This window comes from Andrographis paniculata, unplaced genomic scaffold (genome assembly GCF_009805555.1).
Source record: "Andrographis paniculata isolate CXL003 unplaced genomic scaffold, ASM980555v1 Contig82END, whole genome shotgun sequence".
NCBI lineage: Eukaryota > Viridiplantae > Streptophyta > Magnoliopsida > Lamiales > Acanthaceae > Andrographis > Andrographis paniculata.
The window spans coordinates 973887-1032220 of record NW_026137620.1 but is presented as its reverse complement, the minus strand read 5'-3'; the positions used below and the strand labels follow the sequence as shown (position 1 = coordinate 1032220).

Sequence of the window (58334 nt, the reverse complement as noted above, 5' to 3'; positions counted from 1 at the left end):
AACAAATATTCATTTATTAGTATTATAAGACACTAACTAAAGTATTTTTGCAATTTTTTCTTAATTTGTACTATATTTTGTTATAATAATTAATATTCAAATATCAAGGTGAAAAAAAATATATGAAACTCAGAGCAGAACAGAAGTAATATATTTTATTTATTCACAAATAATCCATTATAAAATACTATTTTTTATATTATTATCTTAATTTTTCATAAAAAATTATATCCATAAAAAAACCAAATATTATTCCATCACTATAATTTTTAATTAAAATATAAATATATTTAATTTTTAAACAAAATATTTATATCAAAATATTATTTAATTAAAAAATTAATTTCATTTCATTTTAAATTAAAATTCTAAATCCTAACAAAAACAAAAATAGGTAACTAAATAAAAGCGAGAAGAGGTAGGCGAGTGGAGGTCACGCGAGGGTGGGGCAAGTCTGTCATCACAACTCATGCTGATTGTATTATCATACGTATAAATATATAGATACAGAAAGTCTGTATCTATATGCGCATATAAATATAAATATAAAATATTGAATGAAAAATGGTGCAGAAGGAAGAGTCCCTCCAAAAACCTCTTGGTACACCTCACGAGCCACTGTCCCAATTTTAACCGACGCCAAAATCCTCATCGCCTCCCTTGGCTTCAATTTCAACAATCAATTTGATTTGCAGCGACGATTTCGTCAGAGATTCACGCGGCGTAGGTTGCGTCGCCGCATTGGACGGGGGAATTCGATCGGTTGTTGTTATCTGAATTCTGGCTCGGCATCGGTGTCAGGAGTTTGGTGTTTGCTTTGTTTTTTGCCTTATTCGTCGCTGTAGGTTTGGATTATTTGGGAATGGAGTGCTGGGAGACGCCGGTCAGAGTGGACGATGAATTCGAGAAGTTCGTGATTAGAATGAACCCGCCGAGGTGGTGATTTTTTGTTATACTTACTGTGTGAAAATTTAATTTGTTGTTATTTAATTGCATGTTGAAATTTTGGTTTGAGGAAGATGATGCTAGTTTTTTCAATTTGGGGAATCTTCGTAGGGTTACTGTTGACAGTGCATCTGACGAGAAGGTGACTCTGATCAAGGTACTAGAATTGGTTATATTTGTTTTATTCTGGCGTCGGATTCGAAACAACGCTCAAATGAGTTAATTCCTTCGAAAACAAATTGTCTGTTTGATCTGTGATTTTGATTTTGATTTATCTGCTCTTGTTTTTTCCCCCAAATTTTTTGTGTGTTTTTGCAGGTGGACAGTGCAAATAAGAAAGGAAGCTTGTTGGAGGTTGTGCAAGTTCTTTCTGATATGAATCTGATAATTAAGAAGGCTTATATTTCATCAGATGGTGGATGGTTTATGGATGGTGAATTTCCTGTTCAATCTCTGTATTGATTCATTTATCTATGGATTTCAATTTTGATTTAGTACTTTTTTTAATTGAAACGCCATTGTTTTGGTTTTTTGATTGATCAAATGCAGTTTTTCATGTGACTGATGAATTTGGGAATAAGGTGTATGAGGACAATATCTCGGATCGAATTCAACAGGTAAATAAGCAACAATATGTATTGGATTACACTTCAGTTATGTTAACTTTTTAATATTAATGGATTATGAAACTTTTGCTTAGTTCTGAACAGTTTTACTCGTTTAATGTCGAATCGATTCTTCTATTACTTTCTAGGCCGGAGTTAATAACTGCATTCATGTCCGTTGTCGCGTAGTTTGTTGTTTTTCTTAAATGTTTGTGACATTTGGTTGTGGTAGAGATCAAATAGCTCAATTATCTTAAAGAAAATTTAGAAGGAAACTCACATTGAAGAGTTCATAAAGTCGATATTATGATTGCATTTGGAGTAATGAAATCATTTGTTTCGATTATTAAGCGCAATACTTATTATTCAACCCTCTTTCTGGTACCAATAGAAGAATCCAAAAATGCAATAACCATGCTTAATTGCTCGAAAGTCTTTCGATTAGATGCTACCATTCTTTACATTGGCTCCATTTAGACAGAGCCTTTTAGAGTTCTTGAGTTTCGAAAAAACTTAAAAATAATAAAAAAAGTTAGAATTTGATGTGATATTTTTGAAAAAAAAGTTACGGAAGTGTTTTGTATAAACAGAGTTATTGTAAATTGGTACTATCATGAGATAATGTTGTTACTAAAACTCCTTTTACAGTCATTGGAACGTACGATCAGAGGTCGCAGTTTTCGATCCGTAGAACAATCCGTCGGCGTGCAATCAGCTGCCGAGTGTACAGCCATTGAATTATCAGGCACAGATCGTCCGGGGCTGCTCTCGGAGATCTTTGCAATTCTCACGGATCTTAAATGCAATGTAGTTTCTGCCGAAGTATGGACACACAATTCAAGAATGGCCGCGGTTGTATACATCACCGACGAGGCTACCGGACTGATGATTGAAGATCCCGATCGTCTCACCAACATAAAAAGCCTCCTGCTTTTTGTTCTAAAAGGCAACAGAGAATGGCGAGGCGCCAACACCGCCGTTTCTGTGGGCTCGACTCATATGCAGAGGAGGTTGCATCAAATCATGTACGCCGATCGTGACTATGACGATCAGAATCCGGGCAGTGATGCAACCGAACGAACCAAACCGTTTGTGACAGTCGAGAACTTCGTCGAAAAAGGATACACTGTCGTCAACTTGAGATGCCCCGATCGCCCTAAGCTTCTGTTCGATACGGTCTGTACCATTACGGATATGCAGTACGTGATTTCCCACGGCACCATTAGCGCCGAGGGCCCCGAGGCTCATCAGGTAACCCTTATTAATCTCTCTCGTTGTCGATTTTTTTTTTTTTTTTTTTACGGTTTCCGTAGGGCTGTTAATGAGCTAAGCCGAACAAAATTTTAATTGTTCGTGTTCGTTCGTTAAGTGTTCGAGCTCAGTTCATTAATAATTTTTTTTGTTTGAATTCGTGTTCGTATTTGGCTCGATTAAGCTCGTTCGAGCTCGTTTGTCTTACTGTTTTTAATTTATATATAAATTATATGTATATACTCCATCCGTCTCAAAACAATAGTCCTATTTTGCTATTTTCGTCCATCCCAAAACAATAGTTAACAAGCTCCCCGCCTTTTTATAAAGCTATCCTTATTTTTTCACAATAATTACACAGGGGCATTTTTGTCTTTTAGGAATATTTTTACACCACTATCAATATAATATTATTATTTCTTAATTTTTATGCACATCCCAAATGTTTCTATTGTTTTGGGACGGAGGGAAGGAGTATAATATTTATAATAAATATATTATTTCAATGAGTCTGTTTATGCCGTTCGACTCAACTCGTTAACGTTCGTGAACGAGTTTTAACTGAGCTGAATCAAGTTGAACTGATCACGAATGACTCGGTTTGTCTAAGAGCTTTGGCCGCGCATCATGTTTCTATTTTCATCTATCGAACCGCGTCAATCTTTGTCGTTTGCTTCGATTTAGGAATATTACATGCGGCATATCGACGGATGCCCCATCAGCTCAGAAGCTGAACGGCAGCGCGTGATCCATTGCTTGGAAGCGGCAATAAAACGACGAACCTCCGAGGTAATCCACCGAGCCCCAAATATAGAAAACAATAATTTCAAATCAATCTCGTTTATTCCATTTCGAGAATTAGCAAACATCGACGTAATGCAGGGAATCAGACTCGAGCTATTCGGCGACGACAGGGTAGGTCTTCTCAGCGACGTTACGCGCATATTCAGAGAGTACGGTCTTTCGGTCACCCGGGCAGAGGTCACGACGAAGGGCAAGCATGCCGTGAACGTTTTCTACGTGGTCGACGCATCCGGGGGCCCGGTACGACGGGAAACAATCGAGGTTGTTCGAAAACAGATGGGAATGACGGCACTCGTCGTGAAGGATGAGGTGCCCTCCGTTCCGCCCCCTCGACAGGCCCCCTCGAAATTCTCTTTAGGTAATCTCTTTCGCTCAAGTTCGGAAAAATTTCTTTCTAATTTAGGCCTAAGTAAGTCGGGATCGTGAATTATCGACATTGCTAGGGTCGGGAATAGGATCAAATAGTGATAATTGGGTATATATGAAGTATCGGGATTAAATATATATATATATATGTAATGTGTATATTATGTTATATATATATATATAGGGAAAGTTACTAAATATTTGATTTGCAGTTGGTAATTGTTTGGATTATTTGAAAAGATTTGGAGGGTTTTCCAAATTGGTGATTTTTACTTTTGCTTATTAGATTCATGTGTGTGTGTGTATGGGTCTCGGGTTTGTTTCTTTTGCCTAAATCTCATGTTTCTTTGTATTTGGATTCTGCATTATTATTATTATTATTTTTTTTCACTCACAAAATATCTTATTATATATTATTTTAATATCAAATTCAAACTAATTTTTTTTCAAAGAAACCTACCCTGAGTTTGTTTTTGTTTTTGAGAATAATATAGTAAAATTTGTTGGTTTGATATAAATAAGTGTTCGATCCAATTGTTTTGAATAAAAAATATTAAATAATAATTTGTACTCAATGAACAGTGAAAATAAATATTTTAAAACACAACCAAATGAAACATGGGGTTGGTATCTTCTTGATTTTGTTTTGATTTATTATTATTATTATTATTATTATTTCAATAGAAATATTTGAAACCATTTTCTAAATGTCTGGTTAAATCTACATTAGTCATACAAAATGTGTAGAGATTGTATAATTGAATGGTAAAAGAATGTTTAGAAATTGAAAAGAAACTCTGGGTGTGTTTGTTTGGGGGATTGGATTAGATTTTTACTATTCATCTCATTTTCTCTCAAAAAAATATTAAATCAAACATCTATTTTTTATTTTTTATATTATACTAAATATCAATTTTACATTCAAAACATCACATCAACACCTATTTATATCACATCATCAAATTATTCAAATTCAAAATTTCTATTATTCAAATCTCAATTCAAAATTCAAAACCCGAGACAAACACACCCAGAGGATATCTTTTGACCTCAATCATACAAAATAGAGAGAACCATTTTATGATGATGACTTTTTGATAGTGTTGAAATGATTGTGGTAATGATATTACATTTTGATTTGTGACATAAACAGTTAGTAGTGCTATGTGAGTGTGTCAATGTGTCTATAGATGTATATATATATTAAAGTATTTGCACAATCAATTGATTAATTAATTAATTATTTAATTCCAAATGTGGGAAGATTGCTTTTAAAATTAGTAAAAAGTTGTTATGATTGGTATGGTAGTGATGAATGATTGCCAAAATCAAAAGTTTGGTGTACTAATAATTGGTCACATTGGACTTGTGACCGTGGGGTCATGGCTTCGAACTCCCAATATCTTAAGTTATTTGTCACACATAGTTCGCCTAGTGTGACTTTCCGTCGGGCTTAGTTTGCAGGATATTAGGTTCGGCCGGAGTTTACCCAGTGCGCACTTTCGGGTAACGGCTGCGAGTTCCCACGTCATCCAAAAAGAAAAAAATTATAAATAATATTGATTTGAGACCAAGATTTTATTTAATTTCATTTCAACCAATAAATTATGATATTATTTTTTTTTAAACGAATAATTTTGTTATAGTTTTAAAATATGAATTAAAATATGGTATTAAAATAAATTTAGAATATGTTATTAAATATTTTAAAATTTATATATCAATAGTAAATATTATTTAGTTGAAAATAAAATTAGATATATGCTTATTTATTTATAATTAACATAAATTAATTTTTATGAAAGATTGAAAATTTTAAATAGAGATAAAAATATTTGTTTATTAATAAAAAAATAAATATAAAAGAATTTTGATGGATCCTTTCTAATATATGATGTTATATGTAAAAAAAAAAGAAGTTAATTATGCTAATTTATATTTGTTAATTATGTATTGAATTAGTAAATTTTACTAAATATAAAAATATATAAATAGAGTGGAAAAAATAAAAATTAAATTAAATTGTTTTGGGATGAAGGAGCATATTCTAACCATTATTTGAACTCAAAACATAAGTATTAAAAGTGTATCAAGTGAATAATGTCGATTTTGAAATATAGTGAAATTAAATTGAGTTTGTTCAGTTGTGATTTGAAATAAAGTGTGGATTTGAGTTTTTTGTTTAAATAATATTTTGATGTGATATTTTGTAAGAAAAAAAAAGTGTATTAAAAGTATATCAAGTGAATAATATTGATTTTGATTTGAAACAGTAAAAGAACACTAGTAAAAATATTTACTTGTGAAATTTTGATTTGCTTTTATGTTTTGGTTTTGAATAGTAAAATTTTAAATTGAAATAATTGCTTGTTGTAATATAAATATGCAGTGATACGATATTTTGAATATAAAATTAACATTTAATATAATACTATAATAAATAAAAACAAGTATTTGACTTGATATATATTTTTAGAATTAAAAAAAAAATTGAAATAGTAAAATCTTTTAAAAAATCTCTCAAAGTAAACTCGTCTGGGAAGTGTGATTCAATGGTAGGTATAAATTTCATTTCACATGCCCTTTAGTCATTACCTATGTATTTTCTCTGTCATTTAACTATATATATTTAATATTTTCACAAAAAATCATACTCATTTATGTAATAAAAAATATCACTTTTCCTTTATTTTTATTTATTTATTTAAAATTTCTTTTAACTTATAAAAGGAAAAATAATAATGATTCTTATTTACTTTTATTAAAGTTTGTATTCAACCAAATGAATATAAAACTTAATGACTGGATGATTTTTTTTTATTTTAATATAATTAAATCAAATTAATAGGCAAGAAACTAAAATAGTCTTACATATAATATATATATATATATATATTTTAACTATAGTTAACATTTAGTAATAATTATTAAATTTCACACCAAAAGTAAGCGTTTAGTTATAGGAAGAAATATTGAATGAGGTTATTCAATTATCTAATCAACATTAAATTAAATCACTTCCATTTGATTGAATTACATATGAAAGAGAATACAATAATATTTGTATGTATATAGGTAAATTATATTTGTATTTTAATTAAATATAAAGGACTATATATTTATAATATTGTCTGCTTTTATTATATATGTTGATCTGATCAAATCAGTCGAAAATTTGTCTCCTTCGATTTATTATAGTAAATTAAAAATTGATTTTATATTCAAAATATAACGTCAATACATATTTAAATTTTTGTATATACGATAATAATTGTGATACTATATCTCATACAGAGTTTAGATTGTATATTTGTATGATACAAAAATTAGAATATTATGTGAAGCGGGTAAGCTAACATGATGAAAAAATAAATTTTAATATGTAAACTTATGAATAAATATAACCTTAAAGAGTATAAATTAATAATCGTAATAACTTTTTTGCTAAAAAAAAAAATAAATCTCATAGTTTGTGCATAAATAAAACTAAAAAAATCAATATAAACTTTATGGACATAAAAAAAAATATATAATTTACCTTGTACATGAATATATATATTTGAACATACACACATCTAACTCTTCCTTTTTATTAAAAAGGACGCCGGCCGCGACGGGGCATTGTCCAAATTGTCGAGTCTATGAAATTTATTTCGCAATTTCTCCGCATTTGCAAATAACTATCTTCTTCTTAGGACGACCTTTCGGTCCATCAACTTCTTGCTCTTCGATTAATTTCACAATGTTCATGCTTTTTTCCGAAACTTTTCCGAACACAAGTGGATTTGTTGGAGTCTGATCGAGGCATAATTAACAACATAAATTACTAACATATATATATATATATACAAAAATACGTACGTGTATCTATCTATCTATTTAATTATTTTTTTTTATCTACACATATATATACGATAACAACAATTTACTCTAATTATGATTTTGTAAAAGAAGAGAGTATTTGAGGGCAAATTTTCAAAACCAAATTAAAAAAGAAAAAATAATAAAAACTTTAGGAATATTTTAATAGATAGTACTCCTCCGTTCCATAACCAAGTATCTATTTTTTCATTTTACTCTATCCCATAACAAAGTATCCATTTTTTTTTAGTAATTGTACTATCGACTTATCATTACAAATACCCTTACAACTTACGATATATTACACAAGGACCATTACCTTTATATTTATTTTAGTCATTTCTACTTTATTCCTACTGTATCCCAATATAATACTAATATTTCTACAACTACATATAAAAAGCAAATGGATACTTACCTATAGGACGGAGGGAGTATATATTTTAAGAACTTGAAAAATAAGATCGATAAGAAAATATTTTAAGAAATTAAAAATTAAATGCAGGCTTAGCTTACCATGTTGGTCAAAATGAGAAATTGGCTTCCGTAGGCGTCATCATTTTCCCTAATTCTTTTCATCACAATATTTCCAGCTCCATTTTCAGACACTACAAATTAATCTCAAATTCAGACTTTAATTTTTTTTTTTTTTAAAAAAATAAATTTAAGGAAGAAGGTAAGGTGTAGGAATTACTAACACTTAGTTTCCTCTTTGTATTCAGCTCCATATATGCTTCTGCCAACTTTACCCTGATAAGTTTATATATATATATATATATATATAGTGGTAATACAAATTTATCTTGATGTTGTTTGGTTCACTTCTATTTGAGATTTTTCAAAATTTCTACAATTTGACAATTCAAAAATTTTAAACTCATGATCTCGTGATCATGAAATATGAATCCATGGCACACACAAGTTATGTCTTACATGTCACACACTATGGCATCCAAATTACTTTTATTTTTTTTATAAAAATAGAATAAAATCTAAAATTTATAATAAACATAATTATTTAACATGATATTCTAAAGTGAAAGTAATAAAGTAAAAAGTACTTAAAAGGAAAAAAACTAAAAGCATAACATAACCTTGAATGTTTTTTAATAATAGTATTTTCGAGTTGATAATATGTGTCAATAGCCCAATATCTACTACATAACCTTGGTTAATATAATTAAATGTATTTATCGATAATCCTTATTCCATAAATTAAACAAAATATATATTCATCTTAATTTCCATATTATATTATTTCTTTCTATAAAGATTTTAATTCATAAAGCATTTTGAAATCCCAAGTTTATCTAAACAAACCCACAGAAAAAAAGTAATGTTCTGGAATGCAAAATAATATGAATAAGAAGGCTTACATTTCCATATCGAAAAGCGCCTCCATGAATATAGAAATTCTTTATAACATGGTCGAACGTGGAACCTTTGTACCCGAACCCCTTCTCCCCTGTTCAATCAAAAGCTCAAAGAAAATCGAGTGAGAGTTAAAATCAACAATAGATAATGGAAACATGTCGTGGTAATATTATTGACTTGCACCTGTGCATAGAGCTCGAAAGTTTTCGACAGTTTTTGGCGCAACCTTACCATACAGTTCAATCTCAATTCTGCCTCCAAGCTTCTCTTTTGGTTCTCCAATCCTTACTTCAAGATAAACTCTTTTAGTCACTTCGGGTGCCTGGATTATTAAGAACAATGTAGATTGTTACTTATGAAGTATCATGAAAAGAATTGGAAGCTATCACTTATTAGGATTGAGTAATGCTTGGAAATTAAGGGGGTGTTTAGTTTAGATGATGGATTTGCAGAAAAATTATAGAACGAAGGAATCGAGGAGAAACTGAGAATTAGTTCCCTTATTTGGTAAAATAGAAAATTTAGTTGAAAAATATACAAAATGCAGCTATTTGAATGGATTGAACATGAATAAATAATTAATTAGACAAAAGAAAATCTTAACGAGACTTTTTTTTTTTAAAAAAAAATATAAATTATATAAGATGTTTTGTAAGATTAGTACAATTTTTTAAAAAATAGTAAAAATTAAATATAATTTTTGTAAAGTTGAAATAATATAATTTTAAAAAGTTACTGCTAACATTTATTTCTCCCTATTTTATTTCTCTTATTCAAAAATAGATATAAACATTTTTATTTTTTTACTATCAATTCCCTATACCAAACACACTCTAAATGAAATTACAGAAGAGCATGGGGAACAAAGTTTATCATGGGAAATAGATGAATGGTAGCTTATTGGCTTTACAATATTTTGGAAGAAAGTGACATTATCTCCATCTTTCATTTATTTTTTGAGTGTTTGATTTTTTAATATTAATTATTATATCAAAACGTAATATAAATTAAAAAAAATATTTTCATTAATGTATACTAATAGAAAAAAATTTGTATAAAAAATTATATAAAAATATTTTTAATATTAAATTATAACATTGTAAAAGATAAATATAACCCTTAAACTGATGTAGAGAATACTTTTCTTCTGATGGATGATAAGCTACAATTGGTGTTATTCTATCACCCCAAGCATTAGGCGATGATCAAAATTGTTCAAACACTTCCAAAATTTGGTATTATTCTATTATTCAAACATCAGGCGCTAATCAAAACTGTTCAAACGAAACTTTGATTGCCAGGAACAGCAAAAATCAGAGTACTCGGATAATCAAGCACAATATACTTTCGTTTCTCTGAGGATTTTACTGCACTGCTCAACGTGTTTATTAACCAATGATTCATTATTCAAAGTTTCAAACAATTCAAAAATTTAGTAATGCTTCGGATTCGTTTAGCATAAACAGTTGTATATTTTCACCTCTCCAGAATTCAAACAGTGAAATCAGATGAGAGAAGCGATCAGATGCACAATTCATAAAACCTAACTAAGCTCGGAGACGAGGAAGACGATAAGCAACTTAAGAGCGCGTGAATCGACAGGATATGAAAATTAACTTTTCGAATGCAGAAGATATTCTCAAACTACACCAAAATTGGAAAATAATTGAATTAACTCCATCGAAGAGACATACCTCGCCAGTGATTCGGATTGAGAAAGTCCTGCAATCCATTCCGCGCCGAACTGGACAGAGTAGATGCAAAGGCGAGAGGCTAATCGAAGCAGATGAGAATCTAGCCGGTGAAACCAACCGGATCTCAGTCTTCCGAAAGCTGGAAGACGGAAAAGAGCATGCTGCGATCGGTGTTGTTCTGGTACGCGAGAAATTCGTCGGATCTGAAACTGAGCTCCTGCTTAACTGAAACTTAACCAAAAAAAAAAACAGAGAAAAACAAATTCAATGTACAGCGCCAACAAATTTATAACAATAAACCGTGAACTGATCCAAATTAGGGTTTGGAATGTAAAGCTGTCCGCACCAGAGACGCAGAGGGCACCGCCATTGTTGCAGCGGAGGTGCAATTGTAAATGGCTGAAGATTGGCGGGTATACACACGCACATGCATATATATATATAGACACAGCTCACACCTAGTGTGTTTATTTAGGATATTGGATTTTATATATACTATTCATTCTATTTTTTATCCCAAAAATATATAATTAAACATCTATTTTTTATTTTTTATATTATACTAAAAATCAATTTTACATTCAAAATATCATACAACTATTCAAATTCAAAATTTTTACTATTCAAATCCCAATTCAAAATTCAAACCCCAAAAAAACACACCCTTAATGTATTCTTTCTTTTAACGTTTATAATAAAGATACGCATCATGTATAGAATGTTTGTTTGTATTTTCAATAATAATAAAAATAATGCGTTATCAAAATAAGTAATAATAATTAAAAAAGAAAAAAAGAATTGCATTGCTATTTTTATTTATATATATTTTGGCGTGTATATCTTAAATCATTATTTTATATTAATATACGGTCCAAATAAAAAGAAAAAATAAAATTACGTATTGTATAATACAAAAGATAATAACATTTTATATATAATATATTATACAAATATATATTTTTTAAGATTAAATAACAGTGTGTTTCTTTTGATTAAATTTGAAAAATTTTAGTTTATTTGATATTAAAATAATATTCGATAAAATATTGTATGGGAAAAAAAAGTAAAATTGAAAAAAAAAAAAAAAATGGGGTAAAAAAACATAAAACATTCTCAAATTATTTTTTCTATTTTTTATTTTATAACCACTTTTTAAATTTTTATGTGTGTGGGTGTTGTCAGTTGTGTCTTTATTATATTCCCGTCCTTGTCCTTTGGTATTTTAATTAACCTCTACAGAAGAAAAGAATACTTGTGCTGTGTGATCCTCGTTTGTGAATTTACACCATTTTTATATTATTATTTTATATATTATAGAATTAAAATTTTATTTTATATTTAAAATATAATATGAAATATAAGAATTTGTTTAATTATGATTTGAAATTAAATGGTAATTGAATTTTTATTTAAATAACATTTTTAATATAATATTTTGTAAAAATAAATAGTATTATATCTTTATTGAAAATTATATTAATTCAATAAATCTTATTTGAAATTAAAAAACAAACAGGTACCCCTTAAATTTACTTTGTATAAAGAAGATATAATATCATTCTCTCGGTCCCACAAGAAGATTGTTATTAATTTTTTACGTATTGATATTTAAATATTAATTATTATATCAATACGTAATACAAATCAAGAGAAAAAGACAAAAATATACTCCATCTGTCCCAGATACCATGTCCACGTTGCCGTTTCTGTCGGTCTCACATGCCATGTCACTTTCAGTTTTTGGAAAATGATTACACACTTTAATCTTATTTTAAATTTTTTTTTTTAATTTTAATTAAACTAATTAGTTATCTTAATCTTAATTTATAATTATTTATATTATAGGATAATTATTTTTATTAATACATTCTTAATTATTTACTAATTACACTCCTCCTAAAATACCGTGTCCAGGACACGATTATCGGAACAGAAGGAGTATTTATTAATCTCTTATAATATGAATACAATAACGTTTCAACTATGATTTTTATTATTATCAAATTATTGTTGGAGATATAGGATTTTTATAATGATTTTGTTCGTAGTGTTTTGAAGTAATACAATTTATATTATTTTAAAAATAAAATATATAAATATTAATATACTAAGATATATATAATAAATACTTTCTTTATCTAATTTGAAGGTATATATATTTTGTTTTTATTTTTTATATAAAAGTAATAATGTGATGATAATGTAAAATATTTGTGAAAAAAATAAGATATTTTTAAAATTATTATTTTGTAATTTGACGGTCTAAAATAAAAATATGTATACTTAGCGAGTTGATGAAGATAATATATTTTATCTATTTACAAAAACAGTTCAATACAATACATTTTTTTATATTATCAACATAATTCTACGTATTAGCATAAAAACACATCTATTAAAATTACAAAGTGTTGTTTTCAAAGATAAAATAATTTTTGTCTTTTATATATATGTCATCGAAGCTTTGACTAATTAAATCGTGGCAAGAATCCAACGGTGTCGAAAAAATGCCAAGGTGAATGTTTGAGACGAAACATTGATCATTGTTATTGAAATTTGTTGTATGATTATCGATTTCACCTTAATTAAAATTAAAATTTAAAAAGATACGCATCATTTATTTATTCTAAAGTCAACCAACATATCTCAGTGGGATACCAATACGGAATCAGTGACTGAGCTAGTAAGAGAACTGAAGGGTGTTCGGCTCACTTAATTATTTAAGTTTTATATAATTTTAAAATTTATTTAATTGGTTACTCCTATAAATTTAATAAAATTATTATTATTATTATTATTATTATTATTATTATTTAACTCAACATTTAAAAAGATTGGTTTAAATATTTCAAATATTTGAAAAGAAAAAACAAATAATGTTTCTAATTTTTTTATTGTATTATATTATTTTAAAATTATTATATATTATTTATACAAATATAATTTTGGCCTCCGCCAAATTTTTTTTCTAAATCTGCATAATGTTCTAATTATGATACCATATTAAGTTACTATCTCTCTTAAAAGTTTAAGCTAAAAAATTTTAAGTACATACGTGCATGCGCACTCATCTCAAGACCAAAAGAAAAAATTCGTTATTTTATTAAATTTTATTAATTTTTTAGTTATTAATAACTTTTTTAAAAATATTAAATTAAATATTTATTTTTACTTTTTTATTTTATACTTAAAAATTAATTTTATATTTAAAATATTACATAATTATTTATATCATATAATCCAATTGTTAAAATTCAAATTTTTGGTATTACCTCTGTTATGCAAAAAGAGCAACATTTGTTTTTATACGTAAATTTTTAATATTAGTATTTTATTAGTTTATAGTAAAAAAAACAAAAATACTCTTGTTAGATTGTATGATATCAAAGTAATGATATTTATATAAAATATTAAAATTTATAAAAATATTAATTATGTTAAGTAGGTAGTACAATTACTAAATTAAAAAATAATATCATTTTTTCAAGTGGACAAAATGAAAAATAATATCTTTTTTAGGAGATAGATAGAATATTTGAAACACTTCCATAATTAGTCTAATTGACAATTAATATAACCAGTTAATTATTTTTTCCAACTCATCTCTCAACTAAAATAGATTTTGAGAGAGATGAATAAATGAAATATTAATACTCCCTTCGTCCCATAAATATAGTATTAATTGGGTTGAATACGAAACTTAAGGAATATTGATATTACATGAGTAGTTGGTAAAAAATTAGGAATAATTTTTTTTTTTTTCCTTGTGAGTATATTAGGGTAAAAAGTAATAACAATTGTGTAATAAAATAAAAAATAAGGGTATTTTATGATGATACGGTTATTTATAGAAATAAAATATTATTTTAAGACGAACAAAAATGATAAATAAGGAATGTAATAGTATATTAATTATAAAATTGCACCCAAACTTGTTTGAGTTTTCATCTATATTCTGCAAGTATTAAATTCTATGGGTTTCTTTTTCTTTTAAATTTTTAATTTTTGTTTGAACCCCACATTATATATACATATTTATAACATATCATATAAAATATTATAAATAAAAAACTTAGTGTTTATATTTTGGGGATTTTTTAAAGTCTAATTATTCAAAATTTATGATTTTTTAAATAAATTATTTTATTTAATAAAATATTACATTTAGAACACTATTAAAATAAATAAATACAAAATAAAAAAAGTTAATTTAAATAAAACATATAATTCTTTCTCAAAAGATGGCGTCGCCCGGACTCGAACCGGAGACCTTCAGTGTGTTAGACTGACGTGATAACCAACTACACCACGACACCTTGTTGATAAGCTTCAACATGTCTACGTCATAACCCCAGTAAGATGAAGTTGCCTTTTTCATGTAGTTAGGAGATTCGGCAGGGATTACTGCGATTTGACAATGGCGGCGGGGCTTACTTCTTTGCAGTTCGTGCTTTTCGCAACCGTGTTCGGATCCCGAAGCTTCGGAAGTTGCAGGCCGTACGCGACCTACTATTCGAAGAATGGAACACGTTGTACGGCCAGTGGCTCCGGCTTGTTTAAAGTGATTGATTCACATTTGCACGTCTGGGCGACGCCTGAACAGGTTTACATTCGCGCTTTCTACTCAGGAAATTTCTTGAGGAGTTTGATTTTATCTCTTGCTGATTTTGCAGGCTGCGAAGAACTACCCGTATTTTCCAGGTAAGGAGCCGTCGGTGCCGGGGAATGTGGAATTGCTGCTCAAGGTATGAACTCGATTTTTTTTTGTTTTTTAATTTGAATTTGTGAAAACATTGACGTGTTTTGGATTGATTGGATTAATGGTTAGGGTTTCTGATTGATTTGATTAATGGCGGATGATTCTGTGATTAGGATTAGGTCATTTATAGAAGAACTGTAACCTTTGAAATTCAAACAGGTGTGAGTTGAAATTGGAAGTTAACGATACATAAACAGATGTTTGATATCTTATGTTCATCACCAAAATTCAGGACTGTTTTGTGACTGAAAATTAGAGCCGGAAATGGGGATTGAATTCTTTAAACAGATTGAAAAATCCAATTTTAATCCGGCCGCTTATTATCGTCGTAGGTTTCATGTCTAACCCTTATACATAATCAGATTAAAATTCTTGACCCAAATCCAATTATTTCGTGTCGGATTGTCGTGTCGGGCAGTTTTTGCAAGCTCTACTGAAAATCATTGCTGATTGGACGATTTTAGGGATTAGTAAAACTCTTTTTTTTTTTTTTTTTTTGTGTGTGTTTGTAGAATATGGAAGAGGCTGGTGTAGATGGTGCCTTCATAGTGCAGCCCATAAATTATATGTTCAACCATTCCTATGTATCGAGGTTAGATTTGTTAACACTTGTTTGTGTAGCATGAGTTGGCATGAATCGTATTCGCATTGAATTGAATCGAATGATACTATGTTCGATTTGGTATTTGTGAAACTATTTGAAATTTGATTTGATTCGTATCTTAACTGCAGTTTGTATTTGTGTTCATATTGTTTGGTTCCATTCGAATTTTGAAAGTATGTTCTTAATAATATCATTTACATGTTTGATTCTAAAGTCGATTCATTTTGAAGCTATTCGATTAAAATTTTCGTGATTAAATTTTTGCAAATTAACACATAAGTTCTTTTATTTTACTCCTGTTTAAAATATTATTGTATAGTTTGGTTTAATTATACTATATACCCCTCGGACGTCTAATTCTATGTTTACTTTTCTTTTCGGATTGTCATGAAAAATTTTTTGTTTCTCTTTCGATAACAAATCGTGGGTAAAGTTATAAATAAATTTGCTTTGCTTTATTTAATTTAGAAAAATATATTTGCTATAATTTATACTATATATAATTTTATTTATTATCTAGTCGAATATAATTTGTATTCAAACTTGAATTACAAAATATCAAAATTTCAACAACGCCAACATCGAATCGAGCAAAATTATTTGATTGTTTATAAGTCAACAAAGTGATGTTTGCTAATTTTTTATTGATTTCATCCTTTGGTTGGAATTCATATGTGATCGAACCTTGGGTAGTAGACTTTTACTAGCTTTCACTATCTACTCTGTCCATTTCAATCTCGGTGAATACGATCTCTTAAAGTATATATTTGGACAGCGTGTTGAAGAAGTATCCTTCGAAATTTATTGGTTGTTGTCTCGCCAATCCAGCTGAGGATGGGACGGGGATCAAACAGCTGGAAGAACTTATTTCCAAGGTCTAAATAAATGGCCTCGATGTTATATTTTAGTGTTGTAATTTCATCTTTTTGGAAATTGTTGTGTTGATGACTTATACTGCTTCAGGATGGTTATCGTGCCGTGCGATTCAACCCGGAATTGTGGCCGTCTGGTCAGTCGGTACGTCTCTGCTCAAGAAACTCGAACAACACCTCTCCAATCACTTTCACGATCTACTTTTTATTTGTTAGATAACGTTCTTTGCAGATGACAAATAAGATCGGGAAGGCCATGTTCGCGAAAGCTGGGGAGCTCGGAGCTGCAGTTGGTTTCCTATTAATGAAGGTTTCGAAATTTATTTCTAGAACATGACTTTAACTACTATTCCCTCGTTCTCTTAACAATCTATTCATTTTTTTATTTTGGTCTGTTCCGTAATAAAGTATTCATTTTTTTTTTAATAACTGTAGTATTGTAGTATGTATCTAACATTACAAATACCCTTCCAATTTATGATATATTACACAGTAACACAAATGTCATTAAATTTATATCGTACAATACTAATAAGGTTAATTTAGTCTTTTTACCTTTATTTATACATCTCCGTACAAAAAGCGAATGAATTGATAAATATGGGACAGAGAGTATTTCTCATTTCTTGATTTTGTACGTGTGCAAAAAAATTAACGATTTACCATATCGTAGCTGTGTTGCGCATAAACACATTAGCTTTATTTTGCACATTGTACTGAAACTTTTCATTTCCAGGGTCTCGAACACTATATATCAGATATCGAAGAACTCTGCACAGAATTTCCTTCTACAACCGTACTCCTCGACCATTTGGCTTTTTGTAAACCCCCAACGTAAGTGCCCAACTTTCACATTTCGATGAGATTTCAACCACTAAATATGCATTACCTATCAACTTCAGTTTTGTACAATCATCTTTGCAGAAACCCCGAAGAAGAACAAGTGTTTTCGAAACTGCTAAACCTGTCCAGATTTCCACAAGTAAGCGAGTACGTTGATGCATATAATGATGATATTGAACCAAGCTACTTGATGGAGTACTTGGATTGAACTCAAAAAAATCGAGTTCGACTCAAGTATTGAGTAGCTTGAATGTAATATGGAGTCGAGTTATGAGCACCAATTCTGTTGCTCGCAAGCTTGTCAAGTAGCTTGGTATGAGTTTGCATTATTATTTTTTATATGTTTGTGTTTTCAATAAATTTTTGTATTGAGCCTGCAAATATTAATTTACATTTTTTAGTAGTACTATAATTAGTTTCAACTTTCAAAGCTTATTATCTTTTACGTTTATGTATGTTTTGTATTTATATACTTCCTTCGTCCCTTAAAATAAGTATCAATTTGCTTTTTGCACAGAGTTTAAGGTGTAATAGTATTATATTGATATGTATATGAATAAAGTTGAAATGACTAAAATAATCTTATTAGTATTGTGCTAGATAGTACAGTGGTATGAGATGGACCAAAATAGAAAAATTGATAGCTTGGTATGGGACGGAGGGAGTAGCTTTTTTTAAAAAAATATGAGAGATCGATAATTAGAATTATGTTAAACACTGTAATAAAAAAAATATACTTATACTTTGTCTTTTATAGTAAAATAGAGCTCGAGTATAAACACACTTTTCCGAGCTCGATTTCAAGTTCAACTTTATCTACTCGTTCAACCTCGAGTTCGACTTTAAGAATTTGTTAGCGAGTTGAGCTTGGGTACTGTGGTACTGATGCTAAACTCTAATTGTGTATACAAAGTATGAAACTTTAAATCCTAATAATTTGTGCCTACTTGCGACAGGTTTATGTAAAATTCAGCGCTCTATTCAGATTGTCGCGACGCCCATATCCATACTCCGACCTTTCTGATGTTTTAGCCAAATTGGTCAGCAGCTATGGTGCGAATCGAGTCATGTGGGGAAGGTGACTCACAGATCATTTCAATAAATCACGGAATCTTCTATTCTTTAGCTATCCACAATCAGCGACACAATTATATTCTCTTAAGTAATGTTTACAATCGAATGATTTGCAGCGACTTCCCTTTCGTCGTAGAACAGAGTGGCTATAAAAATGCCAAAGAAGCAGTGCAATTGCTTGTCCAGCAGGCGCAGCTATCGACTTCTGATAAGAAATGGATCATGGGGCGAAGTGTCGATCGAGTCTTTAGCTGCGGGTGGTCTTCTTGACCCGACCAGGTGCGTATTTATCGTATAAAACTAAGAAATAAGTCTAAAATATATATCATATTATTTAACTAAAATTCATCCTACTTATCTTAGAAAAAGAGAACAAGAAGAGGAGCTTTGGAAGAGAAGAAGAGGCAGCGCCGAAGAGAATCAGTACATAACATGCTTGCACTCTATTCTTTGAATAAAATAGACATCGGGCCAAATTTATTTTATTTTTATAATCCTCTTAGACCCACAACCCCGACACCTTTAATTTTAATCAAATTCTTTCATCAAATACCAAAAGTCCGAAAAATATTAAGCCCAAAAATAAAATTGTCCGACTTTGATTCGGACTTCGGCAAATTCCGACGAATTTTCAACAATTTATTTTATGGGATATTATGCAATAGACATTAATACTTTTGGAAGTTTGATACTATCTATCAATAGTATGTTTTTAAGATATATAAATATATATATATTACATTTGCTAGTATTTTTTTTTTTTAAAAAAAAAAATAAAACATCAAACATTAATTTTTTTACTTTTCAAATTTTAAACACTTGGAAAAGTTTTGTTAGGGTGTGTTTGTTTGGGGGTTTAGATTTTTGAGTTGGGATTTGAATAGTAGAAATTTTGAATTTGAATAGTTGTATGATGTGATATAAATAGGTGTTGATGTGATGTTTTGAATGTAAAATTGATTTTTAGTATAATATAAAAAATGAAAAATAAGTGTTTGATTTGATATTTTTTTGGAAAAAAAATTGGATGAATAGTGTAAATCCAATCCAATCTCCCAAACAAACACACCCTTAGTGTTTTATTTTTTATTTTTGTTACTCTGATACTCATTGTGCAAGCAATCTTACGGATTGTCGCTCAATAAATGGTTTTAATTTCTGTTTTCATGATCGTCGTATCTCCTTGTATAACAAGAAGAAAATAATCGAATTTCGTTTTAACATTGAATCGGAATATCATACCTTTGGTGATCCTAATCATCTCTTTTTGTTGTGCATTGCAACAATAGGAATGCTATCTATATTTCTTATAATGATACATTTTTTTTTTTTTTTTAATGCACCAAATATGTCAAGATTGATTGTTGCATTGTTTGTAATCATGTTGTTAATGGAAATGTCGGATTGTCTTTCATCTTTTCTGACAATCAAATTGCAAATGTCTTCACTAAGTCGAATCATCCTAGTCGTTTTTAATCTCTCTTGCACATGTTCAAATCGACTTCTACGACTTAAATTTGAAAAAAAATGTTGAGATATTTATTATATTTTAAATATTTAATTTATATTTTAGATTCGATTATATTGTTATTGTTTGAGTTTATCCAATCTTTTATTAACATCTCATTTAGATACTTTGGATTTCATTATTAATTAACAATGTATATAATTCTTGTCTCGGATTGTGCATATTTGTAATTTTTATTCTTCGAAAAATTTATCATTACTATAAATTTATTTGGTTAGTATATCAAACACGGATTCGTGGACAATGAACAACTAATTAATACTATGAATTTCATACAAAATTAAGTGCATATTTTTAAATTTTCATCGTTTGAAAAAGTTTACCGTTAAATTGATTTGGTTTACTATCAAACTAATAATTTCCACCAACCAAATTGAGCGTGTGTTTTAAAATTTCTATTCTTCGAAAAACTTCAAAAAAAAATAAAATTGATGTTTCTTTAAATTGAGTACTTGTTTTCAAATTTTCAACGTTCCGAAAATTTAAAAATCCCACTTCTTTGAATTGAGTGTTTTCAAATTTACAACGTTCCAAAAGCTGATATAGTCTGCGTCTTTAAATTTAGTGTTTTCAAATCTACAATGTTCCAAAAACTTAAAAAGCCCGCTTCTTTAAATTGATTATTTTCAAATTTACAACGTTCTGAAATGTTATAAAGCTCACTCCTTTAAATTAAGTGTTTTCAAATTTCAAATGTTCAAAAATTTAAAAAGTTTTACCGTTATTTCAAATCGAGCGTTTATTTTCAAACTTTCAACATTCCAAAATCTTCAAATTCAAATATTAGGAAACAAGTCCAAACCCACAACCCGACCCGATAATCCGAACCTGATCCATATTATATATATATATATATCACCTCCTTCGTCTAGTTAATCGTCTCTCTCTCTCTCTTCTCTCTCTTCTCTCTCTCTATATATACATAATATATATAAAGAAATTCATAATAGAGAACCGCCGAATCCTTGTTTTGTTTCCTCAATTTTTTTGCCGCCGCAGGTAGAGAGAATCGATATGCCTGAGAAAATCGTGCGCCGACGTCAGCAAGTCGTATCAATGACGAGTAGTAGCAGCAGCGGCGGCGCCGGCGCCGGCGGTGGTTCCGCCTTCATCTCCAGTTCTGATTCCGATTCCGATTTCGACGATGCCACGTGGCCGCGCAAGAAGCTGAGAGTCGAATCGATTCTGCCCGCTGGATTTCTCGATCCGATTTCCGATCGGACGGTCGAAATTAACGGCGCGAAAATCGTGAACCCTGCGAAGAATTGTTCGAAAGAGAAAGTCGTGAAGAAAGAGAGAGGAGTTACTACACTCGCTTTGGCCAGGAATTGCCGCCAGTTTTGGAAAGCCGGCGACTACGACGCCGACTGCGGCGGCGCCGTCGCGACCTCCGCCGCCAATGACCGATTTTCCGATGGTACGTTGTTGACGAACCTTTGCTATAATTTAATTTTAGTTTCAATTTGGAATTCTTTTTTTTTTCAAAAAAATAAATAAATAAATTAGGGTTTAGGAATTGGGGATTAGGGGTTTATGCATGCAAGAATTTTATTAATCAAGATGACCAAGATCTTCAAATCCAAGTTTTTGTGGCAACATAATTTTTTTTAACGGACACGAAGACTTAGAAATAATAATATTTTAATATCAAAGTATAATGTGCAAAAAGCAAAGTGTCAGTATTATAAAAAAATTATCAAAAAAGCATAGAATAAAAAATGAATGTCACATAGTTTTGTCTGATGAAAATAGTATAAAAAATTATTTCAATTCAAATTTGGAATGTCATAAAATTCAAATCCAAATCCTAACTTAAAAGAATTATGGATGTAACTTATTTTCATGTAGCGTTTTTAAGTTAATAACAATGTCGATATTCGATTCGATTCGATTGCACAGTTGACATGGATCATGTTAGGGTTCATCCAAGATTCTTGCATTCAAATGCTACAAGCCATAAATGGGCTTTGGGAGGTTTGCTTATATTCAAATGCTATTTTTTTTTTTTTACTTGCATTGTTGTTCTTAAGTTTTATTTATAGTTAGTTTTCTTGATCGAATGTTTTCGCTATCTCCAATCCAGCTTTTGCAGAGCTTCTCGATAATGCTCTAGACGAGGTACCTTCGATTCCCATATATCTCTTAAAAAAAATCCTCTTTTAATTTAATCGATTGCTCGATCATGAACATACGTGTTTTTTGATAGGTTTGTAATGGAGCAACATATGTGAGCGTTGATGTGCTCGAGAACGATAACAATAGCCACAAAATGGTGGTAGTTCAAGGTGTGTATATATATTTATATGTATGGAAATCGGTATATTGTAATCTTATACACAAACATATGGCTATTGTTGAAACATGTGTTACTGTCAATAATATAGTACTTCATTCCGTTTCGAACACCATGCAATATTTCATTTTTGGTATGTTTCAAATACCCTGCAATATCTCCAAATTAGAAAATAATTAATCATACTTAATCTATATTTCCACACTTTATCTCATCACATCACCCTAATAAAAAAATAAAATATAAACTTCTTTCTCCATCACATCACCTAATTACTTAATTATCCTATTTAATACTTCTCACCTAAAATCTCGTGCCCGACTTAAATGTAGCACATTGTTTGGGACGGAGAGAGTATTATATATTGCGTTGTGTTAGTATCGTAATAATGATATAATATGAACTATTATCATGTACTATCAGTTCATATATTACATTTGTAATATTTTAATATAAATTATATACTACATTCATCCGGCTCTAAGGGTTTCAATTATTTTTTTTTTACGTATTGATCTTTGAATATTAATTATTATATCAAAATATAGTACAAATTAAAAAAAAAATTCAAAAATACTTTAATTAGTGTCTTATAATACTAATAGAAGCATATGTGTACAAAATTTTTTACAAATATACGGATATTTTTAATATTAAGTACAATTATGCAAAAGATAAATGTGACCTTAGAGGAGGCGGTAGGAAGAAGTATTATTTATCTAACAATAGTCAAATTGTGTTTAATTTATTCAGTAGTTTTGATATGATATTTTATAAAAAAAAAAAAAAAAACCTATATTTATTGAAAATATTTTGTATGTTTTGAGTAGAATCTTCGAGTTGTCTTGACAATATTGTTCCTTATTATGTTCGATCTAGTCGTGTAAGAACATGCGATTTTTAAGTTTCCATATAGCACTTGTGTTTTGATTCGAACATATTTTGCGTATATATGTAGACAACGGCGGCGGCATGACTCCAAATAAAATGCGCCAATGCATGTCCCTCGGCTATTCGGCGAAGAGCAAAATGGCGAACACAATCGGACAATGTAGGGCGTGCAATTAATTCTATCGCCATATCTATGCTAATATATATATATATATTCATCGATCCGTAGATCGTGCTTTTGCGCAAGCTTTATTCTTCGGTATTGTTACTAATTTATCTTTTCGCATTTGCAATAGACGGTAATGGCTTCAAGACTAGCACGATGAGGCTCGGCGCAGATGTTATCGTGTTCTCACGGTGTCGAGGAATGTACGGAGAAAAGTAAGTCATTGTGTTTTTACTATTCATGATTGATTAGTTTTGTATATTTAGCCTTTGAAAATAGCCGTTGTGTCGTAGGCCTACACAAAGCATCGGATTGTTGTCCTACACATTCTTGCAGAACACCGGGAAAGAAGATATAGTCGTTCCAATGGTATGTTTCGATATTTTCCATATATATATACGAGCTTGTAGAGCTGGTAACGAGTCGAATCGAGTTTTTTTAATTTTCACAAATAGATCGATTATGACCGAGGGGAAAGGACTTGGATCAAACACGAAAAATCTTCCGCTCACTCTTGGCAACGAAATCTCGAAATCATCCAGCAATGGTCGCCGTTCGACAACTACAAAGATCTTCTTCGTCAGGTAGCTTTCGAATCGATGACTAAGAACATATACTATTCCTAGATGATCAAAAATTTTTCGTTTTCTCCTCTGCAGTTCGATTTCTTGGAAGAACAAGGAACCCGGATCATAATCTACAATCTCTGGGAAGACGACGAGGGATCGCCTGAATTGGATTTCGACACAGTCGAACATGTTCGTTTCTAATCTCTTCTCGTTGACTATATCTTCATCGTTTATTGTCGAATTTTGTATCCGTTCATTTTCTTGTCGAACAGGACATACAAATTCGAGGAGCCAGCCGAGACGAGAGCCAGATAGAGAATTCGGAACTATACCCGAGCTCGAGACACTTTTTCACTTATCGCCATTCGCTGAGGGTACGAATTCCCTCTTTGACTTTTTTTCCGATCTTCCCATCGATCATCCGGATCGCTCATTTTGATCTCGTTTTGAATGATTGTTGCAGAGCTATGCTGCCATTCTGTACCGCGAGATTCCACCCGGATTTCGCATCGTCTTACGGGGCATTGACATCGAGCATCACGATATAATCGACGATATGATTTACCCCCAAGAGATGCATTACAAACCGGCAGTTCACGCAGCATCGAAAGATCCGAACGTAAGCCTTTGCATACGTACATTTGTCGTTTTTTTCCCGATTTCACGTCTTTTCTTGTTCGATTTCCTTGCATCGACTCAGATGTCCGCGACGGGGGTGATTGGATTCATCAAAGACGCGAAACACCATATCGACGTTCAAGGATTCAACGTATACCACAAGAACCGCCTTATCAAGGTTCGATCGATGCGCTGTAACTCTCACTGTTTCGATTAATTTACGACTTCGAACTCGACTTACGCCCGCTGGGTGTTTTTCGATTTTTCTTACAGCCTTTCTGGAGGGTTTGGAACCCAGCCGGAAGCGACGGCAGAGGAGTCATCGGTATGCCGTCCATCCCTATCGTTGCATCGAACGCATTTTATCGACGGTCATCTTAACGTTGGTCGTTTTTCAGGTGTCCTCGAAGCGAACTTTGTCGAGCCAGCGCACGATAAACAGGGATTCGAGCGAACGACCGCCCTGTCTCGACTCGAGTCGAGACTTATGACCAACCAGAAAAACTACTGGTTTCTCACCTTTCTCAAAGTTCTGTTTCAAACCGTCGGTTTCCATTTTTATGATTGATTTACGCTTTCTGCAGGTCCCGGAATTGCCATCTCATCGGCTACGCTCAGCGGCGCGGGCCCAAGAACTGTGCTTCACCCGAGCCAGAAGCTTCGACTGGCGGTAAAAACAAATCCGGCCGTAGGAAAAACAAGACGACGATCATCAGCGACGATGCTTCCGCAGAATTGTCGCCGGAGCCGGGTGGCGCATCTTTGCCGGAGCCAAGTCCGATATCTTCGGTGAAAGCACAAATGGCGTCTCCGAGGACAGGGCGGATGAGCTTTCGATTTGAAACGCAGATTGTTAGGAGACCTAGAAGCATTCGAATCGCTTCGCCTCTGAAGAAAACTTCGAGAACAGAGACTGCAACGGTTCCGATCAAGGTATTCTTCTTCGATTACTTGTCTTGAATTAATCATTTTCGTGTGAGTAGAGAGGCTTAGGAACTTTAACAAGTAATCGATGAATGGTTTTTTCTTGAAATAGATCAATGAGACCGCCTCGACCGATTCGAAAGGAGGCGAACCGGAGGCGGCGACGATTATTCCTGTTACAAGTGAAGATCTTCATAAGCTTAGACAGGAGAATGAAAATTTGACGATTAGGTAAACATTTGATCGATGAAATTCTGAAATTTTCGATATACCTAACTTTTTTAACCACAGAACACCAAAATTCACAAAGCATGGTAAACAATTTATATATGTTAGATAGATTTGGCATTCAATCTTCAATTTCGATTTGCAGTTTAAGGAATGCTCTGGAAGATCTACAGCACCAAAAGGACGAGAACAATTTGCTACAAACTCAGGTAAAAACAGAGCAAATAACACAATAAATCGTTCCATTCGATCGATCGATTAACAAATGTGCTATGCTATGGCTTCGCGCAGCTCGAAGAGGCGAATCGAAAGGTGGAACAGTTGGATCGAGAAGAGGAAATGTTTGTGAGCTCATTTGCAGAAGAAAGAAGGCGACGCGATGAAAATGAAGCGACAATCAGGAAGAAATTACAGGTAGGTCTAACCAGATAGAATCGAATCGATCTATGGTAATGGTATGGTGAAATTAATCAATGTAATCTGACCTCGTGTGTGCTTTCGATCCACTCGACGACGACAGGAGGCTTCGGAAACCATTGAAGCGTTGCTGGAGAAGGTGAAGAAGATGGATGCCGCTGCAGCTGCAAATGCGTGCCGCCATAACCATTGCCGCTAGGGCTTTTTCATATAAACGTACTAAGTCAATAACTTTTTTAAAAAAGAGTAGATTTAAGGAGTCCCGGAACTCCTTTATTGTAAATTTAAGGATTTTGAAACTAATAATTAATTTTATAGTAAATTATTTCACAATTTTCAACAATATTTTAAAGAGTTGTGAGAACTTTTCTTTTAACTGTATATATTAATTTAAGAAATCATCAGTATACTAATTTTTCTAAATAATCATAATAATTATTCCTTATTATTTTAATATATTATATAATTATGAAATAATTAATCAATATCGGATTTTAATTAGTTAAAGTAAATAAGTAATTGGGATCTAAAGTAAACACGCCCATGAGGTATTAAAAATTTGAGAAAAGAAACTAATTAAAATGGATTATACTTTATGTTAACATTATAATATTAACTTCAAAAAGGATTAAAGAACAAATTATTTAATTTTCTATTGTTCTAGGTGGATAGAAAGTGAAAGAGGCTGCATTAAATTAAAAATAAAATAAAAAAACCTAGTAATTAATAAACTTAATTATGTGTGTTTGGTTTATGTAATAAAACAATCATTAAATGCAATCTTTTGTGAAATTAAAAAATTTATGGTACTGAAAATAAATTATTTGTTAGTATCATTGAATTTCTTCGATCCTACATTTGTAACTCGCCCTAGAATAATAATTATTGGAGGCACTTTATTTATTGCTACATGTATATTATCTGCTCTCATTTAATGTTGTTATTATTATTATTTCATGCATACATGCAGAATTGAATAAATAAAAATTAAAATAACAAGAAATTAACATTTAAACATGAGATGAAATTAACCGAACCATTAAATACAAACTACAGTCTGCCAAAAAAAAAAGAAAAAAACTCACAAATTAAAACCCCATTATCAAAATTCATTTTTTTAATAAAAATAATAATACATATTATAATTAATTAATTCAGAGCCAAAGCGCCCCTGCCTCGCGGAGGAGCGGGACCAAGGTCCCGCCAATGTGGGCGGCGACGACGCTGTCCATAGCGCCGATAAGTTTGCCGCCGATAAAGACAAGCGGCACGGCGGCGCCGCCGCCGAGCATCCTTGAGAGGGCCCGCTCGAGGTCCTTGCCCCTGGGGTCCTGGTCCACCTCGTAGACCGTGGGGTTGACGCCCATGTTAGAGAGGAGGCTCTTGACGGCGAGGCACATGCAGCACGTGCTCTTGCTGAATATGACGACGGCGCCGCTCGACGCCGCCCGGAGAACCCAATCCGACACGTCGCCGGCGGACGGCGCATAGTAGCAGCTTCCGTCGTCCGTTTGGTATTCCATCGCCGGAATATTCCGTCTGAGGGCTTTTTGGTAATTTTCGGTTTCGAGGATTCCGAGAATGACGAGTGGAAATTGGATTAAGAAAGTGTAAAGAGAAAGATACGTTGGAAATTGATGTGTTTGAAATGATGCGATGGAAGGGAAGTATTTATAGCGGGGTGGGGTGGGGTGGGGGGGTAGGGGGGGTTTGTTTTTGTTTTGGTATAGTTTTTGTCTCATATTGTCTGAAACGCGTGCGTGTACGTACGTATGTGTGTGTGGTCATTAATTAGGGCATTAATCGTGGGACATTACAAAGACATGCCCTGCAGACATGTAAGGCGGCTGTAGGATAGGAGAAATAACCATTGGTTGTCCCGCTATAGCTGACAATGGATCGATTTGTGTTGGATTCATATCGAATTGAATATATTAAACGGATTAAATTATTTAATTTTAATTTGATTTGTTTATTATTTTGTTGAATTTTTGTGGAGTCGTATACATAATTGAGTCGAAATTATTTATTAAAATATAAATTTTTTTTTCGAATTGTTGTATTATGTTAAGTTTTTTCGATTTTAGTGTTGTGTATAGTGAATATGATAAATTATTTAAAATTGGAATTGGCTTATATTAATATGTAGGTTAATTATCAAATTATAATTATTTTACATATATAATAAATATATTAACTAATCTTGATTATATTATAATCGGATTGTCGTGTCGAATTCGAGTCGAGAGAATCTACCCTAACCCGACATGTTTATTATCGTGTCGGATTTGTGGTAACCCATATACATAATCAAATTAAAATCTTTGACTCAAATCTAATTATTTTATGTTAGATTATTGTGTCACGTCAATTTATTGAGTTATGAGATATTTCTTCCGTTAAAAGTGAAAATATACCTCTATTTTCTTTTGTAGTGTATTAAAAATAATAATATTTTATTAATTAATAATGAAAGTACATGTGATGATTTTGATATTCTTATTTTTTAAAATAAAAAAAATAAATATTTTTGTAAAAATTATACCTCTTTTGATATTTATATATGATGAATTGTATTATAATTGGAAATTGACGGTATTTTAAATAAAACAAACAAAAATAGTAAATTAGTACAATGTGTTGGGACGGTAAGTATTATTTAATGATAAGTGAATTTATAAGTAATATTTCATCCGTCCGCCTCTAAGGATCACATTTATATTTTTCGTTATTATACTTAACATTAAAAATATCATTATATTTGTATAATTTTTTACAAATGTTCTTCTATTAGTATTTATTATAAGCCACTAATTGAAGTATTTTTAAAATTTTTTATTAATCTATACTACATTTTGATATAATAATTAATATTCAAATATCAACGCGCAAAAAGTAATTGAGATCCTTAGAGCCGGACGGAGGTAGTATATTTTTAAAAACTATCAGTGTAGTTGTCTAGTACTTTTAGTAAAAAGTGTTCTTTTATACTCCCTCAATTTCAATACAATAGTCTTGTTTACTATTTTTGTCCGTCCCAAAACAGTATTCTCATTTCTATAAATAACCATATCACTATAAAACTACCATTACTTTTTCATTATTATTACACAATTGTCACTACTTTTTACACTAATACACTCGCAAGGGCAACAAAGTCTTTTACCCGTACTTTTTATTCAGTACCAATATAATATTAATAATCCTAAAATCTCACGCAAACACAACTCAAACTATAATTCTGAGAGTATTAGATATGAAAATATACTTTTAATACAAAAAATAATATTATGCATTAAATTAATAATTTTTTACGAGTATATAAAGTATATATATTTTTATGAAAAATTACAATATAATTGAAATTTTTGGTATAATATAAATTTTATCAACTTTGAAAACTTGGGTGTAATATATAATATGCTTCGTTATTTATATGTATTTATTACAAATAATAGTAATAATAATTACTACAAGATATTTTGGGTAAACTGTATGGATCCATGCTAGAAAGGGTGCAAGGGAATGGAGTTTGGATTCTTGGGAAGTGGCGGGACTTGGGAGCCAGATTTGATGATGGATGGGCAGACCTAATTTATTTAATGTCCATTAAAAGTGGTCATTAATTACATAAATAAGAATACAGTATATTTACTTTATAGGGAGGTAATTAATTAAATAGTAATTAATTATATAAGGCAGTGTTTAATTAATGCTATTGAATTATGGGCGTTTGGACGGCTTAGCCTTTCCTCTGTCGGATTTATATTTATTTCCGAATTACCGTCACGTGACTATCTCAACTCTCATTTATTTTTAGTATATATATACTACTTGAAAATTTAAATAAATTAATTAATATATATATATATCTATATATGATTCTGTCCATAAAATTGGGGTGAGCATTTGGATTTTCGGTTCGGATTTTACCAAATTCGAATCGATTCGAAAATTCGAAATTTTTGAAAAAATCAATTCAAATCAAACCGAAATAACCGAAATCTGAAATCCGAAAATTCAAAATTCGAACTAAAAAATCCGAACTAAACCGAAAATCCGAAATTTTTGAAAAAATCAATTCGAATCAAACCGAAATAACCGAAATCTGAAATCCGAAAATCCAAAATTCGAACTAAAAAATCCGAACCAAACCGAAAAATCCGAAATTTTAAATATTTTTAATTATTTTTTTAATTTGTAAATTTCTTTTATATTTTATTATTATTTTATAATATTAAATATATATATAATATATAAAAGTAAACATATTAAAATATAATTAATAATTTTGAGTTTTTTTATATTAAAATATAATAATTTTTAATAAAATATTAAATATATATAATAAAAAATATATATTAAAATATTATATTTCAGATGTCGGATTGGTTCGGATTTTAAGTATATCGATCCGATCCGAAAACCTAAAATTTGTCAAAAATTCAATCCGAAAAATCCAAACCAAATTTTAAATTTTGGTTTAGATCGAATTTTCGAATTTCGGATATTTCGTCACCCCTACATAAAATTCTATAATTTGATTAATTTGGTGGTTAATTTCTTCCTGGGTTTTTAATTTAAATAATGAATTTGATATGACTCATTTTTGTCCCAATTTAATACTATCTCCGTCCCGGAAGAAGAGTGACGTTTACTTTTTACACGTAGATTTTTTAATATTAGTATTATATTAGTTTATAGTGAAAAAAAGACAAAAATGACCATATTAGATTATGTGATATAAAAAGTAAATGTATTAATTATGTTAGGTAGACAATACAATTACTAAATAAGGAAATTGTATCGTTGTTTTGGACGGACAAAAATAGAAAATGGTATTTTTCTTATGGGATAGAGGGAGTATTATTTTTTTAAAATAAAAAATAAAAAAAATAATACTCTCCTACGTCCGATATCATTTTTTATTTTTGTATCTCTCAAAACAACGGTATTATTTCCTAATTTAGTAATTATATTGCCTATCTAATATAATAAATATTCTTACAATTTATATTATATTAAACAAATGCCATTATTTTTATATTACATCATACTAACAGGGGCATTTTTGTCTTTTTATTTGTACCTATCTCATATAATAAATACTCTTACAATTTTACAATATATTAAACAAATTACGTTACTTTTATCATGCTATTAGGGGCATTTTTGTCATTTTTATTACAAATCAATATAATACTAATATTAAAAAATTTACATAAAAAAAATAAATGGTACTCTTATTGCGAGACGAAGATAATATTATATTCGTCCGAAAAAAATAATTCATTGAAGCTAATACAAAAATTAAAAAATAAGTATTTTATTAAACAAACAAAAAGAAACAGTAAAAATGTAGGTAAGAGTATTTTGAAAAGTAATAGTTAAATGTTGAAAAAAAAAAAATTTGCCAAAATTAATAATAAAGTAAATTTAAGGAAGAGACAGAAAAAAGAAAAATGAGAATAATTTTTTGGGATAATTAATAATCATTTTATTAATTAATAAAAGTATTTAAGATGATTTTAATATTTTTGTAATTATATATATAAAAAAAAATAAATATTTGTACAAAAATTATGAATATTTTAGTACTTATATATAAATTATTTTTACTATAATAAGAAAGACTATATTTGTCTTCAAAATTTATGTCCCATTTATTTTTTGAATTGTCATATAAATATATTTTGTACATTAAGTATTAAAGACAAAAATATCAAGATAATTTTACATAATTTTATTGACTAATAAAAAATTACTATTTATTAATTTATTATAAAATTTTAAATAAATACTTTCAAATTGAACGAAAAATTATATATATGCACAATCTATTTTATTTTAATTTTAATTTAATATTTAGAAATTCTATGATTTTTTTTCCTTTAAACTCTACCAAAGTTAATCTTACTAAATTTTACAAGACCATTTCATTTATTTAATAAAATCCATATATTATAATCCCTTGTCTCACATACCATGTACATGTTATCATTTCTGTCAGTCTCATGTTCCATGTCAATTTCCTTTTTTTAAAAATGATTACACACTTTGATCTCATTTTAAACTTTTTAATTTATTTTTTTTAATTTTAATTATACTAATTAGTTATCTTAATCTTAATTTATAATTATTTATATTATAGGATAATTATTTTCACTAATACATTCATAATTATCTACTAATTACACCCCTCCTAAAATACCGTGTCTACAGTGTAGCAGACACGATATATGGAACGGAGGGAGTAATATTTTATCTGTCCGTCATATTTATTCTTATTTCTTTAAGGACAAAAGAAAGATATATTTGTTTAATTATTAATTTTGATAAAATTAACTAATTAACATTTAACTATCACCTTCAATTCAATTCAATATTTATTTACAATAAATATCACTATATTTATTACATTCTTTTTTCTTTTACTTTAATTTCTAACAAAAAATTTAAATATACTATCAACTATTTTTATTACTTTTTATTAATTTTTTTAATAAAATATATATATAATTTTTAAAATTTCCATGCAGAACTCAAATAGACTAATTTTGAAAGTACATAGTTTATCCTTAATCAACAAATTTACATGCTTTGAATACTTTGAATTTATTTCAAGATTTTTACCACACAATTTTCATAATTTTACATAAAAAAAAAATATATAGTACTATCTCCGTCTCATCAGAAAATTGTCATTTATTTTTTGTATTTAGATATTTGAATATTAATTATTATATTAATAAATAATACAAATCAATAAAATAAATAAATAAATAAAATAACTCTACTAGTCTCTTATAATAATACAAATACAATAAATTTGTAAAATAAATTATATAAATATAAAAATATTTTCCTATCAAATATTAATGCATAAACCAAATGACATTATCTTTTAAGGTGTGTTTGTTTGGAGGATTTCAAAAGATTTTCACGATTTATCAATTTTTTTTTTCAAAAAATATCAAATCAAATATCTATTTTTTATTTTTTACTCCCTCCGTCCCTTGACAATCTATCAATTTTTTCATTTTGGTCTGTCCCATAACAAAGTATTCATTTCTTTTTTTAGTAATTGTACTATCTACCTAACATTACAAATATCCTTCTAATTTACAATATATTACACAAATGTCATTACATTTAGAGCATACAATACTAATATGGTTAATTTAGTATTTTTATCTTTATTTATACTTTAAAAAGCAAATGGATATATAGATATGGGACGGAGGGAGTATATTATACTAAAATGTTAATTTTACATTCAAAATATCACATCATATCACTATTCTAATTCAAAATTTTTACTATTCAAATCTCAATACAAAATTCAAACCCTGGAACAAACACACCCTAAGAACATTAACTAAGAATTAAACAAGTCCACAATGTGTGAAGAATAGGGTATTTAATTACCTATTAAATATTTATGAGAAAATAATTTAGGATACGAGTGAGATGGAATTAAATAGAGGTATTTATTGAAATAATAATTTTGGCAGTACAATATTTATATATATATATATATATTTATCACATAGCCACAAATTTTAGATTTCATAGGAAAGTAATAAATTCTCATCACTCTTCCAACCCTATTTAATTGTCCTATGCCATACAACCTAAGTTGTTATTATTATTATTATTATTATTACTAAGGTAAATTGTTTTTTTTATGTCCTGTAACTACCCTTTATCATTTTAGTTTTGTAAGTGGACTCTGTCGCAAACTAGTCCCATAAGTAAAGAATTTTTGTTGTTTCAGTCCTCCGGTGCCAGAAACGCCCGCGTGACTCGCCGGAAGCCACGTGTCCGCCAGATGTCCCGCCAAGTCAGCGACACATGGCGGACACGTGGATTTTAGTTTATTTTTTTAAATTTTTTTTTTCAATTGGACCAAATAAAAAAAAAATTAAAAAAACAAATTAAATTAGAAATACGTTTTTAAAAAAATGAAAAAAATGAAAAAAAAATTAATAAAATACACGTGTCCGCCAGGTGTTGCTGACCTTGCGGACACGTAGCCTCCGGCGAGCCACGCGGGCGTCTCTAGGGATGTCAATGGGGCAGGTTCGGGACAGATTCTGCAGACCCCGAGACCCGCCCCGCTAGAAAATATTAGGTTTCGAGACCCGCCCCGCCCCGCTTCCACCCGGCCCCAGGATCCGCCCCGCCCTGCGATCCGTTTTTAAAAAAAATATATAATAATAAATATTTTTTAACAATCGAATACTAAACAAATAGCATTAAAAACACACAAAAAATCTAAAAACAATCAAATATTGATCCATAAAAATAAGATAAATAAATAAATAATATATTTTTATTATATAAATATACATATTAGATATAATAATTTTAAAAATTATTTGGAGCAGGCGACTAATTGAATTTTATATTTAAAATTATTTAAGTAAATAAATAATATATTTTTATTATATAAATGTACATATATATTAGTTATAATAATTTTAAAAAATATCCGGGTTCGGGTCCGGGTCCGGATTGGGGCGGATTTTTAGTAAAATCCGTAACCCGCCCTGAACCCAGCCGGGTTTAAAAATTTTAAATCCATAACCCGTCCCGAAACATATTATTTAGACCCGAACCCGCCCCATTAAGAGCGGGTCCGGGGCTAACCCACCCCATTTGACATCTCTAGGCGTCTCCGGCGCCGGAGGACTAGAATAACGAAAATTTTTCACTTATGAAACTAATTTGCGATAGACTCCACTTACGGGACTAAAATAATAAGGGGTCTAAGTTACTGAACAAAAAAATAGTTTACCTTATTATTACTATTATTATTATTATTATTATATTATAATTATTAGTATTTTATTTTATTTTATTATTTTATGGATTGAGGAGTTAATATTTATTTTTAATGCTAGACGTACTTTTTTTATTGGTCGAGCCTTAAAAGATTCGATATCGGCTAGGGCTTCAGTTTTGATTGATTTATTTATTTATTTTTTACTTAATTTGCTTACTTTAATTGTTTTTTATTTACAATTTAATTTTACAATTATTCATAAAAATAATTATATCAAATTTGTATACTGTCATCCTAATTTAGTTTTATTTTTTTATTGTCAGTAAATTTATTCTTATTTCAATTTTTAGTAAAAAATATAACTTTTTTACTTTTTTAACCATAAAAAGTAAAAAATAAAAAATAAAAATCTATTTGTATTTATTTTTAAAAAATATATATCCAATCAAATAAATAGAATGAAATAAAGAGTATAAAATATTATATTTAATAATTATTTTACTGTAAAATTAAAACGCAACAACAAACAAAACAATTATTTTATTGAAAATTGAATATTAATGTTTTTGAATAAATATATAATTTTTTAATATGATATTTTAAAGGTTGGGAAAATATTTAAGGCTTGTAAGTGAAAACATTTGTGTTGGTTTGTGGATTTTAATTAAATGCAAATGTTATTCTAAACTAATTTTTCTTTAAATAATGACAAATCACGGTTATTTATTTATTTATTTTATTAAAAATTAATTTTACATTCAAAATATTGTACCATATTTATTTTGTGTGTATGTTTATTTTTTCTAAGTATTTTAAAAATGAAATAATTGTTAGTTATTGTAGTTCATAGAAAAAGAAGATGTTAGATGTAATATTTAAAATAAATAAATAATAAATACTGTTAAAAAGTTAATGCTCTCTCCATCATTTAAATTTATTCTCATTTTTTTTTAATTATCATCTAAATTTATTCTTATTTATTTTTTTAAGTAAAAAAATGTTACTTTTTCTACTTTTCTTTTACCCAAACAAGTAAAAATTTTATTTTTATTTTTATTTTTTAAAATTTGTGTCCGGTCAAATGAATACACAATTGAATGACGGATGAGTAACTATTATTTATGTTTAAGTAACTAATAAGATTAATTTGTGTTTGTGATTATATATTGATAATTCATCTCACACATTAGCCAATATATCAAAATTTAATTTATTATTACTATTTATGATGTGAAAACCATTATGTATGATAGATAATACCCAAATTCATGATGACGAGTTTATTCTCACACTATCCGGTCATATGTAGACTAGTTGAAGTAGCAAATAATGTCATATATATATATATATACACATCTAGTGACGGAACCAGCTTTGCGGCTCAAGGGGTAAAATTGTTATGTTTATTTGTTTCATTTTTTTTACCGTTTACTTTTAATTTCAACTTATTTCGAGCCTATTTTTAATTTGAACGGTTGTTTCTGTATGTACAAAAAATAATATAAAAACTTTCTCGTCGATTTATTTATACCTAACTTGATGTCATCTTAATTTTTTCAATTTTTATTAACACTATAATGTGGTTGTGAAGAAGAAAAAAAATGAACGGAAACAATATTTAAGATAAAATATTTTATTTTTTATATAATATATTTATAAATAAAAATATTATAAATTATTATAAATTAAAATAATAATAATATGGAAGTTTATGTAGAGTATTAATCCCAAATTGAATGAGCAAATTTGATTACTAAATAAAAAATTAGAAAAAATTATATTTAAAAAAAAATAAATTTGAAAAGACTTGGAGGATCGTTTGAGCCCCAAACCCCAATATAGATCCAAATTTTTAAAGGACGTTTATGTAATAAATATGTGTAGACATTTATATAAATAATATATATATATATATATTACATAATAAATAATCAAAAATCATCAATGTACGAAGACAAAATAATATAATAAATGGGTTGAACTACAAATTCTCTCTATCTTTTCTTTTTTCTTGTGTTAATATATGTGAAATAAAATAATACTTTTTACGTCAGATTTTAAGGTTCTCATTTATTTTTTGAGTTATTATATTTAACATTAAAAATATTTTTATGTTTGTATAATATTTTGCACAAATGTCATTATAATAGTATTATAAGACATTGATAGAAGTGTTTTTGTCATTTTCTCTTAATTTATACTACGTTTTTATTTAAGAATTAATATTTAAAAATCAACACAAAAAAAATAAATGAAACACTTAGAGCCGGACGGAGGTAATACTTTGTTTATAAGAATTTTTTATAATTGTATAATAAAAAAAAAAAAAAATGAAATTAAACTACAAAGGAATGCATTCTACAAAATTTTGAAGGCATTCAATAATTTTCACTATTTTACTATTCATAGTAAAATCTTTTAATATTAAGCCATTTTTCTTCAAAATATATACTTATTAATATTTTATATTATACTAGCATAATAAAATTAATTTTATATTCAAAAAATTACATTAATATCTTTTTATAGCATAATAAATTTAAAATTTTACTATTAAAAATTCAAACACAAACCCCTAAACAAAATCACCTCTAGATGATCCAATTTCAGTTTTGTTTCATTTTTATTTATACAATAGTTGGAAAATATTATGTATTTATATACTAGACAAAATAATATATATGTATATATATGTATGTATTTTAGAGTAAATAATAGAAATTAAACATTTAAAATCACTTATTTTTTTTGTATTAAATTTTCTGATCTTGCTTAAGGTTAAATCTCCGACTGTATCAAACTTTATTTTTCTATTTTTTTTTTTTGCCGGACAAAACACTCACGATTATTACTCTTAAATCCCCACTCTTCAGTACAGACGGCAACAAGATAAAGGCTTTAATCTTCTTATCAAATTTAACTGACGCAATTGTGAGGTAAAAAAAAAATTGAATTCATTCAGATGCGTAGCAACATAAATACATACTTTTGGCCATTTTTTAAGTTGAAGAATTTTTAGTAAGGTAAACTTTATTAGTGAAAATTGATTGTTACTACATATCCGACAAGATTCTCAAAACTTATTTTGTCGATTTTGCCTTAAATATGTGAAATACAACACTTTGCGTTACGGTAAGTTGAACAGCACTCATTACCTTCTCGATTTTCTTGTAGAAATATTTATCTATATCTTCGGGTTTTTCCTCTAGTGTCGCCTCCAAGTCATTTCCATGTAAATGATCTTTTATCTATATCTTTCAGAATCTGAAATTGGTCATACCGAATTTGTTAACTGTAGAATTAATGTTCATCTTGAATCTCAACCAAACAAAACTTAGGACTATGACACCAGTTGTTATATAAATTGAAAAAATAAAATAAAAATTAAGGTAACGAAAAGGGCACAAGAATGTACACACGAACATAAAGATTTATTAACCTAATTCGATACAATTACGTACGTTTAATTATATATAAATATTAAAAGTAAAATTTTAAGCAAACTCTAGAGCATCCAACCTAATTGTAAGTAATTCAAATTTGGATTTCATAATACATCAAAATTTCTCACATAAAACATAATACTACCTCCGTTCACTGTTAATTTATTCATTTACTTTTTGCATATTAATCTTTAAATATTAATTATTATATCAAAATATATTACTTCATCTGTCCCAAACAATGTGCATCATTTGTTTTTTGCACGAGTTTTTAGATGGGTAGTATTAAGTAGGATAATTTAGAAATTAGGTGATGTGATGGAGAAAAAAAATATATTTTATTTTTTTATTTTGATGATGTGAGGGAATAAAGTGTGGGGTAGAGATTAAATATAATTAATTATTTCATATTTTGAAAATGTTGCAGGGTGTTTGGGACAGATGGAGTACAAATTATGGAAAAACAAAAAAAATATTTCTATTGTTGTTTTATAATACTAATGTAATTATATTTGTACAAAAAAATTATACAAATATAAATATATTTTTAATATTAAAAATAATGCCGCAAAATGCAAATGGATAAATTGACGGTTGATGGAAGTAGTACCAAAGTATCATTTAAATACATATTTAAATAAAAACCTTCAAATTTTAACCAAAAGCAAACAAATAAAGACCCATATTTTATAGTAACAAACAAATCGATCTTTTATCGTAGTAATATTTATTCAATAATAACTACCCACCTACAAATAATAATAATTTTCTAGCTCATATATGGTTCAATAAATTATCCTTCTATCTCAGATACCGTGTCTACTACATTGTAGACACGGTAGTTTAGGAGGAGTGTAATTAGTAGATAATTAATAATATATTAGTGAAAATAATTATCTTATAATATAAATAATTATAAATTAAGATTAAGATAACTAATTAGTTTAATTAAAATTTTAAAAAAAAGTAAAATTTAAAAATTTAAAATGAGATTAAAGTGTGTAATCATTTTCCAAAAAAGAAAAATGACATGGTATGTGGGACGGACAGAAACGGCAACGTGAATATGGTATAACGGAGGGAGTATTTACTATACATGATCCAGTCGAATAGTTAATATTGCACTTATTTTTGCCCCTTTTACTAAAATAAATGCGTGTATATATATATATATATAAAGAAGATATATTTCAAACTATCTGCTACTATTAATTTTGGAACTTTTCTTTTATTTATATCGAAATTTTAATATAATTTATAAAATTATTTTAAATTTTTTAAAAAAAATAAAGACAAAAATAATTGAAAAATTTATCAAAATTAATATCATCTAAAATATTGTATCAAAATCAAAGCCAGCAAAAGTTCTAATTCAAAATATTTTTTTTATTATTTTTATTTGTTTCATTAAAAAAAATATTTATTTTTTATTTCATTAAATGTAATTATACACTAATATCAAAATTACTTTTAATTATTATTTAACTTCAAAATATATAATTACACATATAATTATTTTATACATTAAATTAAATGATAAAAAATATCAAAACCTCTTAAATACTTTCACAAATTAATAAAATATTACTCCCTCCGTCCCAAAAGTATAGTCTTGTTGTGTTGTATATTGGTAGTTAGTAAAAAGTACGAGTAAATAACATTTTTGCCCATGTGAGTATATTAGTGTAAAAAATAGTGGCAATTGTATAATAATAATGACAAAGTAGGAATAATTTTATGGTGATATGATTATTTATGAAAATGAAACTATTATTTTGGGATGGAAAAAAATGATAACCAAAAATATTATATTGGAACAGATTGGAGTATTATTTTTTAATTTATTACAAAACTTCAAAAAAGTATCAGGAGAATAAAATTGAAGAAGTACCTTTAAATAGTACGAATATTTTCTTAAATATTGGATTTGTTCAGCCAATTAAATTTTTTTCCACATTTTTTTATATCAAGATTATACAAATATATTATATTCATTCATAAAAAATAATTAATACTTTAATATAAAATAATAATTTTATATTAATGATAGGTTTCTCCAACCTTATGGAGTATAAAATATACCTCAAATAAAAAATTGCTCCCTCCGTTATACCATGTCCACGTTGCCGTTTCTGTCTGTCCCACTTACCATGTCACTTTTCTTTTTTGGAAAATAATTATACACTTTAATCTCATTTTAAATTTTTAATTTTTTTTTAATTTTAATTAAACTAATTAATTATCTTAATATTAATTTATAATTATTTATATTATAGGATAATTATTTTTACTAATACATTATTAATTATCTACTAATTACATCACTTCTAAAATACCGTGTCTATAGTGTAGCAGACACGGTATTTGGGACGGAGGGACTACAAAACAAACACACTCATTATTTCAATGTGTAAGAAATATTTTGACATATTTCAATTTTTCTATTAACGCCTCGAAAATACTGGCTTCCATTTAAATAGAAATTTTTTATAATAATAAAAATTAGAATTTGATGTGATATTTTACGAAAAAAAATATTTAATATAATATATGTATATTTTTTTTTATGTATAAAATAAATTAAAATAGCTTCAAACTTCCAAAATTGTAATTTAAATAAAGTCTCACTTATTGTCTCACTTCTTGTAATTTTTTATTTATTGAAATAGATTTATTTATTTATGTAATAATTTATTGATTTTGTAACCATAATATTATAATTGTGGCATAAATTTGACTATATTTATAGATAAATAGATTTATTAAAGAAAAAAAAAAAAAAAGTATCCTGCAATGCACGTGGTATAAAATTGAAGAGACAAAAAGCAAAGTTCAACTTTTGTACATGCGACCACATTACTTATATAATTATTTTTATAAGATAATAAATTTATACACAATATATAGTATATATCTTTTTAAGGCTCCGGCAATGGTGCTTATGTCATAATTAGTTTCTAGTACAAAATTATATACTTCGTACCGCTCCAAAACAATAGTCTTATTTTCATAAATAATCATATCACTATAAAATTACTCTTACTTTTTCTTTATTATTACACAATTGTCATTACTTTTTATACTAATCCATTCACAATGGCAAAAAAGTCTTTTACCGGTATTTTTTACCCACTACCAATATTCCTTAAATTTCGTGTCCAATACAAATACAACCAAGACTATAGTTCCGAGACGGAGGGAGTATTATTTTTTAATTTACTACAAAAATTCAAAATGCCCTTTTGGAGTGAGATGGAAAGAGTATTTAATACTCCTAGTCCCACTTGCCATATCCAACTTTTCATTTTCGTCTATCCAACTTATTTTGTCATTTTTTTTTAAAAAAGAAATATAAACTTTAATCTTATTTTAAATTTTTAATTAATCTAATTAGTTATCTTTATCTTAATCCATAATTATTTTCATTAATTTATTCTTAATTATTTACTAATTATATCTCTTTTAAATTCTCATATTTACAGTAAAGTAGACATGATAATCGAAATGAAGGGAATATTTAATTCATATATATAATAAACTCGAATTTGTTCGTTAACAAAACGAGTTTATTCGTGTTCAAATTCTATTCATTTACATTTACGAATAAATTTAAATCGTGCCAAAATGAACCAAACAAAATTAAATTAACAAATGATTTGATTCATTTAGGGTGTGTTTGTTTAGGGGTTTGGATTTTGAGTTGAGATTTGAATAGTAAAAATTTTGAATTTGAATAGTTGTATGATGTGATATAAATAGGTGTTGATGTAATATTTTGAATGTAAAATTGATTTTTAATATAATATAAAAAATAAAAAAATAAGTGTTTAATTTGATATTTTGGATAGAAAAAATAGAATGAACAAGTGGATTACAAAAGTACAACTATTAGCATTGCAAGAAAGGTAAGGGGCCTACAAATAAATTAGTTATTTGCATTTCTGTCCCCAAAAGTGGGGACAAAAGTTGCAAATTCGAGGCCGGAAAAAGTAGAGCGGTTGCGCGTGGGGCTGACGCGGCGGAGCACGGCCACTGTTCGGTGGTACTTTCCGACTGTCCCCCGACCGACCTTTTTCGCTTTATTGCTTTTTTGGTCCTTTTGAGATGAATGGACTGTGCAGAGTATTTTTGGGGCGTTGACCGAATTCCTTCAAAGATTTGGGGTCAAATATTGAATAATAAAAGCTAGTGTTCGGACATGCAGTGATGGCGGATTGTATATATGTAATTATTTTCCCAACCAGCAAATATTAAATACGAATTTTTATACGGATACGTGCCTTATACGTCGAGTAAAATATTTAATTATTTTTCATCATTTTTTATTTTATTTATATATATATATAATTATAATGCCATTGAAAGAATTACCAGCCAAGCATGCATGCCCTGAAATTATTTTATGGATTCATTTAATTCTATTTACCCTTCTCCATATATATATATATATATATCAATTAAATGTCTTAGGTCCATTGAATTATTGAAATATTATTAGTGTTTGGTGCAGCATTGTATGGTTTATTTTAATTTATATATATATGAATATTAATTAACTTATTATGGGAGTCAATTTCGTTGAAATTGAAATAGGCTTAAAGCTAGTCAAGACTTGAACTTGTAAGAAATAACATGATAGCGTTGGAGTGAACTCGTGACCATGAGATTATAAATTTAAATTCCTAAAGCTACGAACGAATTTCTCTGGATAGGTTGGTCCTCAAATCCATGCGTAAGAATAACAATAATAGATTGTAACAAATTTTACAGAGGTGGAATTGATGATCGAACTGGATTATCTATTGTTTTGTATGTTCAATTATCTAGCAAATAACTAATATGTGTTGTGGGAATTTGTATTTTTTGATCTTGAAGTTGTTATATTGTTGTTGTGAGAGGATTTAATCGATTTTCGGGGCCAACACTTATAATATGAATATAACTCAAATCCAATTTAATAAAAAAATAAAAATAAAAATTGAATGGGGCATAAGCTTTAATTCAAACTTCTTTTACTTAATAAATAAGATCAAACTCGATCTAATATAAACTTAAATTGAATTTTAAAAAATATTGATGAATACGGAGTATGATGTAATATTAAATAGGAATATTGAGCCTTTTTTTTGTCCTAAGGGTTTGTTTATTTAATATTCTAGTTTTTTCATCTATTTGTCAGTTAAATTTTTCATATTCGACATGATTTTCTGCAACCGCAAGCACATACACGTACCCACCAGATATCGAACACGAATTTTAAAAATATCTTACCATTTGATCTATAAGGACTTTAAACTATATTTACTATTTTTAGTAACAAGACAATTTATTGAATTTTGGCCAATTCGACTCGGCCCAATCTTCCCGTAGATCTGTTCATTCTAAGATTGCTATCCTAGTCGTGCATATATATATATATATATATATTTCATTCTGAGACATGCACAGTCACTATCTGTTCATATTTTCTCTTTGAAATGTGTTCTCTCTTTTCGGTTTGATCTGTGTTCGACGTTGAGATTTCCGATGGATTTCTGAATTTTCGAGAGACGATTTTCTTGGAATATTTGGAGAATGATCAATGAGTTCTCCACGGTGTGATTTTCTCTATTTCGAATTGTTTCACTTTGAGAGATTAAGGTTCGAATCTTTGGGTATGAGATAGGTGTTGCTGGGTGCTGTTAGACAGCGTCGGAGTTCGATCATCTCTATTCTTGCCTCCTTTTGTGAATAAGGGTTAGCATTATAAATTTGAGCCATACAACATATCGACGTTCTTTCTTAGTGTTTGTTTACTATTTTCAATGTTTTGATTTTCTATTAGATAAAATTTTTATTTAGTTCATTTTACAAGTGTTTTTTATTTACGATATGGATTCAAAAACTTATACAATTGAGTTGTAAAATAGTAAATTAAAATAATAATTATAAAATGGAAACAAGTATAATACTTGAACAAAATATTGATTTGTCCATATAAGATAAGTACAAACTAATCTTAAAACAAGAAATCTTGATTTTAGAAAATGGCCCAATGTAACAATTACAAAAACTAAATTTGATGTTACATTGCAACTTTTGAAACTTATTGAACTAATTTACATTACATTTTTTAGTATGAACAACTTGAACTTCATATAACAATTACATATTTCTTACAATAAACAATAACAAATGTTGTGTCGAACTTTCAACTATACCTCTCAAATTATCTGATTTTAATCCAACTTGCAACCAAACGCACCCACAACACCTCCGGGCTACGGCTTCTTCTTGGGCGTGGAGGCGGCGTGGCCCTCGAACAGGCCTTCGACCACCGCCTCCACGTCCTCAGGCTGGTATTTTATGTACTTATTCACTTGCTTCTCGCTTAAAAAGTGGCGGAACCGCCCGATGAACGATCGGTACGCCGGGATCACGACTGCCGAGATCGATATCCGTAGCTCCGACTGCAATTGCTCGTCGTTGACGACCCACGTGCTTTGCGTCTTGTGTATCTCGTCCAACACGGTCGTGAACGTCTTCAGTCGCTCCTTGAGCACCGTCTTGCTCGCCTTCCCGTTGGCGCCGACCACCCCGTCGGGGCTGAGGCATTGCAAGACGCGGTTGCACGTCTCGCGTTGGTAGTTCTTGTGGTATTGGCGCACGACGGACGACCTCTTCCGGCACCACGTGTCGCTCACGACGCGCCGGATCTCGTTCGAGTTCCGGATCTTTTGGAGGATGTAGCGCCCGTTGTTCATGAGGAAGATGTTGTGGAGCGACGCGTCTTTGTAGAGCTTCGATTTGTCGTTGAGGTTCGCGTCGAGCAAGTCGAGCGCGACGATGACTTGGGCGGCAAACGGAGTCGTTCCGTGGGGGCTCTCGGATTCTTTTTCTCCGGTGGCGGTGTCGGAAATGTTTGGCGATTTGATGAGCTGTGAGTGCTTTTGAAAAATCGTTTCCAAACTCTCGCGATACTCGCAGGCGTATTGGAGGTAGTTCATCACGTAACGCGTTAGCGGATGCACGGCGCCGCCGGGGACCGGAGTCCGCGTCGCGTCGCTTTTGATTGAGTTTTCGAGGTCGCAAAATATGCTCGCCGCAGCCTCGGCGATCCGGTCAGTTGCCGAGACGACTTCGGATATCACCTCGTTGTTGTCGGCGTCGGTGTCCTCGTCGACGTTGGACGACTCCGGCGGCGGCGATTGGCCGGAGCCGATGGATTTGACCAGATTACGGAGCGATTCGTACATGTCGAGGAACCGGAAAAGCTTCTCCGCCGCGCGCTTCGTCTTCGACGAAGCGTAGGCGAAGTCGAGGAGCTGGACGACGACGATGCTGACGATGTTTCCTAACAGACTCCGGCGGATTTTTGGCGAATCGGAGAAGATGGAATCGACGAGCTTCCTCTCCTCCGGGAAGATAACTTCCGAGCAGGCTTTGACGACGGTGATCCACCGGGAAATCAGTTTCTCCAGAGACTCCCATGGCAGTTTCACAACATCGTCGGAGTTAACCTCCAATTCGAATCCTTGCTTCGCCATGTAATTCCGAATCGCATTCCGCCTAGCGAAGGTATAGACCTGACTGCAATCGGTCTCCCTCTCCGCCGAGATCATCGTGCTCGCAATTCCGGCCAATTTCGCGGCGACCTCCGGCGGATAGGCGCGGTAATCGTCGGCGCACTTGCCGGAATTCGAGCGGGAGTGGTGGTGCTTCGAATCGAACGAGGAATGCTTGAAGAAGTTGCTGCTCTTCTGATTATCAACCGCGACGACGCAGATCTCGCAGCTCGAATCTTCTAGAAGCGTCCGGAACTCTTCCCCTAAGAACACCAACGCGCCTTGCAGCACGGCGTTCATCTGATGCATCAACGAGTCGTTATCCATAGCCAAATTCCCAAATTCACCCACCGCCTTCATCAATTTACCCATTCGCTTAACCGCCTCCATGAAAACCGCATCCTCATCTAAATTTCTACCGAAGATTCTCCCCGATTCGCCTGAGTTGTAGCTGTGAATCCTCGTCTCCAATTTCTCCGTGAAATCTTGAACGCAGTCAGGCACCGCGCCGGCGCCGGCGCAGGCGCCGGACGCTTTGTCGGACAATTCATGGATGAATTGCTCGACGTCGCGTGTGATTCGATACAGATCGTCGTTTTTCTCGTCGAATTGCGTCGGAGTCTGGTCGGTTTCAGATTCGCCTTTTTCGATTGAGGTTTCTTCCATGGCTTCCGATCGGATTCTCGGTAATGGTGTTCCTCCATTAACAGTAAATTGGCATGTTTGTTTGTCGAGAGAGAGAAGATGAAACAGCAGAGAAGAATTAGGTGATTGTTTGGCTATGGATGGCTGACCGTTGATCCGTTTGAAAAGGTATTTTTAACATGGGCCTATAATTGGGCCTACTTTTCTTAATAGGCCGAATTGGAAGCCCACCAAAATGGACTCAACTATTTTAAAAAAATTTTAACAATATATTATTAAATAAAAATATTAATTTAAAAATAAAAATACCCACTATTTTAATGGGCCTCTCAAAGCTTATTTATGTTTGGGCTAATGGGCCAATTTTATCAATATTTTCATGGGTGTGGTTAGAGCTTGCAAAATTTAATCCAACATGACATCTCGATGCGAATTCGATATGAAATAATTGGATTTTTATCAAAGATTTTGACCAAATTATATATATGTGTCAATATGACTCGAACACGATAAACAGGTCGGATCAAAGTTGAAGCTTTTAACTCGAACACAATACAACAACTCAATTATGATATATTAATATTAATTAACTATTACAAATGTAAATTAATTTTATTAGATAAGATACAAAAAATTGAGATAAAATAATTGAATTTGGATCAAGAATTTCGACTTAATTAATTTATACATATAAATACGAATTCGATATGATAATAAACAAGTTGGATTATGGTTGGATGATTCCATCTATTTAAAAGTAATAATATTATGGGAAAATATAGATTAAAAAAAAAAACATAGAGTATTTTTTAAATAATTATTTTATAATTGAATAACAAAAATAGAAATATTTATGCTTTGTAAGTTTTCGTAAAGAGTAAATAAAACTCAAGTTCAGTATAAAAGTAAAAGAAGAAAATCTAATAAATTTAAATTACAAAGAAAATAAGAACAAAATTAGATGACAGATGGAGTAGTAAATAATATTGTCCCACATAAATTGTTTATTTTACTGTAGATATTGAAACTTATGAATGATATAATTAGTAAATAATTAATAAATATATTAGTAAAAATAATCATAGTATAATACAAATAATTATAAATTAAAATTAAAATAACTTAATAATTTAATTAAAATTAAAAAAATTATAGCTTATAAAATTTTATATATAATTAAAATATATATAATTATTTTTTCAAATAAATAAATAAATTACATGTAATGTACCAAAGTCCCAAAGTAAAAGAATGAACATGTGAAAGTGGAAGAGTATTAATTTGTTTGCGAATTTTTAAAATTATTGTTACACTATTTAAAAAAAATTAATTTATTTTCAAAATTATATCTAAAACTTATTTTTTTTTCTTAAAATACTCTTACATTATTTTATTTTATGTTTAAAATATTATATTCAATATTTATTTAGTATTATACTATTGAATACCTAATTTGGCCCTTTTTTAACATCTAATGTAGTTTATACTCTTTTAAGTCAACTATCCATCCCCTTTATGGCTATTTAGTAGCTTTATTTATTTCCATAAGTAATTATTTTTCATAATATAGTTAGAATTAAATCAGCATATTCTTTGAATTATTAATAAAATTATAAATTTATACTCCCTCCGTCCCACGTACCGTGACTGCTACACTGTAAATACGCTATTTCAGGAGGAGCGTAATTAGTAGATAATTAAGAATGTATTAGTGAAAATAATTATCCAGATAACTAATTAATTTAATTAAAATTTAAAAAAAATAAATTAAAAAGTTTAAAATGAGATTAAAATGTGTAATCATTTTCCAAAAAGAAAAGTGATATGAAATGTAAGACGGACAGAAACGACAACATGGATATGGTACGTGGGACGGAGGAAGTATTAGGTATTTGTATTGTATATATTAAAATGCATGCAAAAATTAATCGTGTACTATGTGTTACATAAATTATTATCACATATTGTCAGATCATATTATATACACATTTGTGTTATATTAACATTTATTTTATGTTGAGATTACTCGAATTATTTATTTTATTATCATAACTAATCACAATATTGATTTATTTATACATTTAGAATAATCCATTATTAGTTAGTAGTATTAGATTATTAATTTGAGACTAACATATATATAATTAAATAAAAATTTTGTATTGGAATTGTGGGCATGTGATGATTTGGTGTAAAGTAGAGCATAGAATCATGGATGTGTTGGAGACATTAATTTGTAAATTATTAAAAAAAAAAATTATTCGATCTTGACCTATGTTAAAGAATAATTTATCCAATTTTATTTGTCATAATTGTACTTTATTTATTTAATTTTTTAATAAAAGTTTCACATGAACCCTAAAGTCGATTAACATGCAAATTATACGATCATAAGTTTACCTACCACATTAATTCGATCATCGTCATGGGCTTGGGCTTGTTCACTTTAAAGGGTATGTTTTTTTAACCAATTTTTTTTTTTTTTTTTTTTTTTATTTTACTTGAATTCTGCATTTTTCGAAAAAAAATACATTTTTTCTCTAACAAAATATGTCATCAAACATTATTTTAATACCAAACTCAAATCAAATTTTTGCAAATTCAACCAAAAGAAACACACCTTTGTGGTTTTTTTTTTTTTTTTAGTGTATATATATATATATATTTTATGCTATGTATAGAAAATTGTATTTTGTAATATAAATAAATATTTTCTCCGTTCGTTACATTTACAATCATTGTACTTAACATTAAAAATATTTTTATATTCGTTATTATGATATTTGTATAAATATTTTTGTCATTTTTTTATGATTTGTATTACGTTTTAATGTAATGATTAATATTAAAAAATTAATATGCAAAAAGTAAATGTAACTTTGCTAATAGAGGGATTGATATTTTGTTTTAAATTATTGATTTTGTGAGTAAATAAAATATATATTATATATTGTGTTATTATATATATATTATATTATTTTAATAACATTAAAAGAATCGTTTCAGAATAAAATTTAAGTGAATAAACCTTTTAACAGTACTCACTAGTGGAAAAAAATAAATTACAAATTTATATTAATTGATATATTTTAAAATTCAATTATATTTGATATAATAATAATAATAATAATTTATGAGTCAATGCTATTCACTCATAATAGTAAATTAACATTAAATCAATAATATTAAATAAACAACTTTTGCTTAAGTTAGTAAACGCTACTAATTATAAACTAATAGCTCAATTGATAAATAAAATAAAATGAAATAGAAACAACCAATATAAATTCAAAGACTGAAAAACGTTAGTTATATTCTTAAAGACTATTATCTCTGTCCCAATACAATAGTCTTATTTATTATTTTTGTCCGTCCCAAATTAATAGTCTTATTCCCGTGAATAACCATATCACCATAAAATTATCCATATTTTTTTATTTTTATTACACAATTGTCACTACTTTTTACACTAATACACTCACAAATGCAAAAAAGTCTTTCATTCGTACTTTTTACCCACTACCAATATAATATCAATATTTCTTAAATCTCGTGCCAAATCCAATTAAGACTATATTTATGGGACAGTGGAAATATTTACTAAGTCATTTTTTTTTAATATTCTCTCCGTCCCAAAAGTATAGTCTTATTGTATTGGGCACGAGATTTAAAAAATATTGATATTATATTGGTAGTTGATAAAAAGTCAGGATAAATGATTTTTTTGCCCTTGTGAGTATATTAGTATAAAAAGTAGTGACAATTGTGTAATAATAATGAAAAAGTAAATGATAGTTTTATGTTAATATGGTTATTTATGGAATGAGACTATTGTTTTGGGACGAACAAAAATGGTAAACAAGACTATTGTATTGGGACGGATGAAGTATTAAAAATATCTTTATATTTATATAATATTTGTTCTTTTTCCTTTATACTACGTCTTGATATAATAATTAATATTCAATAAAACAAGTAATTGTAACCCCGGATAATATAGTACTCCCTCCGTCCCGGTCAAGATGACCCATTTGCTTAATGATACTGTATTTTAGGTAGTGTAGATTAGTAAGTTATTAATAATAAATTATGATATTATTTTATTATTTTTATATAAATAGTGTTGTTGGCATTTTAAATATTTTTAGCATTATATATCAATAAAATATATACAATATGAATATCATATTGTAGAGAATAAAATTTTATATAATACAAATAAATAAAAATAATAATTTATTCATTTATAATTAACTTAAAACTAATTTTATTAAAAATATGAAGTTTTAAATATAGATAAAAAAATATTTATTTATTGAGGAGAGAGATAGAAATAAAGGGATTTTGAGTGGGTCATATGGGTAAGATATTAGAAATTTAATTAAATTGATATATATTTGTTAAATATGTTTAAGATAAATAAATTTACTAAAAATAGAAATCGGTCTATCTTTAACGAGACGAACAAAAAAAAGTGGATTATCTGTCGCGGAGGGAGTATTTAGATAATTATATACTCCCTCCGTCCTATATAATTTGTCCCTATTTTTTATTTTTGTCCGAACCACATAATTTGTCCTTTCTATTTTTGGAAATATAATTATGCACTTTAATCGCATTTTAAATTTTTTATAATTTTTAAAATTTTAATTAAACTATTTACTTATCTTAATTTTAATTTATAATTATTTTTACTAAATAATAATTATTTTTACTAATACACTTTAATTACTTATTAATTATACTTTATCTAAATTCTCGTATCTACAGTAATACACCCATATTACATGGGACAGCCAGAGGAAGAATAATATTACATAGTGGAGTAGACATGTATATAAATATTATTATATCAAATTAAAATATAAGAGTCTTTAAAACTTCACAAGTAAATAAACAAATAAATAGTTATTTTTAAAAGTGTAATTAATTAATATGACAAGTTGAATCAACATTGCCTGGCAATTCATTTTCCATGGACAGCCTAGCCATGCATGCCTTTATATATTGACATTATTTAAATAAATAAATAACTAATCGTCATTTAATTGAAAAAAAAACAAAAAAACATATAAGTATATTTAAAAATGTTAAGATTCGTTTAACAACTAAAAAATTGATTCTACTCCCTCCGTCCCATGTAATATGGGTGTATTACTGTAGACACGAGAATTTAGGGAAAATATAATTACTAAGTAATTAATAAGTGTATTAGTAAAAATAATTATAGATTAAGATTAAAATAAGCAAATAGTTTAATTAAATTTAAAAATATTATAAAATTTAAAATTTAAAATGTAATTAAAGTACATAATTATATTTTCAAAAATAAAAATGACAAGTTAAGTAGGACGGACGAAAATAGAAAATAGAAACAAATTACGTGGGACGGAGGGAGTACATTATATATACTGTGTATATATATATATATTATGTTACGTGTGTAGTCAATTGTACCACAAGATAATAGTTACATAATATAATATGATATTATTTTATTTATTTATTTATTAAGTAGGGTTGGTAAACTTTTCTACCGACGTTATATTATTATTATTATTATTATTGTTATTATTATTTTCTCCTTATCCATTTATTTTTTGCACGGAGTTTTAAAAATATTAGTATTATATTTAAATAAAATAGAAATAAAGGTAAAAGGACTAAATTAATCATATTAGTATTGTATGATATAAACGTAATGATATTTGTGTAATATACGTAAATTGAAAAAGTATTTGTAATGTTAGGTAGATGGTACAATTACTAAAAAAAATAAATACTTTGTTATTGGACGAACCAAAATGAAAAAATAGATAGATTGCTAATGGACGGAGAGAGTATTATTATTTTACTCAAATAAATGATCACCTCCTTCAAGTAAAAATGTATTCCCTCCGTCCACGGATAAAGTAAACATTTATTTTTGACGCGATATTTAAAAAATAATAGCATTTTAATTATAATAGGTAGTTAAAAATAGTGTAATGATATTTTTGCTCTTGCTTTTTGGTGTAAAAGTAATGGTGCTATATAAAGTAAGAGTATCTGTGAAAAAATTAGGTATTTAATGAAATATTTACTTTATAGTTAAACGTCCCAAAATATAAATGTGTACCCGGACTGACAAAGAGAGTATTTGTTTGGTCGGATATAAAAAAGGAAAAGAAAAAATAGTGTAAAAATAAAATAAGAATATTTTTTTTATTAGGGGATATAGTTAATTAATTGTGTATGTCCGGTATAACGACAATAACAAATTGATATTTACGCAATTTAAAATAATTACTTTAAATAGATATAAAAGATAATTATTATTTACAATATAAGTATAAATTACAAATTTAAATAGAAAATAAAAATAAATTTAATGAACCAGGCTCGGGTGTGTTTGTTTGGGAGATTGAATTTTAAATATAATATTTATTCTAATTTTTCTCCTAAAAAATATCAAATAAACACCTATATTTTATTTTTTATATTATACTAAAAATCCATTTTACATTTAAAATATCACATCAACATTTATTTATATCACATCATACAACTATTCAAATTCAAAAATTTTACTATTCAAATCTCAACTTAAAAACAAACGCACCCGAAGTATACGTATAAGGTGTGTATATAAATAATTATATATATATAGAGAGAGAGAGAGAGATGCATGTACAATTGGTTACATTGATGCCTCCAACTACTCCCAACTAATTGACCTCTCTTTCTTTTCGTCTCTTTTGCATACATTCATTTATATTTATTAAGTAAATATATATATATATATATATTACTCTCTCTGTCAGATATAATATGGGTCTATTACTGTAGACACAAGAATTTAGGTAAAATATAATTATTAAATAATTAAGAAATGTATTAGTAAAAATAATTATAAATTAAGATTAAGATAACTAAATAGTTTAATTAAGATTAAAAAAATTAAAATTTTAAAATTTTAAAATATGATTAAAATGTATAATTAATTTTCCACAAAAGAAAAGGACAAATTATATGGGATGGACGAAAATAAAAAATAAGAACAAATTACGTGGGACGGAGGGAGTAACATTTTATATGTGATGTATAATTAAATAATTATTATTAATAATATTGGTCCACCATTCATGTGTTATATATATAAATTATAAATGAATCATATTATATATATAAGTATAAAAGAGTAGCAATTTTTTTTTTTTTTTTTTTTCATTCAACCACATTTTAATTAGTAAATTAATTGAAATTTTAAAATTTATAATCGATAATAAAAAAAATTTTGCTCATTCTCTTCCATTTATTAAATGATATTGAAAGCTATTGAAGATTAGGTAATATGATTGGAGAGAGAAATGTATATTTACTTTTTTTTATTTGAGTGATGTAATGGAATAAAATGAATTGTATGTTTATATATATATAAAAATATAATTAATTATTTTTAAATTTAAAAATATTGCAGTAAATTTGGGACAAATAAAAAAAAAATATTACAAAGTATTTAGGACGGAGTGAGTATTATGAATTATATTGAAAAATTGTTAATCTATTTATTGTTATTTTTTAATATATTAGTCAATGACAACCAAAGAAACAATATTAAAAATATATATAAGGATATTATTTTAGTTTTATAAATATGGTATGGCCAAATGGAAAGTATATATTGATGCAATTTTTATTTTTTTAAAATAAATAAAATATATATTATATATTGTATGAATGTATATAAATAATATATTTTTTTATAATATAATCAAGAAATGTGATTTTAATTTTGTGAAAACACCCATAGTAAAGACTTTTTTTTTTTTTTTTATATCATATTATTCGGATATGAAAATTAAAATATAATAATATCTTAATATAGAAGTTGAGTATGTAAAAGTAAAATATGATATTATGAGAAATTTATTAAAATGTTAATAAAAAAAATAGTTGAATAAGTGAAAAGAATAATAGAAAATGAGTTGTTTTGTTAAAATAAAAGTAATAAAATTGTAAATGAATAAATTTTATGTATTCGCATGTTGGTTTGACCTTTTTGCTTATTCATTTTATTATTCGAATATATGTATTTTCTGCGTCCGTCTCTAACGGTCATATTTACCTTTTGCTTTATTATATTTTACATTAAAAATATTTTATATTTGTATATTTTTTTGTACAAATGTCCTTTTATTAGTATTATAAGACACTAATTGAAGTATTTTTGCAATTTTTTTCTTAATTTGTACTATATTTTGATATAATAATTGATATTAAAAAATCAATACGAAAAAAATAAATGAGATACTTAGAATCAGTCGAAGGGAGTATAAAATATCTAACAATCCTTATTTAGTGTACTATTATAGTCACTTTTAATCAATTTCGAGTTAATAATGATAGATAATACACGATATAAAAATCTACAACACATAATTTATTATAGCATAATACAAATACAATATATACATTTATAATTCATAACATAATTTCACACAATATATAATTTTCTATGTCCCACATAAAATATTCACATTTTTCTATTTTGCTCACATAATTTGTCTTTTAAAAAAAATATAATTATATATTTATCATATTTCTTCTTCCCATAACAAAGTATTCATTTTTCCATTTTAGTCCGTACCATCAAAGAATTCATTTTTTTAGTAACTGTACTGTCTATCTAACATTAGAAATACCCTTACAACTTACAAAATATTACACAAATGTCATTATATTTATATCAGACGTACTAATAAGGTTATTTTAGTCATTTTTACTTTATTCCTACTACATCCAAATATAATACTAATATTTCTAAAACTACTTGTAGAAAACAAATGGATATTTAGTTATGGGACGAAGGGAGTATTTTAAATTTTACAATTGTTTCAAATGTAATTAAATTATTTAATTATATTAATTTTAATATATAGTTCTGTTATTAATATAATTTTTAATTATTTAGTCATTGTACTCTATCTAAATTTTTATCTACAATAATACTATGGACAATTGGCCGAGGAAGTACTCTCTCAAAAATAAATTTCTCATTTTGTAATTTTAGTCTGACCGAGTCAAAATTTCTTATTTTATTTTTTATAGAAAAAATAATTATCAACAAAATATCAAATTTTTGGCACCTTCTACTTTTCGCATCGAAAAAAATAAATATTATACTATCATTACATATCTATAAAATATTAATTTATTTCAATTCATGTATAAAAATCAAATAAAAAACTTATTATCAAAAAATAATATTTATTTCAATAAAAAAAAAAATTACTTCTATATTATATCTATAAATAAAAACTGTATTAAATAAAAATATATAGATATTTATTTATTTTATATATATATATATATATATACTGATTTGCCCCTAGAAGCTCCACAATCATCCCCAAAAACTTTAGTCAAACAAGGTAAAAGGAAAGTGGATAAATACGCCAATATAAATTTAGTAGTATTAACAGCAAACACACATAAAGACGTGTACGTGCGTGTATGTGAGAGAGAAAGAAAAGGGGTTTTGCAGTAATAAGTCGATCGAAACAGAGGTTTCGGCAGATGCAAATATGAAAAGCCGAAGGCAAAAGCCGGCAAAATTTTTCACTTTTTCTCAAAACCAAAACCTAATCCCCAATTGAAAATTCCTCTCGATTTTTTTGCTTGCTGCCATTGTTGAAGCTTTTCCATTTCCTCACTTATAAATAATAATAATAATATTTAGGTGAAGATAGTAAAGAAGCTTGGGATAATTTTCATTTTCATTTTCTTTTTTCCTGGATTGATTTAAAGCGAGGTACAGTGTATTGTTGGTGGCATTTATGGTGGATTTGCGTTTGGGGGAAAATAAGAAAGGAAGTATCGATTCCTTCTCGGTGAGCAGAGAAAATTGATCTGAGGTAGAAGGAAGGAACTATGGGGTTTTTCCATTGTTTTGGTGCAGGCGAGAAATCGGAGCTTAAATCTCATCAAAAGAGAGACGATCCAAAGGAATTGCTCTCTGCAATTCCTTCCAGTATATCGAAATTACAATCTGGTTAGTGATTGTCTCCTTTTTTGCATTGTAGGAAATTGGAAGTATGTGTTCAATTAGGGTTTCGAATTGGGGATTTGATCTGTTTCTATGAAATTATGTACGATTGTTTGATTTCAATTTGAGTATTGAAATATGTCTCAATGATTTCTTTCGATTAGATCTCTGATCGTGTTTGATTTTGTTGATCTTAATGTTTGTTGTTTGATTTGTTCATTACTGATATGATGATTGATGGTTTTGAATTCAGTTTAGGATTCCTCTGTAATGATTCATTTTGGTAAATGTAATTTCTTTGGTTAATTTTAATTTAAATAATATTTTAAAGTTATGTTTCGAGAAAAAAATTAGGGTGTGATTGTTTGGGACTTGAGATTTTGATTTGGAATTTGAATAGTAAAATATTTAAATTATAACAATGTATAATGTAAAACTAATTTTTAGTATAAAAAATAAAAAAAATAGACTTTTGATTCGATGTTTTATGAGTAAAATTTTTTAAGAATAGTAAAATTTTGGGGAAATTCAATAAACAAACACAACCTTAACCCTTAATGTATTTTTATTGAAAATCGTTCGATCGTTGCCGTTGAATTACAGGCGGCGATCGTTTGAAGGTGCGGAGCAATGCCGGGCAGAAGAAGGATAATGCATCGTCGCCGGATCTTCAGATCGCGGCGCAGACATTTACTTTCCGCGAACTTGCCAAGGCGACGGATAATTTTAGGCCCGAGTGTTTCCTCGGCGAGGGAGGATTCGGGCGTGTGTTCAAAGGGAAGCTTCCGAGCGGTCAGGTGAGAAATCGACGCTACATTTTCGATTCCTAAGGTTTCCGGAGTTCGTAATTGTTAACGCTGTCGGAGTTTGCGATGATCGACAGGTTGTGGCCGTCAAGCAGTTGGATCGAAACGGGCTTCAGGGCAATCGGGAATTTCTTGTCGAGGTTCTAATGCTTAGCCTTCTTCACCAACCGAATTTGGTGAGTTTAATCGGATATTGTGCCGACGGCGATCAGAGGTTGCTCGTTTATGAATTCATGCCGTTGGGGTCGTTGGAAGATCATCTCCACGGTAAATCGCTCGATTTCGAATTTTTTTATTGTCGATCGAAGGTTTTTTAAATGTATGTCTATGTAGATCTTCCGCTGGAGAAAGAGGCTCTCGATTGGAACACGCGGATGAGAATAGCAGCGGGCGCG

The 58334-nt window shown here is 28.7% G+C and overlaps 7 protein-coding genes and 1 non-coding gene across 11 annotated transcripts in view; 4 read left to right on the top strand and 4 right to left on the bottom strand.

The window, feature by feature from the left end:
- Positions 1-558: 558 nt before the first annotated feature.
- LOC127241547 (ACT domain-containing protein ACR4-like) lies at positions 559-4319 on the top strand. The gene is made up of 7 exons (XM_051260668.1): positions 559-936; positions 1057-1102; positions 1264-1378; positions 1495-1562; positions 2199-2801; positions 3486-3590; positions 3684-4319. Exons 1-7 carry the CDS (start codon positions 863-865, stop codon positions 4029-4031), a joined length of 1359 nt encoding a protein of 452 aa, XP_051116625.1. The 5' UTR covers positions 559-862; the 3' UTR covers positions 4032-4319.
- Positions 4320-7458: 3139 nt separating this feature from the next.
- LOC127241411 (photosynthetic NDH subunit of lumenal location 5, chloroplastic-like) lies at positions 7459-11320 on the bottom strand. 2 transcript variants are annotated; one of them, XM_051260447.1, is made up of 7 exons: positions 11247-11320; positions 10901-11125; positions 9390-9528; positions 9209-9297; positions 8531-8582; positions 8349-8440; positions 7459-7766 (listed from the first exon to the last, which is right to left on the bottom strand). In XM_051260447.1, exons 1-7 carry the CDS (start codon positions 11268-11270, stop codon positions 7620-7622), a joined length of 768 nt encoding a protein of 255 aa, XP_051116404.1. In that variant the 5' UTR covers positions 11271-11320; the 3' UTR covers positions 7459-7619. The 2 variants fall into 2 exon arrangements, with proteins under 2 accessions (XP_051116404.1, XP_051116402.1); XM_051260445.1 differs by having other exon boundaries at positions 10901-11131; positions 11247-11301.
- A 3822-nt stretch (positions 11321-15142) lies between these two features.
- Positions 15143-15216, bottom strand: TRNAV-AAC (transfer RNA valine (anticodon AAC)). The gene has a single exon. It is a non-coding gene; the product is annotated as a tRNA-Val (tRNA).
- A 61-nt stretch (positions 15217-15277) lies between these two features.
- Positions 15278-19331, top strand: LOC127241530 (uncharacterized). Its single transcript, XM_051260643.1, has 10 exons — positions 15278-15503; positions 15574-15645; positions 16172-16251; positions 17039-17138; positions 17227-17280; positions 17368-17445; positions 17872-17969; positions 18060-18117; positions 18935-19056; positions 19169-19331. The coding sequence occupies exons 1-10, from the start codon at positions 15318-15320 to the stop codon at positions 19320-19322; spliced, it is 1002 nt and encodes a 333-aa protein (XP_051116600.1). The 5' UTR covers positions 15278-15317; the 3' UTR covers positions 19323-19331.
- Positions 19332-21003: 1672 nt separating this feature from the next.
- On the top strand, positions 21004-26934 carry LOC127241190 (protein MICRORCHIDIA 7). 3 transcript variants are annotated; one of them, XM_051260117.1, is made up of 19 exons: positions 21004-21997; positions 22480-22554; positions 22664-22698; positions 22787-22865; positions 23832-23924; positions 24061-24145; positions 24224-24299; positions 24386-24514; positions 24590-24688; positions 24772-24873; positions 24963-25118; positions 25200-25295; positions 25391-25442; positions 25516-25627; positions 25702-26050; positions 26154-26272; positions 26415-26478; positions 26561-26683; positions 26790-26934. In XM_051260117.1, exons 1-19 carry the CDS (start codon positions 21595-21597, stop codon positions 26883-26885), a joined length of 2343 nt encoding a protein of 780 aa, XP_051116074.1. In that variant the 5' UTR covers positions 21004-21594; the 3' UTR covers positions 26886-26934. The 3 variants fall into 3 exon arrangements, with proteins under 3 accessions (XP_051116074.1, XP_051116072.1, XP_051116073.1); XM_051260115.1 differs by having other exon boundaries at positions 24963-25295; XM_051260116.1 differs by lacking the exon at positions 22480-22554 and having other exon boundaries at positions 24963-25295.
- A 789-nt stretch (positions 26935-27723) lies between these two features.
- Positions 27724-28312, bottom strand: LOC127241438 (glutaredoxin-C1-like). The gene has a single exon (XM_051260488.1). It carries the CDS (start codon positions 28207-28209, stop codon positions 27841-27843), a length of 369 nt encoding a protein of 122 aa, XP_051116445.1. The 5' UTR covers positions 28210-28312; the 3' UTR covers positions 27724-27840.
- Positions 28313-44958: 16646 nt separating this feature from the next.
- LOC127241178 (exocyst complex component EXO70B1) lies at positions 44959-47277 on the bottom strand. Its single transcript, XM_051260098.1, has one exon. The coding sequence runs from the start codon at positions 47125-47127 to the stop codon at positions 45178-45180; it is 1950 nt and encodes a 649-aa protein (XP_051116055.1). The 5' UTR covers positions 47128-47277; the 3' UTR covers positions 44959-45177.
- A 9376-nt stretch (positions 47278-56653) lies between these two features.
- Positions 56654-58334, top strand: part of LOC127241497 (serine/threonine-protein kinase PBS1-like) — a 3138-nt gene continuing 1457 nt past the window's right edge. The window contains exons 1-4 of the mRNA XM_051260587.1: positions 56654-57139; positions 57737-57930; positions 58017-58206; positions 58273-58334. The exon at positions 58273-58334 is cut by the window's right edge and continues 330 nt beyond it. Coding sequence (XP_051116544.1) covers positions 57019-57139; positions 57737-57930; positions 58017-58206; positions 58273-58334 — 567 coding nt within the window. The 5' untranslated portion in view covers positions 56654-57018. The remainder of the gene's footprint in view (positions 57140-57736; positions 57931-58016; positions 58207-58272) is intronic.

Excerpts from the sequence above, each read along its gene's own strand:
- LOC127241547 (XM_051260668.1), top strand. The coding sequence starts at position 863 with ATGGAGTGCTGGGAGACGCCGGTCAGAGTGGACGATGAATTCGAGAAG. Across the intron at positions 1,379-1,494 it reads TGGTGGATGGTTTATGGATG|TTTTTCATGTGACTGATGAA; the intron begins GTGAATTTCCTG and ends GATCAAATGCAG. Across the intron at positions 3,591-3,683 it reads TAAAACGACGAACCTCCGAG|GGAATCAGACTCGAGCTATT; the intron begins GTAATCCACCGA and ends GACGTAATGCAG.
- LOC127241411 (XM_051260445.1), bottom strand. The coding sequence starts at position 11,270 with ATGGCGGTGCCCTCTGCGTCTCTG. Across the intron at positions 11,132-11,246 it reads CGGTGCCCTCTGCGTCTCTG|TTTCAGTTAAGCAGGAGCTC; the intron begins GTGCGGACAGCT and ends TTTTTGGTTAAG. Across the intron at positions 8,583-9,208 it reads GCGCTTTTCGATATGGAAAT|GGTAAAGTTGGCAGAAGCAT; the intron begins GTAAGCCTTCTT and ends TAAACTTATCAG.
- LOC127241530 (XM_051260643.1), top strand. The coding sequence starts at position 15,318 with ATGGCGGCGGGGCTTACTTCTTTGCAGTTCGTGCTTTTCGCAACCGTG. Across the intron at positions 15,504-15,573 it reads TCTGGGCGACGCCTGAACAG|GCTGCGAAGAACTACCCGTA; the intron begins GTTTACATTCGC and ends CTGATTTTGCAG. Across the intron at positions 17,139-17,226 it reads TGGAAGAACTTATTTCCAAG|GATGGTTATCGTGCCGTGCG; the intron begins GTCTAAATAAAT and ends ATACTGCTTCAG.
- LOC127241190 (XM_051260115.1), top strand. The coding sequence starts at position 21,595 with ATGCCTGAGAAAATCGTGCGCCGACGTCAGCAAGTCGTATCAATGACG. Across the intron at positions 22,555-22,663 it reads CCATAAATGGGCTTTGGGAG|CTTTTGCAGAGCTTCTCGAT; the intron begins GTTTGCTTATAT and ends TCTCCAATCCAG. Across the intron at positions 24,689-24,771 it reads ATTTCGACACAGTCGAACAT|GACATACAAATTCGAGGAGC; the intron begins GTTCGTTTCTAA and ends CTTGTCGAACAG.
- LOC127241438 (XM_051260488.1), bottom strand. The coding sequence starts at position 28,209 with ATGGAATACCAAACGGACGACGGAAGCTGCTACTATGCGCCGTCCGCC.
- LOC127241178 (XM_051260098.1), bottom strand. The coding sequence starts at position 47,127 with ATGGAAGAAACCTCAATCGAAAAAGGCGAATCTGAAACCGACCAGACT.